This window comes from Sapajus apella, unplaced genomic scaffold, assembly GCF_009761245.1.
Source record: "Sapajus apella isolate SASKATOON/1434 unplaced genomic scaffold, GSC_monkey_1.0 scaffold26, whole genome shotgun sequence".
Lineage (NCBI taxonomy): Eukaryota > Metazoa > Chordata > Mammalia > Primates > Cebidae > Sapajus > Sapajus apella.
The window spans coordinates 3265311-3332126 of record NW_022436966.1 but is presented as its reverse complement, the minus strand read 5'-3'; the positions used below and the strand labels follow the sequence as shown (position 1 = coordinate 3332126).

The 66816-nt window shown below is 44.5% G+C and overlaps 2 protein-coding genes across 2 annotated transcripts; both read right to left on the bottom strand.

Moving 5' to 3' along the window:
• Positions 1 to 6213: 6213 nt before the first annotated feature.
• SNRPG (small nuclear ribonucleoprotein polypeptide G) lies at positions 6214 to 12743 on the bottom strand. Its single transcript, XM_032291824.1, has 3 exons — positions 12589 to 12743; positions 7955 to 7977; positions 6214 to 6896 (listed from the first exon to the last, which is right to left on the bottom strand). Exons 1-3 carry the CDS (start codon positions 12618 to 12620, stop codon positions 6712 to 6714), a joined length of 240 nt encoding a protein of 79 aa, XP_032147715.1. The 5' UTR covers positions 12621 to 12743; the 3' UTR covers positions 6214 to 6711.
• A 3085-nt stretch (positions 12744 to 15828) lies between these two features.
• Positions 15829 to 20268, bottom strand: FAM136A (family with sequence similarity 136 member A). Its single transcript, XM_032291823.1, has 3 exons — positions 20105 to 20268; positions 19045 to 19185; positions 15829 to 16186 (listed from the first exon to the last, which is right to left on the bottom strand). The coding sequence occupies exons 1-3, from the start codon at positions 20234 to 20236 to the stop codon at positions 15998 to 16000; spliced, it is 462 nt and encodes a 153-aa protein (XP_032147714.1). The 5' UTR covers positions 20237 to 20268; the 3' UTR covers positions 15829 to 15997.
• Positions 20269 to 66816: the final 46548 nt, after the last annotated feature.

The window sequence follows — 66816 nt, the reverse complement described above, 5'->3', positions numbered from 1 at the left end:
GACTATGCCCAGCTAGTTTTTGTATTTTTAGTAGAGATAGGGTTTCACCATGTAGGCCAGGCTGGTCTCAAACTCCTGACCTCAAGTGATCTGCTTGCCTTGGCCTCCCGATGTGCTGGGATTACAGGCGAAAGGTGCTGTGCCTGGCCCTAATTTCACCTTCTAAAATGCAGGACTCAAATTTAAATGCCCATCCCTGACTCTATGGGATCTAAAAAATGAATGAGAAAAATACGTACAGTAGAGTATGTTAGGTACAGTTTGGAGGTATAAGATCACTTAGGGAACAAACCAGGATGGGAAATCGTGAAAGGCATGCTCTATGAAAATGACATCTTACCTGGGTCATGGAAATTGAGTACAATTTTGAAAAGGAGATAGGAAACTTTAGAACCAAGATAAAGACAAAGTATAAGAGGATAAGGAAGTAATCTAATTTGAATGCACTGAAAAGTTCATGAAGAGAGGCAGGAAACAAAGATAGTTGGCATTCAATCTTGGAAAGCTTCAAATGCCAATCTTAGTGTTTGGAGGACATCAGGAACTAACAATGAGCCAGTGAGTTTCACATTTGGGGGAATGACAATTCTAAGTGTCCTGGCAACAAGATATTACATAAATACACCAAAGTTTGAGTAGGACAGAACCTAGAGGCAGAAAGAAGTTATAAAGAAAGGGCCCAAGAGAATAGTGCTTGACCCAGTAGACAAGCCGTAAATTAAGAATACTTATCTGGGCCTGGTGAGGTGGCTCACACCTGTAATTCCAGCACATTGGGAGACCATGGCGGGTGGATCACCAGAGGTCAGGAGTTGGAGACTAGCCTGATCAACATAGAGAAACCCCATCTCTACTAAAAATACAAAATTAGCCACGTGTAGTGGCATATGTCTGTAATCCCAGCTACTTGGGAGGCTGAGACAGGAGAATCACTTGAACCTGGGTGGCAGAGGCTGCAGTGAGCTGAGATCGTGCCATTGCATTCCGGCCTGGGCGATAAGAGTGAAACTCCGTCTCAAAACGAAAACAAAAAAACAAAAAACTTATCAGAGTATAGCTGAATCAGCTGGTAAATGCATTCAAGAAGGCTAGGGGACTGAAAACAAGAAGTCCCTAATAGACAGTAGATCACAATAATTGACAGATCACCCGTAAGTCAAGTAGAATTGGATAGATGAATGGAGGGGTAGGGGAGGTAGAGGATAGGTAATAATTTGAGGTGTTTATTAGAAATGGAGGCATTCTAAAAAGATTCAAAGTGGAGCTATGCTTATAGGCAGCTAGAGTAAAAGTAGTTGTAACTTGTTCTTTTCTCCCTGTATCATGCTTGTTTTATTTACAAATACACTATGATTTATCGTGTTCTCCATGCAAATGTAAACGTTATGAGGCAAGGACTTTGGCACAAAATCCCAGTGCCCAAAACAGTAGCAGGCACACAAAGGGTTCAAGTACCTGCTAAATATTAATAAAAGAACTCACATGTGATTACTGCAGCTGAGACAGAATAGAAGGGAACATTATTGGTAGGAAAAGTGTCTTGGAATCTGGCAGCCAATTATCAGCAACCAGTATGATAAGGTAGCAAGGAACAGATTTAAAAGAGAATGGCTGGGCATGGTGGCTCCCACCTGTAATCTTAGGCCCAGGCTCCCTTTGGGAGGCCCAGATGGGTGGAATGCTTGAGCCCAGGAGTTCAAGACCTGCCTGGGCAACATGGCGAAATCCTATCGCTACAAAAACTACAAAAATTAGCCAAGTGTGGTAGTGCACACCTGTGGTTCCAGCTACTTGGGAGGCTGAGGTGGGAGGATAAACTGAGCCTAGGGAGGTTGAGGCCGCAGTAAGCTCTAAGCTACTGCACTCCGGCCTGGGTGACAGAGTGAGACCTGTCTCAAAGCAACAACAAAATCCAATGAGAACAATGCCCTTCATTTTCCCTCCTAAGAAAAAAAAAAAAAAAAAAAAAAAAAAAAAAAAAAAAAGCGCAATGCCCTAAAAATGACAGGGGCAACTGAAGGGGTCTAAAGATTCATACTCTTCTTATAAGTTAAGAATAGAAACTCCTCTCCATTTTTTTGACTGGGACTAGCTATGCTGACCAGGCTGCAGTGCCCCGGCTATTCACAGGCACAATCAGGGCACAATGAAGCCTCAAACTCCTAGGCTCAAATGGTTCTCTTGCCTCAGCCTCTTCAGTAGCTGGGACTACAGGCGCACATCACCATGCCCAGCATAAACCAGGAATGGAAACATGCTTACATAGTTATCAGAATTTTATTTTCATTTTAATGAATTTTTTTTGAGACAGGGTCTTGCTCTATTACCCAGGCTGGAATGCAGCAGCTCAATCACAGCTAAACTACAGCCTTGACCTCCTGGGCTCAAGTGATCCTCCCACTTCAGCCTCTTAAGTAGCTGAGACCAGAAGCATGGGCTACTAAGCCAGGCTAATTATTATTTTTTTTTTTTTGGGACGGAGTTTCGCTCTTGTTACCTAGGCTGGAGTGCAGTGGCGCGATCTCGGCTCACCGCAACCTCCGCCTCCTGGGTTCAGGCAATTCTCCTGCCTCAGCCTCCTGAGTAGTTGGGACTATAGGCACGCGCCACCATGCCCAGCTAATTTTTTGTAGTTTTAGTAGAGACGGGGTTTCACCATGTTGACCAGGATGGTCTTGATCTCTTGACCTCGTGATCCACCCGCCTCGGCCTCCCAAAGTGCTGGGATTATAGGCTTGAGCCACCGCGCCTGGCCTTGCCAGGCTAATTTTTAAATTTTCTGTAGACAGGGTCTCACCATGTTGCCCAGGCTGATCTCAAACTCCTAGTCTCAAGTGATCCTCCTGCCTTGGCCTCTCAAAGTGCTGGGATTACACGTGTGAGCCACTGACCTGGCCAGTTATCAGAATTTTAAATTCCCCATTTTTGGCAATAGATGTTGAACATCACATCTCACTGGCCAAAGCAAGAAAAGCTAGCCTTCCTTCCTAGCTTCCTGCTAAATCTATATACTTCTTTGTCTTGTCACCTAATATTTAGAAAATAAGGCTAGATGGTGAACTTTGTCTCACCTTATCTGTGGTCCAAAAATATGAAATGTATAATTCCAGAAACAGACAATCCCTAAGTTTTACATTGCATGATGTTCTGAGTAGTGCGATAATATCTCATACTGTCCCTGAACATGGATTATCCCTTTGTCTAGAATCTCCATGCTGCCCATTCATCAGTTATCTCAGTTTACCAATTGACTGTTGTGGTATCAAAGGGTTACTTGTGTTCAAGAAAACAGTCAAGGTTTACTTAGTAATAGCCTGAAAGTATAACAGCAGTGATGCTGGCAATATGGATAGGCCAAAGAGAAGCTGAAAAGTGTTTCCTTTAAGTGAAATGGTACAAGTTCTTGATTTAATAAGGAAGGAAAAAAAATAGTATGAGACTGCTAAGATTTACAGTAAGGATGAATCTTCTATCTGTGAGATTGTGAAGAAGTAAAAAGAAATTCGTGCTTACGGTTCAGTACTATCTGTGGTTTCTGGCACCCACTCTGAGGATAAAGGACTACCATAGTGCTCTTCCTCTTTTGCCACTGTGTTTGAGGCTTAATTCTCCAAATCAAACTTGAACTATCAGGTCCAGAATTACGTACTACTCCTTTTGCTGTGCTTCAGTGATGCTACAGAAGCACAGCTCTAGCAAGAGTGCCTGAACTATGTAATATAATAAAATAAAATTCTAGGGATGTCTCAGAAGACAGCTGAGATTTATGATTAGGTAAGTATCCAACGGACAGGTTAAAAACAAACTCCTGAAAACACACATCCTCTTTCTTTTTGAGTGAGGATCTTGCTTTGTCACACAGACTGGAGTGCAGTGGTGTGATCTCAGCTTACTGCAGCTTCGAATTCCTGGGTTCAAGTGATCTGTCTCAGTCTCCTGAGTAGCTGGGACTACAGGTGCACACCGTCATGCCCGGCTAATTTTCTAAATTTTTTTGTAGAGATGAGGTCTCACTATGTTGCCCAGGCTGATCTCGAACTCCTGGGCTCAAGTGATCCTCCTGCTTCAGCCTCTCAAAGCACTGGGATTACAGGTGTGAGCCACTGTGCCCAGTCAACACATACATATCTGCAATAAAACAGTATTCAGTAATTTCAATGGCCTCAATGGATCACTGACTTGGATAAGGTAATAATGAAGCCAATTGTCCTTTGTCAAACAACTTTTAACAAAATGAACAAAATCTTAACCTATTTGTTTCCCTTCTTCCAACTTTAGCAAAAAGTTCGTCTCTGTTCTTGCCTTTTTTTTTTTTTTTCCTTTGAGACAGTGTTGCTCGTGTTGTTCTTGTTGCCCAGGGTGGAGTGCAATGATGCGATCTCCACCTCCCAGGTTCAAGTGATTCTCCTGCCTCAGTCTCCTGAGTAGCTGGGATTACAGGCATTCGCCACCATGCCCAGCCAATTTTTTTATTTTTAGTAGAGACGGGGTTTCTCCATGTTGGTCAGGTTGGTCTCGAACTCTCAACCTCAGGTGATCCACCTGCCTTGGCCTCCCAGAGTACCGGGATTACAGGCGTGAGCCACCACGCCAGGCCGTGTTCTTGCCTTTTAGGTGCCAAATGCTTCCTGAATTCTTTTCAGCAAATTTCTTGGGATGACTAAAAACCTAATCTACCTTCTATCAGAACGAAGATTTATTTGTAAAAATAAAGGTTTAGAGGAAAATCTTGGGGTACCTAGAAAGTGTTTTTATAAGGACTTGGCTACTAATGATGCTGGCAGCCTATTCAACAGAAGCTCACAAGGGAATATACCTGAAAGACAATTAAGCTTACATGAAACTTGGGAGTACAGTGTGGTATCTGGAGACTCTAAATTGTTTTTTCAGTCATGACTATCGATTTGCTTTTCAAAATACAGTAATGAAAAAGTATCTGAATTAAGTAATAACGCAAACCTTGGGAAGAATGGTTGTAAAAAATTAAACAGGCGGCCGGGCGCGGTGGCTCAAGCCTGTAATCCCAGTACTTAGGGAGGCCGAGGCGGGTGGATCACGAGGTCAAGAGATCGAAACCATCCTGGTGAACATGGTGAAACCCCGTCTCTACTAAAAATACAAAAAATTAGCTGGGCATGGTGGCGCGCGCCTGTAATCCCAGCTACTCAGGAGGCTGAGGCAGGAGAATTGCCTGAACCCAGGAGGCGGAGGTTGCGGTGAGCCGAGATCGCGCCATTGCACTCCAGCCTGGGTAACAAGAGTGAAACTCTGTCTCAAAAAAAAAATCAGACTGTAAAACAATTAAACAGGCAGATATGTCAAAATAGGTCTATCTTCAACTCTACTGCTCAAACTTAAAAAATCAAGGTTAAGAATGGGCGTGGTGGCTCACGAGGTCAGGAGTTTGAGACCAGCCTGGCCAAGATGGTAAAACCCTGTCTCTACTAAAAATTAGCCAGTGCAGTGGCGGGCACCTGTAATCCCAGCTACTTGGGAGGCTGAGGCAGGAGAATCACTTGAACCCAGGAGGCGGAGGTTGCAGTGAGCTGAGATCACGCCACTGCACTTCAGCCTGGGCGACAAGAGCGAGGCTGTCACAGAAAAAAAAAAAAAAAAATCAAGGCTAATAATTAGCAGCTCTTACCACCCCTTGGACCTCTTTATGCTCAATAATTTGCTAAAAGTAAGTTGTCCTTTTTGGTTCACCTTTTTCAAGAACTTTGGGCTTACCACTTTATTAGGTATGTTGTCCTGTGTTAGACAAAGAAGGACTCAAAGTCTGGGTCTTGCTGACAAGTATCAAAACTCTTCTTCAGCTGGGCAAGGTGGCTAACACGTGTAATCCTAGCACTTTGGGAGGCCAAGGCAGACAGACTGCCTGAGCTTAGGAGTTCAAGACCAGCCTGGGCAAAATGGGGAAACCCCGTCTCTACTAAAAATACAAAAAAATTAGCCAGGCATGGTGGCACGTTCCTGTAGTCCCAGCTACTCAGGAGGCTGAGACAGGAGAATCGCTTGAACCTGGGAGGCAGAGGTTGCAGTGAGCCAAGATTGTACCACTGCACTCTAGCCTGGGCAACAGAGCGAGACTCTGTCAAAAAAAAAAAAAAAAAAAACCCTTTTTCAGCAATCACTAAAACTACGGCCCAATGACTGTTGAATGTTTAATCCTATGAGAGCTCAGTATTTGCCTTTTTTCTGTTTTGTTTTTTCCTTTCTCATGTGAATGTCATTGTGATTATCCCTTATAACTTACCTTGGCTACTTTAAAATTTTGGGTGTGGTAAACCAGAAAATCCAGGTTAACTGTGTATACAAATAAAATCAGAAAGTGTGATCTGTGGACTGGCAGATCTGCATTAGGCATCAGTAGAAATGCAAAACCTTAATTAAGTTCCGACCCATACCTACTGAAGTAGAATGTGCATTTTAACAAGATTCCCTGGGGATTCATATACATGTTAAGGTTTCAGAACTATTGGTCTAATGAAGGACCAACTATGAGGCTCTATTGTAGAATAAAGCTCAAGAAGGATTTTCAACAGCTATTTCAAGCCCTAGGACCTTAGGTTCTGTATAGTTGAGATCTTACCTATAGGTAACCAGGATATTACCACAGCTGAATAACTGCCACATGTTCAACTAAAATGGAGATGGAAAATCTAATCTTGCCTGTTATTCGTCATTTCTGGGGGTTACTAACTAGGAAAGTTAATACATATTCCAAAAGGAAAATGAAGTCTCCAAGAGAAATCTTGTATCTTTACTTACCACCATTCCAATATTGTTCTGTTGTCCGCTAGTCGCCATCTCCACACATTCATCTATCACAAGATTCATAAAGGGATCAAATCCCCGCAATATTCCTTGGACATGTCTGCCACCATTTAATTTCACTATTAAAAAGGGAAAAAGATGTTTTAGCAAAATACAAGTATTTGAGATGTTTGACCCACTATCCTTACTGTATGCCAAGCACTGGATTAAACATTTTTGTATTTACTTCCACATTTTAATTTATAAGAATCCTAAAAAGTAGTATTATCCTTACTTTATAGGATAGAATCAAACTTTAGAGCTTTTATTTATTTATTTATTGAGATGGAGGGTCACTCTGTTGCCAGGCTGCAGTGGTGCAATCTAGGCCCACTGTGACCTCCGCCGCCTGGGTTCAAGCAATTCCTGTCTCAGCCTCCCAAGTAGCTGGGACTAAAGGTACATTCCACCATGACCGGCTAATTTTTGTATTTTTTAGTAGAGGCAGGGCTTGGTCAGGTTGGCCTCAAATTCCTGACCTCGGGTGATCCACCCGCCTTGGCCTCCTAAAACGCCGGGATTACAGGCATGAGCCTAGCAGCTTTTATTTTTTTATTTTTTCAGAGATAGCCGTAGAGGGTGGGGGAGTGGCAGGCTCTCTATGTTGCCCTGGCTGGTCTCGAACTCTTCGAGCTCAAGGGATCCTACCACTCTGGCCTCCCAAAGTGCTGCAATTACAGAGGTAAGGCACAGTGCCCAAGTTTTTAAGTAACTGCATTCACGGTTATACAGCTACGGTATGGTAGAAGTGAGATTCAAGCTAAAGCCTGCTTACCTCTAATGCTCATGGTTTTGTCCCCTACATATACTCCAAGCACTGTGTGGGTCAGATTTTTAGTTAAACTGAACAAATTCCTACATATTCCCAAGAAACAAAATAATTTTTCCTTATCTAAGTCTTTTGTAGCTTATTTAAAGGAAAAAAGGTTGATAAATCCTGTTAATTTTGTCAAAGTGAGGAAGGGCTTATGTAATATAAAGTCTGAAGTGCTATTAAATTCATTAAACATCAGAAATTAGGTAAATAAAATTGTTTAGTTAGGATTAAGTAATCTGCTTAATTAATCGATATGAATTAGAGGTCCTGTGTGCTTTAAATTTTTATAAAGTTGCAAAAAACCCAAAACAACAAACTTACATGATAACTTCTTGTCCATAAATCTGAAAAAGCAAAAGGGTAAAGATTATATAACCAATTAAAAAATTTTAAGCATAAACAAGTTCATAAATAGGTATAGTTAAAATAAAAAATTTATACAACAGGAATAATGACATCTAAAATAGTAAAAATACTGTACTACTGTGAAAAGTGAGGGAATAGGGCAAGGTAGCTCATGCCTGTAATCCCAGCACTTTAGGGGGCTGAGGTGGGTGAACTGCTTGAGCTCAGGAGTTGAGACCAGCCTGAGCAACATGGTGAAACCCCACCTCTATCAAAAATACAAAAATTAACTGGGAGTGGTGGCATGTGCCTATGGTTCCAGCTATGTGGGAGGCTGAGGTCGGAGGATCACTGGAACCTGTGACGTTGAGGCTGCAGTGAGCCACTGAATTCCAGCTGGGCAATAGAGCAAAACCCCGTTTCAGGGTAAAAAAAAAAAAAAAGTTACCTAAATTAGACATTCTACAAAGCAAAGTAATTTGGGAAGGGGAAAGACAATAAAGATGAAACATATTTAGACTGTGTTAATCTACATTAAGTGGAGTCTTTATACTAATGTGAATTACAAAAACATTCTTATTGTTCAATACTATGTTGTTTCATTGACCTAAGTTTTTTTACTTCTTTCTTTCTTTTCTTTTTTTAAAAGAGATAGTGTCTCATTATGTTGATCAGGCTGGTCTTGAATTCCTGGCCTCAAAAAATATGCTTCCCCTCAGTCTCCCAAAGTGCTGCTGAGATTACACAGGCATAAGCTACCTCATCTGGTCTCATTAACCTAATTTTCAATAATTGGGTTTTACAGTCATAACAGAAAAACAAAGACTTGTTTACATTTGGTTATTTCCAAAACTAAGTTGTAAAGACAGCAAACAGTAAACAAACCATAGCCAATTCAATAGGTATTTTATATTCGAGATAAAAAGGAGTGTTCTTTTATTTAACATGAAAGCATCAAGCATAAATGTTCAGGGCAGTCCTCAACATTTAAGTATATTTTAGTACAACAAATGCATATTTTGAAACTTCAAACAATATGAATTAAGGAAAATTCAATTTTAGTGGAATATGAGACTACTAAGCCATGCAGTCAAATCAGTTTTTAACCTCTTCCATTTATAGGCCAGAAAACATGAAATTTCATTCGGTTTTAAAAATTTCATTCAAACTTTAAAATATAAAAAAATGGGAAAAATTTTAGCATATGGGCTGTGAAGTGGGCACTTACTCAATTTTAATTTACAGAATAATCATGGAAGAATTCAAATATAAAACAGGGAGCATGGCTGAAGGAGGGAGTAGACATTTACAAGTAAAAATGTATTTATGAAGTATGATGAACAAGACTATATTTCAATAAGATATATAAAAGCATAGCAAATATAACACCCAAGATCTTATTCAATCTTTACAAGGACTTTGCAATTATGGTCTAGTATTACCACCATTTTACAGATGGAGAACTAGGTATGGAAAGGTTAAGTAAATTGTTCAAAGTCACACAGGAAGTGTGAGCAAATACAAATTGTTGAGATTGACTGGAGAACAGAACACTTATTTGTGGCTGTAAGGTTTGGCGTTTGAATGTTGGGTGGGTTAAATATAGACTTGATTTTGCATATTGTGATAAATTATTATTATTATTTTTTATTTATTTATTTTTTTTTTTTGAGACGGAGTCTCGCTCTTGTTACCCAGGCTGGAGTGCAATGGCGCGATCTCGGCTCACCACAACCTCCGCCTCCTGGGTTCAGGCAATTCTCCTGCCTCAGCCTCCTGAGTAGCTGAGATTACAGGCACGCGCCACCATGCCCAGCTAATTTTTTGTATTTTTAGTAGAGATGGGGTTTCACCATGTTGACCAGGATGGTCTCGATCTCTTGACCTCGTGATCCACCCGCCTCGGCCTCCCAAAGTGCTGGGATTACAGGCTTGAGCCACCGCGCCCGGCCTTTGTGATAAATTATTAAAGCAGTTACTGGGAAGACTACTGTGGCAGCAAATTTCAAAAAGTGGCAGGGAAGAATTCAGTTAAGCCAGGGTATCTCAACTTCTGCACTACTGACTTTTGGGACTAGATAATTTTGAATTGTTGGGGGCAGTCCAATAAGTGGTGGGAAGTTTAGCAGCATCCCTGTGTCTACTCACTAGAAGTCAGTAGCACCAGATTCCCTACTCCCTCATTTAAGAACCAGAGTGGCCAGGAGCAATGGCTCACGCCTGTAACCCCAGCACTTTGGAAGGCCGAGGTGGGGGTATCACAAGGTCAGGAGTTCAAGACCAGCCTGACCAACATGGTGAAATCCCATCTCTACTACAAATACAAAAATTAGCCGGGTGTGGTGGCAGGCGCCTGTAATCCCAGCTATTCCGGAGGCTGAGGCAGGAGAATCGATTGATCCTAGGAGGCGGAGACTGCAGTGAACTGAGATCATGCCACTGTACTCCAGCCTGGGTGACACAGCAAGACTCCATCCCCCCACCTAAAAAACAAAAAAAAAAAACACCAAACACCAAAACCAAACCAACCAACCAAACAAAAAAAGAACCACTGAGCCGGGCGCGGTGGCTCACTCCTGTAATCCCAGCACTTTGGGAGGCCGAGGCGGGTGGATCACGAGGTCAAGAGATCGAGACCATCCTGGTCAACATGGTGAAACCCCGTCTCTACTAAAACTACAAAAAATTAGCTGGGCATGGTGGCGCGTGCCTGTAATCCCAGCTACTCAGGAGGCTGAGGCAGGAGAATTGCCTGAACCCAGCGGAGGTTGCGGTGAGCCGAGATTGCGCCATTGCACTCCAGCCTGGGCAACAAGAGCGAAACTCCGACTCAAAACAAAACAAAACAAAACAAACAAACAAAAAAAAAAGAACCACTAAGCCAGGAGGATGGCATAAAGGTGTAAAAGATGCTGCTGCTGTCTTTGAGAAAGTAGAGGAAGAAAAGTCATTTTGGCAGCAGATTTGACGGGACTGCACAATTCATGAAACCTATGGATGAGAAGAGAAAGGTATTAACACTAGCTTCCTTCTCTGAAATTTTCAAAAACTATGTTATCAATCAGAAAGAAAATCTTAGATTACAAGTAGAGAATGGTACTTTTGTTTAAAAAAAAAAATTTTCAGCACTCTGATGAATCCAGAGGATACTACGTTACCACCTCACCAAAATAGAATTAATTTTCAGATAAACATTTTCACAACAATAATTTCTAAGTAAGTTCGATTTTTCTTATGTTGGGCTTATGCTTTAATAATTAATTCCTTAACAGACCTAACTAAAATTTAAACGCAAGGAGTTTTCACACAAAGATGGCTTTGATACAAATGCACCTTTAAAAGCAAAAATATTATTATTATTTTTTGAAAAAGAGTTGCTCTTGTTGTCCAGGCTGGTGTGCAATGGCACAATCTCGGCTCACTGCAACTGCAACCTCCGCCTCTCGGATTCTAGCAATTCTCCTGCCTCAGCTTCCTAAGTAGTTGGGATTACAGGCCCCATCCGTCACACCTGGCTAATTTTTTGTATTTTTAGTAGAGACGGGGTTTCACGACGTTGGCCAGGCTGGTCTCAAACTCCTGACCTCAGGTGATCCACCCCCCTCGGTCTCTCAAAGTGCTGGGATTACAGGCGTGAACCACTGCGCCCGGCCGCAAAATTATCAAATAGGAATTTTTCCTTATGTCTAACTTCTGTGGGCCTGGTAATAAAGGAACTATACACAAAGCCAGCCGCACGCTATGCCAGAGAAAACTGATCCCTGTAACAATTCTGCACCCTTGGCGCAATTCAGCTACATGTGGAATTCCAGCATCAAGGAGTATAAACAAAACAGAAACGTACTCAGGAAACGCAGAACATGTTAAGTCCAGTCAAGAAGTATTTGAAGAGTTTAAAGCTTTACATTGAGTCCTACCTGAAGTAAGGCTCTCCTACCTAAAGTTGTTTGATTTTACTGGGTGTGTAGAAAAAAACTTCAAAACACTAGCCTTCTCTGATTAGAAAAAAGTTAATGTTATAAAAAAAAATGAATATTCTTACATAGTTTTAACATCACAGCAAGATAACACACGACATTCAAACTTAACGTAAAAGGCAAGAAAAAGGAATGAGGTTTCTAAGTAAAAGCTCAAAGAAATAGCTACAAACACATTCTCTAAAGTTAAAGTGGCTTTTGGAGTCTGATGCCTCACGGAGTCTTTAAAAACACTTCCATTCCAGTCCCTCTTAGGTTCCTCTACAGAATTACCCCCTCTAGCCATCTATCTAGAACATGATGCTATTCGAGATGTTCAACAAAAGGTGGCATTCAAGATCTTCAAGGAACGAGGGACGGAGAGCGCGGGGTGACCAGGGACCCGACCACAGCACCGGGAGGCGGGTCGGCCGGAAGGAGGTGCAGTGGCTGCCGGCGGTAACCACGCCGACGCGCTAGCTCTGCGCGGGCTTCACGTCCCAAGCGCGGGAGCCTGGCCGAGATCCCGGCGACCTCGGACCCGAAGAAGAAATGAGGTGGTGGCTCAAGCCATTCGGCGAATGGGGAGGGAACAAAGGGACTCGGGGGACTCACAGAAGCGACCGTTTCGGTTTGGTTCTCATACATACTTACTTTTTCAACTCGGGAGGGTGAGCTTTGCTCATGATGGCTACTCCGCAGGCACACAGAGGCCTTGGAACGGAATGCACGGCCTACTCTACGCTCCCGCAGTAGGCCCGGCGTCTTGCGTCGAGCGTCACCGACCTCGTTAGCCAATCGATTGTCGGCAGTTTTTACACTTCACCTCGCGATACCCGAGAGTCTCGGACACCGTTGAGCTTCCGATTGCGCTGTCAGCGATTGGCCCGGACGGAGGGGTGCGTTCTCTAGGCATCTTGCTAAATTCCGTTTTCTTTGTGCAAAATTCAGAAAACGAGTACTCTGCCTATGGAAACCACTCCCCCCGCAAAAAAAACCAAACCAAACCAAAACAAACAACAACAAAAAAAAACCCTCCGGGTGCCGTAAATTCCAGAACTTTGGGAGGCTCGCTTGAGCCCAGGAGTTCGAGACCAGCCTGAGCAACATAGTGAGACACGCCCCCAACCTTCTCTATTTAAAAAATAAAATTGGGATAAAGGTCCCGTCTCTAGCTTCGGGGCAAACCCGGCCAATCCCGCATGTCTGTGGATCGTATCGCTTATTTTCTTCATATATACCGAATGATAACGAGCCGTAGAGGAATGGACCCCTGTATTTCTTTGGCAGGTATCCTTATAGCATACTGTCAGATCAAGCCTAGGGTTCCGGTAAAATGTAAATTAGTGGCCTCTGCACCACTGGATGGTAAGGTGATTAGGCCTGTCTCTAAGAATTTCAACCTGTTTCCGACTGGCGATCTTGCAAATAATTTTTTTTTTTTTTCGAGGTGAGGTCACCCAGGCTGGAATGGATGGTGTGATCATGGCTTACTGTAACCTCGAACTCCTGGCCTCAAGTGATCCTCCCACCTCAGCCTCCTGAGCTGTTGAGACTACAGGCACATGCCACTGTGCCCAGCTAATATATACATACATACATATATAAATATATATTTGTGTGTGTGTATGGGTGTAGAAACGAGGTCTTGCTTTGTTGCCCAGGCTGTCCTCCAATTCCTGGCCTTAAGTGATCCTCCTGACCCTGGCTCCCAAAGTGTTGGTATTACAGGCGTGAGCCAGCATGCCTGGCAGTCCTGCAATTTTTCAAACACTGCCTCCAAACTCGCTGATGTGCTGTTGCTTCTGTATATAAAATTGTGAAGTGCAGCATACAAACATTCTCTAATATAAGGTATTTCTTTTTCATGTCAAGATGTGTAAAAAGTGGTCTCTGACTTGTTCCCAGTTGATACATTATCCTAAAGTAGGAGAATCCACATATCATAAAAGACTAAACCAAAATAGAATGCCTTGTTGATTTTAAATAGGGGATGGTTCTCAAAAATTCAGTTCATTCCTGATATTCTGGAATGGCTCTATTTAAATACCAATGATAGTAAAGACTTAAACTCATCATATATTTTGCACTCTCTTAGTACTCAAAATCCTAGACACTTGATTGTTTCTAGCAGGGTCATAGCTTTGTACCTTTCCTACCACTTGCTATTAGTGTTTAGTTGAAGCGAGAGACCTGACATAATGAATTTCTCTTTTTAGCCTCATAGTTTCTTTTCTACATTAATGAACTTCAAGTCACAATAACCTAGCCTGCTCTCAAAGTTTTTCACATTTACAATGAACAAGTTCTGCATCTGAACCATAACAAATAACTGATTTCCACTCTTTTGAACATGCTAAACTCATTTAACCGGTTAAAAGAAGCATACTGAGAAAGTTAACATATTCACTACCCAGATATAAGGAAATAAAACACAATAGTGGGGAGAAAATTAAACCTTATTTATTTTAAAAATCAAACCACTAGGAAAATATATCACAGCCTGGAAACAGCAAGTGGACAGGCTACATTATCATTTCAAGTAATAAGTTGGTGAAAATACAGTGAGGTTGCTACCAAAACAATAAGGTGTCATGCTGGGGCAGGAACGCTGCAAGTTGCAAAAGCCCGAGGCAAAAGTGGTATTTGGTAATGGGGGCTGCCTCTCTTTTGCTCTAAGGGAGTCAGCTCATCCTAGCCCAAGCTGGTTACTTTTTCTCCCTCGATTTCCTGTTGCCAGGGGTTTGTCTCAATTGGGCTCTGTTAATTCAGGGGGCTAAGTAGGCAATGCCAGGTTTAGGTTTTCGTTCCATCTGTTCTGTAAAAACCAGGCTTTTCCAAATCCAGTACTTTATAACTCTGTTATAATCAAGTAGCCAACTGGTCCTCTTTCATTCCTGTAGTATTCCTAGATACTAGTATAGATCACAATCAAAATCCCTTTCTCTTCAAGGGGAAAGTGTTCCTGCAAGATTGTCCTGTCATGCTGGGGGCAGTGGCTCACGCCTATAATCCCAGCACTTTGGGAGGCCAAGGCGGGTGGATCACCTGAGGTTGGGAGTTCGAGACCAGCGTGACCAACATGGAGAAACCCTGTCTCTACTAGAAATACAAAATTAGCCAGGCGTGGTGGCGCACGCCTGTAATCCCAGCTACTCGGGAGGCTGAGGCAGGAGATTCGCTTGAATCCGAGAGGCAGACTTTGCGGTGAGCCGAGATCGTGCCATTGCACTCCAGCCTGGGTAACAAGAGTGAAACTCCGTCTCAAAAAAAAAAAAAAAAAAATTTTCCTGTCATTGTCATTTTGCTACAGTCTCAGGGCCCATCAGCGAGTAATTATGCTTCTCATAATTAGTGTGTCATCACCTCTCATGTTTTTGCATGGTCCCCAGGCTGAAAGATGCAGCATGTAATAATTTTAAGAAATGTACATCCACATCTTGATGACCAGAAATGGGGATCCACAAGGAACCTTTCAAAATTCTTATCCAAACTAGTCTCCCTCCTAATTCCACATCTTAAAATCAACTTGAATGCCCTTGTATAAATAACACAAAACCAAGAACACAAAGACTCAGAAAACTTTTTCCCTTCTAAGTTAGTGACCTCATGGATTTTGTTTCACAGTTTATGGAAAATGGCGTGGTGACACTTCTGGTAAACAGGATGTTGGCAACAAAGAGAAAATATCTCTCCTCAAACTGCAACTCTAACCTGCCAGGCTGTTGGTACCTGTGTAGTAAGAAGAGTCTGGTACCTTGGAGGGCTCTGGCTTGTTACAGGGAAGATCCTTCCTGCCAGGACAGGCACTGGCCACAGGAAATACAAGCTCCAAAATTCTCCTGTAATGTCTTTGACCCAATTTAGCACCACTTTTTTCCATTTCATTTTTTAGGACTGAAACATAAAAGAAGCAGTGTCCAGAGGCAACTGACATATGCCTTACACTTGCAGCCATCCTTAATTTCTTCATTCATAAACTTTGCTTAAAAGACTAAAATTCCCAATTCCTTATAAAAAATATATTCTTGCCCTCAGCCCCGATGGGCATTGGCAAAGACTTTTATTTCCCCATGGATAAGAGAGCCTCCTTCATCTTCTTGGTCATAGTTGGGATAAGGTGCATGTGGTCATCCACACACTTGGTCACACAACCGTCCAGCTGCTGCTTCACCTGAAGCTCCTTACTCCCAGCATCTATTGAATCTTTGGCTTTGTCATTGCAATGCATGGTGCACCGAGCCAGGCGGTCCTGCGGCAAGAAGGAAGAAGGTAGAGAAAGCTGAGAATAAGGCCTCCATTTACTGTGTGCTCATTACGTGCTCATTACAGGCTTGATATATATTATCTTGATCAATTAAAGGCACACTGTAGTGTGATTGGCCAAGATTTTTTTTTTTTTTTGAGACAGCATCTCACTCTGTTGCCCAGGCTGCAGTGCTGTGCTACAGTGGCACAATTATGGTTTACTGCAGACTCAACGTCCCAGGCTCAAGCTATCTTCCCACCTCAGCTCTCAAGTAGCTAGGACCACAGGCACATGCCACCACTCCTGGCTAATATTTTCTTAAAAAGATCTCCCTATGTGGCCCAGGTTGGTCCCAAACTCCTAGGCTCAAGTGATCCTCCCTCCTCAGCCTCCCAAAGTGTTGGGATTATAGGCGTGAGCCACTGTGTTTGGCCTGCCAAGACTGTCTTGACTCAAACGAAAAGTGGCACCAGGAGGGCCCAAACTGTTACTAGAAAGCAGGTGAATGACAGAATAAATTATACAGAAAGTTCTTCCAGGAAGTGGGAGGTCCCTAGAGGTTACTGTAAGACTTACAAACATCTTGATTCTTTAAAGTCTGTTCTTTCTACGGGAAAACGTTCAATTCAACAAATATTATTGAGCGTATACTATGTGCCAGGCACTTTTTAAAAAATGTTAGGGAATATAGCAATGGGTAAAACAAAGTTCTTACCCTTACAGAACTTACATTCCAGTGAGAGGAAAGAGACAAAGTAAATGGAGATGTTGAGGAATTAGTTGGGTATATGAATCTGGAGTTTATGAGTAAGGTCTGCTATACAGATACAAATGCAGGAGCTGGCTAGGCACAGTGGCTCACGCCTGTGATCCCAGCACTTTAGGAGGCCGAGGTGGGTGGATCACGAGGTCAGGAGTTCAAGATCAGCCTGGCCAACATGGTGAAACCCCGTCTCTACTAAAAATACAAAAATTAACTGTGCGTGGAGGTGGGCGCCTGTAATCCCAGCTACTTAGGAGGCTGAGGCAGGAGAATTGCATGAACTGGGACCTGGGAGGCAGAGGTTGCAGTGAGCTGAGATTGTGCCACTACACTCCAGCCTGGGCTACAAAGCGAGACTCCTTCTCATTCATAAATAAAGGCAGGAGCTGTCAGCATACAGATTATATTTATAGCTATGAGGCTAGAGACTAGAGAAGTAGTCAGAAAGGAGAAAAGAACCAGACAGCTCTGGGCAATCTGATGCTTAGAGGCTGGAGAGGGGAAGAGACAGCAAAGGAGGCCAAGAAAGGGTGGCCAACAGGATGCCAGGAGGGTGACATGTCTTGGTGACCAACTGAATAAAGTGCTTTAAGGCGAGGGATCCACTGTGTCAATGATGTAGACAGAGTAAGATGAAGACTCAGAAATGACCCCCGGATTCGGCCCCATGGAGATGAGTGGCAGGAGCAGTTCTGGCCAGTGAAGAAAGTCCACTAAAAAGATCATGGAGAGGGTTATAGAGCAGTCCAAGAATCAAATTATCAAAGACTCTATCTATAAAATTAGCTGTCAAAAAGAACACAAAGAAACCCTTTGCGGTTCCATGATCTTGGAGAAGTTATTTCTCCATAATGGCAGAACTTTGAAGAGTTTTGAATGGAAGAAAGTAAAGATGTATCACATTAGGTATAATTTTTCCATGTGGATGGAACCTCAGGCTATGAAAGGCTGGTTTGGAAGTGGGCTTGAGGCTGGGCGTGGTGGCTCAAGCCAGCAATCCAAGCACTTTGGAGGCCAAGATGGGCGGATCACCTGAGGTCGGGAGTTCAAGACCAGCCTGACCAACATGGTGAAACCCCATCTTAAAAAAAAAAAAAAAAAAAAGGGAAGTGGGCTTGCTTGCCCCAGGTTCCAGAAACATATACTTAGAAGATGGGAGTAAAATGAAGTTGTAGATACTCTTTGCTCCAGAGAAGGAAAGAGGGAGCTCTTTTATTAACCTCAGAGGGGCTTGTGAGCCAGGAATCTGTGAGTCAACAGTGATAATGATTCACATAAATGGCTGCTCCTTACTGACAGAGAAGCTGCCAACTGGGTATAGCAAGTAGGGGCAGTCCTGGGTGAGTTTATAAGGCCACAAAATGGTGGAAGGGTGTTTCTCTAATCTGTACCTTTTCAAGGATATCCTACTTTCCTAGAGATTCTGCTGTTGTAAAAATAAAATAATATATGTTTTAGGAAACTTTATACTTCACAGTATACATACTGTATTTGGTAGTTATGGGAAAAGAAACAAACTCCCTGTCTCCAACAAACTGCCTTTGGGCTGTTGGTCATGAACTCCCCTGGTAACTCCTTTTGATATCATTTCTTTTTTTTTCTTCAGACAGAGTCTCATTCTGTTGCCCAGGCTGGAGTGCAGTGGCATGATCTCAGCTCACTGCAACCTCTGCCTCCTGGGTTGAAGGGATTCTCCTGCCTCAGCCTCCTGAGTAGCTGGGACTACAAGTGCATGCCACCATGTCCGGCTAATGCTTTGTGTTTTTAGTGGAGACAGGGTTTCACAGTGTTAACCAGGATGGTCTCGATCTCCTGACCTCGTTATCCACCTGTGTCGGCCTCCCAAAGTGCTGGGATACAGGCGTGAGCCACTGTGCCTGACCACATCATTTCTATAGGAAAACATAGTTCATCTTAAGGCACTTGACTGCCAAGACTTTTCCCAAAATTTCAAACCCTGTGAAAACTGATTGGCCATCACCATCACCACTGTTAACAGAACCAAGACACTAAAGCCAAGAGTTTTGAACAAATGCTTGTCATCACCTGCAAAAGTCTAGATCAAGGACTAGAGTGCTCTGTCTAGGATATTTCTCACCTGGAACTTCTCCAACTCACTGGTGATTAAAGCCTGGGCTTGAGCCAGAGGCGCATGACAGCGCTCGATGCACTGGTGCACCTGCTGCATGGAGGCCTGGCTGTCCTCACAACAGCTGGCGCTGCACCGGAACATGAGACCCTGGGGAGAAAGGGCAGGGTGAGGTGAGACAGGAGAGCCTCTTGGGGACAGAAATGACTATGGAGCACTACAGAAGTTAGAAGGCCATGTGTATATTTGCACCTCCCTCTCCATCTTCTGCTTTTACCTTCCCTGAGAATAGACTGCAGGACCTTAAAACCACCACTGGGGAAAATTATCCTCAATGTCTAGTGTAGTGTTTCATGGTCTCCTTGCTGCTAGCTCATTGGCACCTGTTGCACCGATGGTCAGGCGAACAGGGGTTCGTCAGGATGGGTGAGGGTGGGGTGGATGAAGCCAAGTTCTGAAAACCAGGTGCCTCTTGCACAGGGTTCAGAGGTCAGCAACCTAGTAATCCACATTCCACCAGAGGACAGCCGATCCACTAATCAATGACCCAAGGGGCACTACACTCTGTGAGGGAAGCGGGACCCACACGCACAGAGGCACTGCGGGGCTCAGAGCACAACAGTGTGGAAACCTGTGCTGTTTCTACACTGTGAAGCGGACATGATCTGGCCATTGGGGAGGCCGGGAGCCCTCGCCTTTCTGGTCTTTCACCTTGGCCGCGCCGCTGCTGGGCCTCGGGCGGCTCACCTGCGGAAGGGGCGGCGCAAGAGGGGAAGGTGGCGGGGCGAGCGCCTGCCACTAGGGGCTTCCCACCTGCCGCCGGGGACGCGCCTGCCTGGGGCCGGAAGGGGCGGAAAACCGCCTCGCGCATGGCGAGGGCGCACAGATTTCATCCGATCCGCCAAAGCTTCCGTAGTCCTGTCAGAGGCCGCCGCGGCGAGCCCAGGACCGCGCACGCCCTGTGTGCAGGGACGCGGGTTGCGGCGCCAGGCGTCGCGTGGTGGCTGAGGGAGGGGCACGGAACCCACCCGCTGAGAAGGGGGTCCCGGCTCGGCCCCTGCTCAGCTACCTGCATCTTCCGGATGTTCTCTTTCTCCAGACTCTTCACCATGGAGTCCACCGCCTCCTGCACCCGCAGCTGCTGCAGCTCCGCCATGGCGACCCCGCGCTGCCCCGCGCCGCGCCGCGCCGGCGCCCACATGGAATCGGCTCACGGGCCCGCCTCCTCACCCCCCTTCGCCGCCCGCCCTTCCCGGGCCCACACCGCCCCCTGGCGGCCGAGCGGAGCCACTGTACGCCGGCGTCCTCGAGCCCACCGCCCTCCTCCCCCCCTGGGAAGCGATCGCGGGAACACCTCTTGCGGCTGCAGCCTGTCTTTCCTCCTCGCCTCCCTTGATCCCTCCCCTTTCATTCCTTAAAAATATTTAATGTAATTTACAGGCCGGGGGCAGCGGCTCACGCCTGTAATCCCAGCACTTTGGGAGGCCGAGGTGGGCGGATCACTAGGTCAGGAGTTCGACACCAGCCTGACTAACATGGTGAAACCCCGTCTCTACTAAAAATACAAAAATTAGCCGGGCGGCGTGCCGGCGCGCGCCTGTAATCACAGCTACAGGAGGCTGCGGCAGGACAATCGCTTGAACCCGGGAGGGAGGCAGAGGTTGCAATGAGCCGAGATTGTGCCACTTTACTCCAGCCTGGGCAACAGAATGACACTCTGTCAAAAAAAAAAAAAAACAAAAAAAAAACAAAAAAAAACCATACAGATAAATGCCCAGATTTTAGGCGTGCAGCTTGATGAGTTTTAACAAACCCTGTCGGCCAGCATGGCGGCTCACGCCTGTAATCCCAGAATTTTGGGAGGCGAAGGCAGGTGGATCACCTGGGCTCAGGAGTTCGAGACCAGCCTGGCCAACATGACGAAACCCTGGCTCTACTAAAAATACAAAAATTAACCGGGCATCGTGGCACATGCCTGCAGTCCCAGCTACTTAGGAGGCAGGGGCAGGAGAATTGCTTGAACGGTACAGGTAGATGTTGCAAGCTTTCCTCCTACCTCTGCCTATCAAAGGGATTACAGGTATGTACCACCCCCCGAGTACAGATTTTATTTTCTTTTGGGTAAATATCTAGAAATGAAATTGTTGGATCACAGTGTAGATGTTTGTTTATGCATTTCTTTTTTTTTTTTTTTGAGACAGAGTTTCGCTCTTGTTGCCTAGGCTGGAGTGCAATGGCCTGATCTTGGCTCACCGCAACCTGTGGCTCCCGGGTTCAAGTGATTCTCCTGCCTCAACCTCTCAAGTAGCTGGGATTACAGGCATGCGCCACCACGACCGGCTAATTTTGTATTTTCAGTTTCTCCATGTTGGTCAGGCTGTTCTCAAACTCCCGACCTCAGGTGATCCACCAGCCTCAGCCTCCCAGAGCGCTGGGATCACAGGCATGAGCCACCCCACCCTGCCTATGCATTTATTTCTAATAAAAAATAAACCTCAGAGACAAAGTGGAGGCTACAGATATTCAGTTATCAATGAAGCACTTATATGCCAGCAACGTGAAACTGTTTCTGAATTCATGGAGCAGTTTTATTTGGAATGTCCCACCCATAACTGTACTGTCCTGTGCATTCATTTATCGAATACAGAAGCTAGGAGTGCGGGTCCAGAGGGGAGCGTCAGTGGAGAAGGGAAACACACACTCGGTGGAGAAGGATAAGGGTACAGATACATGGCAGTGTTGAAAGAGGTGTGCTGGAGGAGATGGTCCTGGCTGACAAGAAGCGGGTGAGCCATCCGGGTTCCTCAGGAAAGCTTTCTTAGAGGAGTTAAGGCTTGAATTGAGGCTTTGAATTGAATTGAGATGAGTGGGTGCTTGGCATATGGGGCTGTAGAGAAAGCCATGTCTGGGACCCGAGCGCAAGGTGGGGGTGGGGTTGGAACAAAGGAATGGGGCCCCGTGGTTGGAATTTAGGCATTTTCTGCCATTGGGCACTAGATGGCAGGAGAACTCTAGTTTGAGGGCAGCAGGGAGTTTGATTCAACCCAAGGTTCTTTGAAGAAAGTGGTGTTCTGACCGGGCGCGGTGGCTCACACCTGTAATCCTAGCACTTTGTAAGGCTCAGGCAGGAGGATCACCTGAGGACAGGAGTTTAAGAAGAGCCTGGCCAACATGGAGAAATCCCATGTTAACTTAAAATACAAAAATTTGCTGGGCATGGTGGCAGGTGCTTGTAATTCCAGCTACTCAGGAGGCTGAGATAGAAGAATTGCTCGAACCTGGGAGGCAGAGGTTGCCGTGAGCTGAGATTGCGCCACTGCACTCCAGCCTGGGCAACAGAGCAAGACTCCATCTCAAAAAAAGAAAGAAAGGAAGGAAGGAAGGAAGAAGGAAGGAAGGAAGGAAGCAGGAAGTCAGGCAAGCAAGCAAGCTGTGTTCTTCCAGCGCCAGGCCCTCTCTAGTGCAAGTGTGAGTATCTCCCCCTAAATCACAGTTCAGAGTCTTGAGACAGCCTCCACTTCAAGCTCGACTACAAGTGGCTTCTGGCAGCAGCTGGAATCAGGGTGGTGCCATCTTTTTTTTTTTTTTTTTTTTGAGATGGAGTTTTGCTCTCGTTACCCAGGCTGGAGTGCAGTGACATGATCTCGGCTCACCGCAACCTCCGCCTCCTGGGTTCAAGCAATTCTCCTGCCTCAGCCTCCCGAGTAGCTGGGACTACAGGCATGCGCCACCATGCCCAGCTAATTTTTGTATTTTTAGTAGAGACGGGGTTTCACTATGTTAACCAAGATAATCTCGATTTCTTGACCTCGTGATCCACCTGCCTCGGCCTCCCAAAGTGCTGGGATTATAGGCATGAGCCACCACACCCGGCCGGCACCAACCATTAAATAATGTGCCAGATGGTGTTTTAAGTGCCTTCCACAGGATCATCTCATTTACTTTCCGTAACAAGGCATCCTATGAGGTGGGCACTTTGCTATCCTCTTTTCTTTCACTCAGGGCAGAAAACTGAGGCCTAGGGAGGTGAAACCACTTGGCAGAGATCGCACATTTATAAACTGGTGGAGCTAGAATTACAATCCTGATAGGCTGACTCCAGACTAGAAAAAGTAGGAAATCTCTATTGTGACTGACTTAATGTTTATACTTATGTCCCATATGCCACAGAGAGTTCATTCTTTCTTTCCTCTTTATAGCACAACCTGAAACTACTCACTTTCCCCTTTTATTCTTAAAAGGCCAGGCAGAACCTCTCCAACAGCTCCTACTTATAGGAGCCAAGTTAATCAGGCTAAAATGAGTTTAAAAATCCTTGAGTAATGCAGCCTTGTTAGTTGGTATACACAAATTGAATGGTACTTTTAGTATTTATGAAAAATGATTCTTGGCTGGGGCGATGGCTCACATCTATAATCCCAGCACATCGGGAGGCCAGGTAAGTGGATCACTTGAGGCCAGGAGTTTGAGAGCAGCCTGGCCACCACGGTGAAACCCCCATCTCTACTAAAAATATAAAGACGTTAGCTGGGCATGGTGACAAAACACCTGCAATCCCAGCTACTCAGGAGCTGAGGTGGGAGAATCACTTGAACTCAGGAGGTGGAGGTTTTAGTGAGTTAAGATGGTGCCACTGTACTCCAGCCTGGGTGAAAGAGTGAGACTCTGCCTCAAAAAAAAAAGAAAAACAAAAATGATTCCTGACTTCCAGTTAGTTGGATGTGGAAACCAGATGGGAGTTATGGTGGAAGCAGAGTGACTCTCATGTTAGGTACCCTGGTGCTTTGTGGGTGGGAAATGAGGTTTCAGCGCTATCTGGCTCAAGCCTGGGATGACTCACTGGAAACAAGTCACAGCTCTTTCAGGATCCTGGGTAGTCAGTTCTGTCATCTTGATTCCTTTCCCACCTCTCCTGCATGCCATCCAGTGAACTCAGACCCAGCAGTGGCAGAAGCACTCCCAGCCTCTCTACCAGAGACAAACAGTGGCACAAGATGGACCAGGGCTCTTTCCTATTTGCTCCTGTTCAGGATGTGGGTGAGATAAATGCGGGCCAGGAGGTCCGGGATGAGGGGAGGAAGTGAATGCTGCTAATTGCTGCTACCTTTTCTAACACTCATGTTAGCTGTGGGTGATAGCCAGAAACCCAGCTATGGCCAATCTTGGTTGAAGACTTTCAGATAAACTTTTCTTTTCTTTCTTTCTCTCTCTCTTTTTTTTTTTTTTTGAGACGGAGTCTTGCTCTGTCGCCCAGATGGCTGGGAGTGCAATGGTGTAATCTCAGCTCACTGCAGCCTCCACCTCCTGGGTTCAAGCAATTCTCTGCCTCAGCCTCCTGAGTAGCTGGGATAACAGGTGCCCACCACGATGCCTGGCTAATTTTTGTACTTTTAGTAGAGACGGGGTTTCACCATGTTGGCCAGGCTGGCCTTGAACTCCTGACCTCGTGATCCACCTGCTTCAGCCTCCCAAAGTGCTGGGATTACAGGCCTGAGCCACCACACCCAGCCTCCAGATAAACTTTTATAAATTAAACTGATAATTTAGAAAGCAATTCTCATGCTATCACTTTTTGTTTTTTTAAATTAATGCCAACAAGAATGAGCTCAAAGTGTTATCACTCTCTAGTCATGATACTCCTTGGCCAATGATGATGACTTGCTGGGAAAAAGAAAACTCACAAGCAAAGAACACTGTCTTCTGCAGAATGAAGAATCAGTCGATCTTTTGGAAGTCACAGGGACTTTTAAAAAATATATTCAATTGCTGGCCAGGCATGATGGCTCATGCCTGTAATTCCAGCACTTTGGGAGGCTGAGGCAGGTGGATCATTTGAAGCCAGGAGTTCAAGACCAGCCTGGCCAACACGGTGAAACCCTGTCTCTACTAAAAATACAACAATTAGCTGGGGATGGTGGCAATTGCCTGTATTACCAGCTACGCAGGAGGTCGAGACATGAGAATCACTTGAACCCAGGAAGCTGCAGTGAGCTGAGATGATGCCACTGCACTCCAGCCCGTGTGACAGAGACCCTATCTCAGGTTAAAAATATATATACATATATATACACACACACACACATATACACACACACATACACAATTGCTTCAGAGCTCTCTGCCAAAAAAACACATATATATTCAAAATTTTGGTTGAATGATGACTTTCTATATGTATATTATTAACTATAAAATAAATGTTTTATGATTATAAATATTCAATTATGTAAATATCTCTTGAATCTATTCACATCTCTCTAGTTTACTGTTATCACCCTAAAACCACTATCATTATTATCATTGCTTGGCCTACTACAGTTGATCCTGTTTAAACCTTCCTATTGTGGCTGGGTGGTGGCTCATGTCTGTAATTCCAGAACTTCGGGAGGCCGAGGTAGATGGATCACTTGAAGCCAGGAGTTTGAGACTGGCCTGGTTAACATGGTATAACCCTGTCTCTACTAAAAATACAAAAATTAGCAGGGTGCAGTGGGGTGGGCCTGTAATCTCAGCTACTCAGGAGGCTGAGGCAGGAGAATTGCTTAAACCTGGGAAGCGAAGGTTGCAGTGAACCAGGATCTCACCACTGCACTCCAGCCTGGGAGACAGAGCAAGATTCTGAAGATTCTGTCTCAAAAAAAAAAAGAATCTATTACATGATCTTCTACTTAGTGGTTTGTTAAATATATTTATATAGTCTCATAATGGGCTCTTTGTCAGTTATATGTGCTACAACATTTTCTCCTACTTCATGGACTTTTCACTTTTTAAACACTATCTATTAATGAAAAAAGTCCTTAATTTAAATGTAGTCCTATTTATATTTTTTCCCTTTATGGTTAATTCTTTTTGTGTTTTGTTTTTAAAAAATCCTTCTGGCTGGGCAAGATGGCTCATGCCTGCAATCCTAGCACTTTGGAAGGCTGAGGAGGGAGGATCCCTTGAGGTTAGAAGTTTGAGACCAACCTGGGCAATATAGGGAGATCTGGCCTCAACCAAAAATAAAAAATTAGCCAGGCAAGGTGGTGCATACCTGTAGTCTCAGCTACTCAGGAGGCTGAGGTGGGAGGATTGCTTGAGCCTGGGAGATGGAGGCTCAGTGAGTTATGATTGTACACCAGCACTCCAGCCTGGGTGACAAAGTGAGACCCTGTCTCAAAAAAAAAATTATTAACTCCAGGATTTGAAAGTATTCTTGGGATGTTAAAAAATTATCTTTTTTTGTTTTGATTCAGCCTTTCTTCTAACATTTCTGTTTTATAAGTGTTACTTTTAGTACTGCTTTAGCTATTATACTTCCACAAGTTTTGATATGTAGTTTTTTGTTCAAAAAACAAACACCACACACACACGCACGCACGCACGCACACACACACACACACATTGTTTTGGGGGAGATAGAGTCTGGCTTTGTCTCCCAGGCTGGGGTGTATTGGCACTATCTCAGCTCACTGCAGCCTCTGCCTCCCAGGATCAAGCAATCCTCCCACCTCAGCCTCCCAAGTAGCTGGGACCACAGGCACATGCCACCACTGTTGGCTAATTTTTGTATTTCTTTTGGTAGGGACGGGGTCTCGCCATGTTGTCTTGGCTGGCTTCTCTCTGGGCTCAAGTGTTCTTCTCACCTTGGCCTCCCAAAGTGCTGGGAATACAGGTGTGAGCTATTTTGCCACGCCAAAATATATTTCTTAATTTTTTTTTTTTGAAATGGAATCTTGCTCTGTTGCCCAGGCTGGAGTTCAGTGGTGCGATCTTGGCTCACTGCAACCTCCACCTCCTGGTTTCAAGCAATTCTCCTGCCTCAGCCTCCCGAGAGGCTGGGATTACAGGCATGTGCCACCATACCTGGGTAATTTTGTATTTTTAGTAGAGATAGAGTTTCTCCATGTTGGTCAGGCTGGTCTTGAACTCTCGACCTCAGGTGATCTGCCTGCCTTGACCTCCCAATGTGCTGAGATTACAGGCATGAGCCACCATGCCCAGCCATTTTTGTACCCTTAGTAGAGATGGAGTTTCACCATGTTGGCCAGGTTGGTCGTGAGCTCTTGACCTCGTGATCTGCCTGCCTCGGCCTCCCAAAGTGCTGAGATTACAGGCGTGAGCCACTGTGCCCGGCCTATATTTCTTAATTTTTAAACATATGGTTATTGGAAAAATGCAGGGAATCTGCATTTTACATAAGATAACATAGACAAAATTGGGCAGCGGAACAATCAGATATGCATTTGTGTCTGGGGTGACTGCCTCTATAAAGATAAGCTATCAATTTACATTGCCATGGTGAAATTTTAACAGAAACACCTTAGGAGATCTTGCAGCTCACTAGGAAATTTGTTGTGGGCAAAATCTGGGGGAGATGTGTAGCTTTTCTTGTAGTCATCTTATTTAGGAACCCAAAGGGGAGGCAGGTCTGCATGACCCAGTTCCCCGCTTGACTTTTCCCTTTGGCTTAATGAGTTTGGGGTCCCAGGATTTAATTTCCTTTCACAGGGACCAGGCTGGATGGTGTTCTCAACCCTGCTGCTCTCTGGCTACATGCTTCTGGCTGGGACCTTTCCTCTCTCTGAGCCTCTGTTTTCTTTTTATCTTATTATTTATTTTGGCAGTCATCTTTGGCTATGGGCCTCTGTTTTCTAATCTGAAAATAGAAAAAGCCAGATGCGGTCGCTCATGCCTGTAAACCCAGCACTTTGGGAAGCCGAGGCAGGCAGATCACCTGAGGTCGGGAGTTCGAGACCAGCCTGACCAACATGGAGAAGCCCCGGCTCTACTAAAATACAAAAATTAACCAGGCGTGGTGGTGTGCCTATAGTCCCACCTACTCGGGAGGCTGAGGCAGGAGAATCGCTTGAACCTGGGAGGTGGAGTTTGCAGTGAGCTGAGATCCTGCCATTGCATTCCGGCCTGGGCAACAATAGTGAAACTCCATCTCCAAAAAAAAAAAAAAAGAAAAGGAAGGAAAGAAAAAAGAGATATGTAGTTTCAGGGAAGTAAGAACAGAGTATTTTCATGTTCTTGGAAGAAAATACCTTTTTAATTCCAAGGATTACTGTTATGAATCAAATCGTTGAGCATATGAGCCATTGCTCATCACAGAACAAGGTGAAATGTGGGGAATTTTATGATTCACTTTTGACAAGCCCCAAAAGACTGAAGGGATTTTCCCCCCAAGCAGCTTCTTGTCTAATTCACACCTCCTAACAACCCCTGTGGGATGGAGAGCAAGTCTTCCTGGAGAGACTTGGAGGCCAGTTGCAAGGGGATAATGCAGAGTGGCTTGCATGTGGCTTCTGAAATGTCCCCTATGAAAGGTTTTCTCTATTACATTTGGAATTACGAGTACTGAAGTCAATAGAGATTCAGTGTAATGGTCAAGAACTTGAGGCTGACCTAGATTTGAGTTCTGCTTTGCCAGTTTACCAGTGATGTAAACTTAGACCAATTATTTAGTTAGTTATATCTGTAAAATTTGGTAATTAAATTGCCTACCTTGCAGTGTGGTCTGTGATTTTTACTACTGGGCGATGGCTGTATCCATTCAGGACATGAAGAATGAGTCCAGTTCTTTCTTTAAATAAGAGACTTTTTGATATTTTAAAGAGTGAGGTTTCCAGGGAAGATTTTTCTTCTTCAGATTAATTATCATGTGTGTCTTAGGACAAGAATCATAGAATTTAAAAGGCTCCTACAGATCATTTTGCTTATAACACTTTTAAAAGAAGAATTCTCATGGGACGTGGTGGCTTACATCTGTAATTCTAGCACTTTAGGAGGCTGAGATGGGTGGATCATTTGAGGTCAGGAGTTCAAGACCAGCCTGGCCAACATGGTGAAACCCTGTCTCTACTAAAAATACAGAAAAATTAGGCGAGGTGGCACACACCTGTAATTCCAGCTAGTCAAGAGGCTGAGGCACAGGAATTGCTTGAAACTGGGAGGCAGAAGTTGCAGTGAGCCAAGATCGTGCCACTGTACTCTAGCCTGGGTGACAGAGTGAGAATCTGCCTCAAAAAAAAAAAAAAAAAAAAAAAAAAAGATTTCTCTTTTTAGTTAGTTTTCAAATTTAACTAGGTGTGCGGGGGTATTGGGGGGCAACTCCAGTATAAAGAACAGATGATGTTGTTGTAACAATCTTGATAAATTTTGTAAGTTTAAATTTCAAAGATTTGTTTATTGTAAATAGACTATCTACCGTGCCATCCAACATGACAGCCACTTAGCCACATGTTGTTACTTAAATTTAAATGAAAAGTAAATAAAGCCAGACTCGGTGGCTCATGCCTGTAATCGTAGCACTTTGGGAGGCTGAAGCGGGAGTATCCCTTGAGCTCAGGAGTTCAAGACCAGCCTGGGCAATATAGTGAGACCCCATCTGTATTTTAAATATAAAATTTTTTTGTCCAAGCTTGATGGCTCATGCCTGTAATCCCAGCACTTTGGGAGGCTGAGGTGGGTAGATCACCTGAGGTCAGGAGTTTGAGACCTGCCTGACCAACATGGTGAAACCCTGTCTCTACTAAAAATACAAAAATTAATGAGGCATGGTGGTGCTTGCCTGTAACCCCAGCTATTCAGGAGGTTGAGGCAGGAGAATCACTGGAACCCAGGAGGTGGAGGTTGCAGTGAGCTGAAATTGTGCCACTGCATTCCAGCCTGGGTGACAGAGCAAGATGCCATTTCAAAATAAAAATAAGGTAACTTTTTCATATAAAAAATTAAAATAAAGAATTCTGCTTGTCACAGTAGCCACATTTTAAATGCTCACTATGATATGTGGCATGTATCTACTGTATGTAGATACACAGCATGCCCATCATTGCAGAAGTTCTATTGGCCAGCATAGCTCCAGAACAATGAGGTGGTTTCAACCAACACAAAAAAATTGAAATTGGGTTCTGAATGACATGCCAGTCCTACAGCAGTCTCAGCTTCCATTGTATATCTCAGTTTTGCTTTATTTACAAAAAACCAAGACAACCTTGATTCTCCCAGGTAGGTAGTTACACATGGTGGCCTCTTCCCACCACTTCCTCTTTCTCTCTTGGGATATTCTTTCACGAAGCAGAGGAGACAGGAGAAGCTTCAGTTTGAGCCTGGACTAAAGCAAGTTAACCTGATAGCACAAGAAAATTGCCCAATGATGTCTTCTAGTCTAAAACATGGCATATCATATACTTGAGCAGGTGTTTTTTGAAGCTCAGATAAAAAAGAATTTTAAAACATTTTAAAAATTAAAATTCTCAGATATCTTGTAGAACCCTGAATGCATCTCTGTGAGCCCCAGAGTGATGTGGGGCACAGCTTGAAAACTCTTTACAAAAATACTTTAGCCAGGCATGGTGGCTAACACCTGTAATCCCAGCACTTTGGGAAGCTGAGACAGTTGGGTCACTTGAGGTCAGGAGTTTGAGACCAGCCTGGCCAACATGGTGAACCCCCATCTCTACTAAAAGTACAAAAATTAGCTGGGCGTGGTGGCACAAGCTGTTAGTCCCAGCTACTCAGGAGGCTGAGGCAGGAGAATTACTTAAAAAACCCCGGAGGTGGAGGTTACAATGAGCCGAGATCGTGCAACTGCACTCCAGCCTGGTGACAGAGCGAGACTCAGTCTTGGAAAAAAAAGAAAAATTAATCAACATGGTGGCAGATGCCTGTAATCCTAGCTACTTGAGAGACTGAGGCAGGTGACTCTCTTGAACCTGGGAGGTGGAGTTTGCAGTGAACTGTGATGGTGCCTGGGCTGAAAGAGTGAGACTCTGTCTCTAAATAAATAAGTAAATAATCATTAACAAATAAAAAATGAATAAATACATAAGATCGGGTACAGTGGCTTATGCCTGTAATCCCAGCACTTTGGGAGGCCAAGACAGGCAGATCATCTGAGGTTGGGAGTTCGAGACCAGCCTGACCAACATGGAGAAACCCTGTCTCTACTAAAAATACCAAATTAGCTGGGCATGGTGGCACATGCCTGTAATCCCAGCTACTTGGGTGGCTGAGGCAGGAGAATTGCTTGAACCTGGGAGGTGGAGGTTGCAGTAAGCCGAGATCGCGCCATTGTACTCCAGCCTGGGCAACAAGAGTGAAACTTCATCTCAAAAATAGTTAAGTAAATAAATAGAAAATATTTATTTTAAGGCTGGGCATGGTGGCTCACACCTGTGATCCCAGCACTTTGGGATGCTGAGGCAGGCAGATTACCTGAGATCAGGAATTCAAGACCAGCCTAGCCAACACGGTGAAACCCTGCCTCTACTAAATATATAAAAATGAGCTGGGAATGGTAGTGCATGCTTGTAATCCCAGCTTCTTGGGAGGCTGAGACAGAAGAATTGCCTGAACCCAGGCAGTGGAGTTTGCAGTGACCCAAGATTGCATCACTGCTCTCCAGTGATGCAACAGGGCAAGATTGCCTCAAAAAAAAATAAAAAAATAAATAAAAGAAAATATTTATTTTTAGTAGAGACAAGGTCTTGCCATGCTGTGCATGTTGGCCTTGGGCTCGTGGCCTCAAAGGATCCTCTTGCCTTGACCTCCTAAAGTGCTGAGATTGAGGCAGGAAAATAGGGTCTGGAGTCTGGGAACATAAGGCTGCTTCAGACTTCAGCTATAAGAGGAAATATTCTCTCCGTAGGGCATACACTGAGTAAATGACTTTGTAACTTTACTTCATTCTCTTCATTTACATGGGATGTACCCCAAGTAGAGGGTATTTAAACTTACAAAAACTCTGTAGCATGATCCTTGAGCCCTGTACGCAGCCCACTCCCACATTGTGGAGCGTACTTTCATTTTCAATAAATCCCTTCCTTCCTTGCTTTATTTGCCTGTTTTGTCCAATTCTTTGTTCAAGACGCCAAGAACCTGGACACCCTCCACCGTTAACAAGATTATAGCCATGAGCCACCATGCCAGGCCTGAGTTTGAAAATTCTTGATCCAAACCAACCTTCTCAGGAAACTGAGCCCTAGAGTGACATAGGTTTCATGTGATCACACAGTAAGTGAGGGTCAGAAATGAGAATAGACATGGATATCTCTGTCATCCCAGTGTGTTTCCATACACCTCTGAAGTGACATGGCCTGAATATCCCAGCCTCTGTCCTCCCCATCCTCTGAGTCATACTCTCCTGAAGCTACTTCATGATAACACTCCTTGTTGCAAGGTTGGGCATGGGGGCTGAGTGGGGCCTCACTTTTCTCATTTGGGATATGACCTTCAATGATAAAACAGTAGCTTCTGTTTATTGAGCACCTACTGTGCACCAGATATACCAGGCACTTAAAGGTAGGACTTCTAACTCTCTCCACAGCTTTGCAGATGTTACTGTTATCCTTATGGGACAGACAAGTGTCAAATAAAAGCCACATTCAGACTTAGTAAGGAGACACTTTAATTCAAAAAGATTGTTAGAGGCGGACATGGTGGTGCACAGCTGTAGTGACAGCTACTCTGGAGGGGTATGTGGGAAGCTGAGGCAGGCAGATCACTTGAGCCCAGAAATTCCAGTTCAGCTGGGACAACACAGCCAGACCCCATCTTTAAAAAAAGAAGATTGTTGCACTAGGGGAGGGGACTATTGCATTAGGGGGAGGGTACGATTGAGTAGGGGAGGGGAGCATTGCACTAGTAGAGGGGACTGTTGCAATGGGGAGGGAGACTATTGTAATAGCGGAGGGGACTACTGCAGCGGAGGAAGGGAGCATGATGGTAGGGACCATCTTGTGACCATAGATCTGCAAAGACCTTGAGAGTTAGACAGAAGAGAAGAGACTTTTTTGTTTTCTTTTTCTATTTTTTTTTTTTTTTTGAGACAGTTTTACTCCGTCACCCAGGCTGGAGTGCAGCTGTGCAATCTCTGCTCACTGCAACTTCTGCCTCCTGGGTTCAAGTGATTCTCATATCTCAGCCTCCCGAGTAGCTGCGATTACAGTTATGTGCCACCATGCCCAGCTAAGTTTTTAATTTTTAGTAGAGATGGGTTGCCATGTTGGCCAGGCTGGTCAAGACCTCCGGTAACCTCCTGACCTCAGTTATCTGTCTGCCTCAGCCTCCCAAAGTGCTGGGATGTCAAGTGTGAGCCACTGCACCCAGCCAAGAGTTTTTTTTAGAGGAGTAAAAAAAGCTAGAAAAGAACTAGGTGTTGGGAAGCAGGAGAAGAGGACGATGTGACCAACAAGAGAGTAGATTAGAGAATGTTTTACCGTGAGGTCCATGGGAGGAACCTCTCGGGAGTGTTGTGTCCTGGCTCAGGCTGAGGGTAGCCAAAGCTCAGGGGTCTGCAGAGAGGAGGAAAGCTCAGCTTAAAGTTTTCTTAACCGACATCTTGTTCTAATTGACCAATGGGAGCAAGCAATTCAGGCAGTTGTTTATAAGGCAAAGAATGGGAATTTGGAGGGGAGGTGTGTGTCTGGCCTGGTCATAAGTAAACAAGGGTTAGGCATCTGTGAGTTTTCTCTAAGTCATATGGGGAGGTGTGGGTTCTTGTAGTAAGCCATTTTCCAGAACGTGAAGAGTTGGGGATTTCTTAACCTTCACTGTTTTTCAGAATTATTGGGCTCAGGTAAAACTCAACATTGTTAAGAGGAAGTGCTTTTAGAGGTCAAGGACATTGTTTAAGGTCACATTAATCTAAAATTATATACAATTGTCAACCTGAGCATTTCTCACAGCATCTGGTGGAGTGCTGGTCAGGTGTACCTGGTAAGTACTTATTGAGTTGAACTGTCCCATTTTTCCAGGGTGGTGAGGGTAGGGTGAGAGTGTGGGAATGTGTGGGTTGGTTCATAGCTATTATATGTGTGTGTTTTTTTTGTTTTTTTTTTTTAAGGCAGGGTCTTGCTCTGTTGCCCAGGCTGGAGTGCAGTGACACAATCATGGCTCACTGCAACCTCCCACCTCAGCCTCCCAAGTAACTGAAACCACAGGCCTGCACTAGCAGGCCCAGCTAAGTTTCATATTTTTTATAGAGAAAAGGTCTTACTATGTTGCCCAGGTTGGTCGTGAACTCCTGGGCTCAAGCAATTTGCCTGCCTTTCCCTCAGAAAGTGCTATAGGCATGGGTATAAATGTGAAATTATATTTCCTACTGTGAATAATGATCAAAAGAGTTTGGAAAGTCCTGAGCTAAAGCACTATGTAGGTTGCAGATCTAGTTTCTGTTGAGAACATTGGTTTACAGATTCAATCTTGGGCTAAGCATCAAACTCTCCTGTGTTCTTAGCCTACTTTCGCCAGTCTGTCCTTCAGCTAACTCAGTGACAGAGCCACTCCCTTTCTCTTCCTTCCTTCTCCCTTGTGTAAATTGTGGACAATACTATTAACTTTCAGGGGTGTGGTGGCAGGCCACGCGTTAGTGTCTCTGAGGTATGAGGTAAATAATTATTATTGTTCCTGGGAATCCTATATTTCCCTCTCTCCCCCTCTTATTACTGTGGTTATAGCAAAAATAACAATGACGATAATAACAATAATTTGTGGAACCTGTTGTGGGCCAGGCCTTGGGAGCAGTAGTGCCGAGGAGCCCCTTCAGGAAAGTCTTGTGGGGTTGGGCTCCATTCCGCCAGAGGAGGTGACCTCAGGCCTGTCACACACATACAACCCGAAGGGCCCTGCTTCTCCTTACAGTAAAGGTCCATTCTGGGAACTTTGATTGAAATCTTTGGATCTGGGTTGGTCTTAGGCATTCCTTTTCCTGGGATTCAGTTTCTTTATCTGTAAAATGAGCATGATTGGGTGAAACCATCTCTCTGGTTCCTTACCAAAGAGACCAAGAGTCCCTTTCTAATCAGGCAACATCTCCGGCTCCAAATTGTGAAGAGTAAGAAGAGAGGAGAGATCCACCATGAGGTGGTGTTGAGCCTGGGTGGTGCGGTGGGATTCGAGGAGATATGGCCGAAGTTGTGGACAGTTAGAGCGCTGAGGAGGACACTGGGCTCCTGAGAGGACCAGGGATTAGGAGAGAAGTATTAAGGGGGAATCTAGTGTTGGCAAAGACTTATTTCATCTACTGTAAATACCGAGTACTTTACCCACGTAAACACCACACCACACAGATATTAAAAATGTATCTAAACTCAACAAGAAGAGTGATGCTGATGGCTGGACAAAGCTTCTTTTGGTGATATTAGAATGTCATTGGCACTTTACATAAAGTTAGACATTTCAGTTCTGAACAAGATAAGCATCTGGCCCAGGACCACTGTGGGTCATTTAATCCTGGAGAAATAAAAAGTTAGCTGTCAACTTTTGTTCTTCTTCTTTTTTATTTTGAGATGGAGTTTCACTGTTGTTGCCCAGGCTGGAGTGCAATGGCATAATCTTGGCTCACCACAACCTCCGCCTCCTGGGTTCAAGCAATTCTCCTGCCTCAGCCTCCTGAGTAGCTGGGATTATAGGTATGTGCCACCATACTGGCTAATTTTGTATTTTTAGTAGAGATGGGGTTTCTCCATGTTGGTCAGGCTGGTCTCAAACTCCCGACCTCAGGTGATCTACCTGCCTCGGTCCCCCAAAGTGCCGGATTACAGGCATGAGCCACTATGCCCAGCCTTCTTCTTCTTTTTTTTGGCAGGGTCTTGCTCAGGCTGAAGTGCAGTGGCATGATCACAGCTCAAGTGATCCTTTCACCTAGCTGGGACTACGGGTGTGCACCACTATGCCTGGCTAATATTTAATTTTCTGTAGAGATGGGGTCTTACTGTGGGCTGGAACCCTAAGCTCAAGCAATCCTCCTGCTCTGGCTCCACCAAAGTGCTGGGATTACAGGCATGAGCACCACTCCTAGCTTGCCTTCAACTTTTAAAGACAAGATCTGTACACTTACTTGTGTCATTAAGTCAACATAACTTAGTAGGGCGTGGGGAGGGTGAAGGTGGGCTGGAAAGGGATAGTTGCCATTTAGGTGGTCTGTGCTGAGGAGGGGGTGAGAGATGCTGCAGGGAATGAGGGAGGGGGTGTCATAGTACCAGCAGCACCACTGGGCTTGGGACCTCTAGACATGGCTTGTGGCTCCTGGTCAGGAACCCAAGAGAGGCAGGACCATCAGGTTCCAGGTGAACTTTTTTTTTTTTTTTTTTTTTTTTTTTGAGACAGAGTTTCACTCATATTACCCAGGCTGGAGTGCAATGGCGCGATCTCAGCTCACCGCAACCTCCGCCTCCTGGGTTCAGGCAATTCTCCTGCCTCAGCCTCCTGAGTAGCTGGGATTACAGGCACGCACCACCATGCCCAGCTAATTTTTTGTAGTTTTAGTAGAGACGGGGTTTCACTATGTTGACTAGGATGGTCTCGATCTCTTGACCTCATGATCCACCCGCCTCGGCTTCCCAAAGTGCTGGGATTACAGGCTTGAGCCACCGCGCCAGGCCCCAGGTGAACTTTTAGCAGAGATGCAGGGTGGCTCAACTGAACACCAAAGGAGGTGGGACACATTTCTTCTCCATACTTGAGGTAATGCTGCCCATGACCAGAAAGAACATTAGCAGGATTTTCTCTCTTCCCTATTAGAAGCATGGAGAGTAGCTTAGCAGAGGGCCAGCTGGGCACATCGTTAATGGAACGGCAGAAGAGGAAGAGTAAATGCCCACGGTCCACCTGTGCCAGTGGAACCCCTACATGGGAAGACCTTAAACTAACCATGGCAGAACTGTGTGTTCTTCAGTGGAGCAAGGCACAGGGCATGGCCAAGGTTGGGTTTCTGCATCATTTGTGCACAGGAATAATAATGCTTAAATGTATTCAACAGGCAGATATGAAGGAAACAAGATATTGTATCTGGACAACTGCAAAGGGGTGAGCTGTGGGTGGAAGGTGTGGGAAAAGGAAGGAACCAGCCAGTTGGTATCCAGTGAGTTGCCTGGAGTGCAGGCAGTTTGTATGTACATGAACCTCAAGTATGTTTTAGCACCAGATTCTTCATACCTGGTTGTCCCCATCACTACCCCACTGGAGCTGCCATCTCCTGAGAGCATCCTGGGACCCTGCAACCTGGAGAGATGAACGTCACGTGGAGTGGTCATCCCTTGGGACAGTGATAATAAACAAAGACCAACTGAATGAGAAAAGCAAAGGCTATTTATTGTGAACTTGCTATAGCAAGGGAGTCAGCCACCATCACTTGTGTTTAGCAAAGACTCAAAGGCAAGCAGAGTGGGAAAGCTTCACGGTGGCAGAGAGTGAAGGTGTCAGGTATGCCCTGATGCCAGGCAGTTGGCATGGGGAAGCCACAGTGGCCATTAAGGAGAAGTGAATGTGATTAATCCTCTGTGATTCATTAGAGGGGCCTATTTGGCTTTCTCTGGTTTGTTTTAAATTGGATGTGGGGGCTGGGCGTGATGGCTCTTGCCTGTAATCCCAGCACTTTGGGAGGCTGATGCGGGTGGATCGCTTGAGTCCAGCAGTTTGAGAGCAGCCTGGCCAACATGGTAAAACTTCGTCTCTACTAAAAATACAAAAATTAGCTGGGTGTGGTAGCAAGTGTCTGTAATCCCAGATGCTAGGAAAGCTAAGGCCGGAGAATCACTTGAACCTGGGAGGCAGAGGTTGCAGTGTGCCAAAATTGTACCACTGCATTCCAGCCTGGGTGACAGAGTGAGACTCCATCTAAAAAAAATAACAATTAAAAAAAAATAAATTGGATGTGGGGACAATAATTTGGGAAGCTGCCTCCTGGATTGTCCCTAAGGACAGCAGTCTGGCTTGCTGCACGTCTGATTTATAGCAGTGTGGCCTCCTAGGTTGTTTATTGTGGATGAAGGGGTTGTTTCCTGTGCAGGCTGCTGCGGTTGCAGGGCGGCATCTTGGCTCCCATGTGTGCTATTCCGTTTTTGGACCTTGTAATCCCACACTAGGTACTTCCCTGATTGCTACACGCCCTCTCAGTACCGCACACACAATGGAGTGAGTGTGAGGTATGGTTGTTGACTGAAAGTTTTGAGGCAACAAGAGATGTCATACAGCATACAGCATCACAGTATAGCAAACAGCTTTAACCTGAACATAGGATCGTGTGGTTTAGAATGGTATTCAGTGAGACTCCTCCAGAGTCCCACTATGAGGTTTGGCCTTTCTTTCCTCCCTCCTTATTATGTCCTCCTTTCTGGATCCAGTCTCCCAGGTTTCTTTGTGTGTTTTTCTCTCACCCATCCAGCCCAAGTCCTGGAAGGTTCACACTTTTTTTTTTTTTTGAGACGAAGTCTCGCTCTGTTGTGCCCAGGCTGGAGTATAGTGGTGTGATCTTGGCTTGCTGCAACCTCCACCTCCTGGATTCAAGTGATTCTCCTGCCTCAGCCTTGCGAGTAGCTGGGATTATAGGCGCCCACCACCATGCCCACCATTTTTTTGTATTTTTAGTAGAGACGGGGCTTCATCATGTTGACCAGGCTAGTGTCAAACTCCTGTCCTTAAGTAATCTGACTGCCTCAGCCTCCCAAAGTGCTGGGATTACAAGCATGAGCCATCTTGTTCCGCCTCTTAGTAGTTTTTAAGGAGCAGTTTAGAGTCTCAGCAAAGTTATTTACAGATCCAAGGGGTGTTGGCTGATGTAATCAGGCTGGATGGTAGACGTAGGGAGGAAGGGAAGAGCTGGTGGATGGCCGGGGGCTGCTTGCCTAAGATCTTGACTGTGGCAGTAGACACAGTAGAGGTTACAAGATTTGTTATGGATGTTAAGAAGGGCTGAAGAGCCACCAGGTGCCACACAGTGCAGCAACTTCACTAAAAATGTAGAAGCCTCTTGCAAAGAAAGAGTTCCTCACTCAGGATTGTCCATGGTCCTTGTTTTCCCTGGATGCTTGGATCACTGAACAGGCGCTGCATCCTTTACCTGAGGTGCAAGAGATCTTGCCTACAAATACGGGGTGAAGGGAGCTAGTAAGAATCCACCCACCCAGTTCTTAGGATAAACACCAGACTTAGATAAAACTCTTACGTTTCAGGAATTAGTAAACTAAGAGAAACAGAAAAAATATGAGCCTATTAAAAATTCTGTGGCCTGCAGGAAGATTATAACGCAGAATAGATGGAGAAAAAAGTCTTCGAGAAACAATGTTGGGGGGAAAAAAGAAGATTTCAGGCAATTTCTGCATTGTTTATCTTATTTATTTATTTATTTAGAGACAGGCTCTCACTTTGTTGTCCAGGTTGGAGTGCAGTGGAGCGATCATAGTTCACTGTAGGCCAGATACAGTGGCTCATCCCTGTAATCCCCATAACTTTGGGAGATTGAGGAAGGAGGATCACTTGAGCCCAGGAGCTTGAGGCTGCAGTGAGCTATGATTGTGCCACTGCACTGAAGTCTGGGCAACAGAGTGAGACCCTGTCTCTTAAAAAAAAAAAAAAGCCCATGATAACCTTGAACTCCCAGACTCAAGTGATCCTCTAGGCAGAGCCTTCCTAGTAGCTAGGACTACAGGCACATGCCATTATGCTCAGCTCATTTTTAATTTTTTTTGTAGAGATGGGGTCTCACCATGTTGTCCAGGCTTGCATTGCATTTTTTTTTTTTTTTTTTGAGACAGAGTCTTGTATTGTCACCCAGGCTGGAGTGCAGTGGCATGATTTCTGCTCACTGCAACATCCACCTCCCAGGTTCAAGCGATTCTCTGGCCTCAACTTCCCAAGTAGCTGGGTTTAGAGGTGTGTGCCACCATGCTCAGCTAATTTTTGCTATTTTCAGGAGAGATGTGGTTTGACCATGTTGGCCAGGCTGGTTTTGAACTCCTGACTTTGGGTGATCCATCTGCCTTGGTCTCCCAAAGTGCTGAGATTACAAGTGTGAGGAGGCTTGCATTGTTCTTTAGATAAAAGTCAAGGAAACCTAGTTTCTAGGAAATGGAAAAGAGATAAGATAAGGAGATAATAGAAATGAAGACAGATCTGCCTAATGGAGTACATAAAAAGGAAGGAAGATGAAATAAAAAGGAAAGAATACTTTGAAATGAAATGATGGTAGTGGTGTTTCCATAGAATTTAAACATGTTTTAGAAGTGAGGGTCCCATGAGAAAATCTAGGTTTCAGTTAAGGCAAGGAGGTAAAGGAAACCTTAGTAGAAATGTTGGAAGTATGGGGGCATTCATTACACACAAAACTAATTTTGGCCAGGTGCAGTGGCTGACACCTGTAATCCCAGCACTTTGGGAGGCTGAGGCGGGAGGATCACCTGAGGTCAGGAGTTTGAGACCAGCCTGGCCAACATGGTGAAACCCCATCTCTACTAAAAACACAAAGATTAACTGGGTGTGGTGGCACACCTGTAATCCCAGCTAGTCAGGAGGCTGAGGCAGGAGAATCACTTGAACCCAGGAGGCAGAGGTTGCAGTGAGTCAAAATTGCACCACTGCACTCCAGCCTTGGCAACAGAGCGAGACTTTATCAAAAAACAAAGCAAAACAAATTCTGGTGGGCACAGGAGAAAAGCTTGAGAAGAAACAGGGGGAAGTTGAGTCAGAGCATGGAAACCCGGAGTGCTGTGGTGATGAAAATACCAGAGGTAGTAGATGGCTAGAGCGCCTTGTGTTATGGAGTCATGGGTGTGGGGCAGGCTGAGTTTAATTGGCCACTCAGGGCAGGACACAAACCAGCTAAGGCTCTGGAAGTCCATACACACCTTTCACCAGGAGCGTGTCCTGCTGGTGTGTGTGTAGCGAAGTGCAGCCATTATTGAAACTCTCAAAACAAAGCAACGCAGAAAGGCTTCAAATAAGAGGGCAGCCTTGCAAAGGCAGACCCAGACAAATCAGGGATTGCAGCATCAGTACCAGGGAAAATGAATCCAAGATAAAAACGTGCTGAAGTTCTTTTAGACCTTCAAGGAAAAAGATGAGCCCCATGTTTAATAAATCCAACACTGACTAACTGAAATTAACAAAGAAATTTATTGGTTTAAGTCATCAAATCAAAGAAAGAGCAGAGACAGAGCTGGCCTTGCCCAAACCAAAGGACCCCAGGGCAGTCTGAGTGGTTTTTGGTTTTCGTTTTTTGCATTTCTCTGTGTGTTGGCTCTGTTTTATTCTTCACATGGAGAAGAATGCGAATCTTGGCAGCGTGAAGGTCACATCCTTTCAGCTTGTGCCCAGAGAGGAAAAGAAAGTGGCTCTTACTGCTAGCTTTCACAAGAAAAAACCTGGGAAAGAGGTCTGATTGGCCTGGCTTGGGACCCATGTATGCCCTGGAAACAGCAATTATGAGGTACCTGAATGGTACCTGATTGGCTCAACCTGATGTGTGTGTACTCCTGAGGTCAAGGCTGCAGGTTCTCTTAATGGAGAAGAGGTGGGGGAGAGGATTAACAGATAGCTTTGCAAAATATAGCCACTACCATAAGTAGATAGGCAGATTTAACATATTGTTATTAAAAACAAAGCAACTATAAAATGGAAACCACACCTAATCTAATAATAACAAAATGAGTAATCAGAAAAGGAACACAAACACCATGATGAACAAAAATTATTAGGAGAATATAATGCAGAATGCTATGTTAATATGTTTTTAAACCTGATGGAATTCTTTTTTTCTTTTTTTTTACTTGTTTCATATTCATTTTTGCTTCTTTTTTTACTTGGAATTCTTTTTAAAGATAATATAAATTATCAATATATGTTCCAGAAGCTTCTTGCATACTGAGTTTTTTCAAGTCTTCAAAGGAAAGAATTCCTGGCTGGGAGTGGTGGCTCATGCCTGTAACCCAGTGCTTTGGAAGGCCAAGGCAGGAGAATCACCTGAGATCAGGAGTTCAAGACTATGCTGGCCAACATGGTAAAACCTTGTCTCTACTAAAAGTACAAAAATTAGCCTGGTGTGGTGATGGGCACCTGTAATTTCAGCTACTTGGGGGGCCTAAGGCAGGAGAATCACTTGAACCTGGGAGGTGGAGGTTGCAGTGAGCCAAGATCATGCCATTGCACTCCAGCCTGGGTGACAAGAATGAGACTATGTCTCAAAAAAAAAAAAAAAAAGAAAAAAAGAAAAGAATTACTATGATACATAAATTACTGGATAGTAGAGCATTTTATTTTACAAAGCTAGCATGAAACAAAAAGAGAACAAAACATCCCCTCAACAGGCTGGGCATGGTGGCTCAGGCCTCTCATCCCAGCACTTTGGGAGGCTGAGGCAGGAGAATTGCTTGAGCTCAGGAGTTCAAGACCTGTCTGGGCAATGTGACGAAACCCTACCTCTACAAAATATGCAAAAATTAGCTGGTGTGGTGGTGCAAACCTGTAATCCCAGCTACTCAGGAGGCTAAGGCAGGAGATCACTTGAACCTGGGAGGTGGAGGTTGCAGTAAGCCAAGATCACACCACAGTACTTCAGCCTGGGTGACAGAAACAGAAAAAAACTCAAAAGACCCAGAAACATCCACCAACAAACATACAAAACATGTAGACCAATTTAACGAATGAATGTGGATACAAAATGCTAATGTACTTCCAAATAAAATCCAGGGGCATATTTAAAGAATAAACATCATGCTCAGGTAGGGTTTATTCCAGGAATGTTGATACAGTTCAATATGAAGTGCTGGATCAGTATAAACTATTCATTTCATCACATCAACAGGTCAAGGGCAGCAAAAGTGATCACTTCATTGTTCAAATATAATTCAATGATGCCTATGTTGAAAACACAACATGGTTTTCTATACAAAGGTAAAATGCCTTAATATACAAGGCCCTGTATGTTGAGCCCTCCTCTCTCTCTGGGCTTACCTCCCCCATGCTCTGCCTGGCGCTCTGTGTTAAAAACATGCACTGGCCTTTTTGGTTCTTCATGTGCACCAGGCTTCCACCACCACAGGGGATTTGCACATGCTCTTCCCTCCATCTGCAACTCTTCCCTCCCTTTTTGACTTAGTGCTTTCTCTCCTTTCAGATCTGAGTTTACTCATTGCTTCCTTCAGGAACCTTTCCTTACCTCTGTAGTCAGTCAAATTGTCCCTACTCCTGGGTTTCTCAAACTATAAAGCATCCTGGTAAGATGCAGATTCTGGTTCAGGCCTGGAGATGCTGTGCTTCCAGCAGGCTCCCAGGTGGAGTGCAGGCTGCTGGTGCATAGACCACATGTTAACCCTTTTCTTTCCAGCACTAGTTGTAGTTGTACTTTTACCTTTTTTTTTGAGACATAGTTTCCCTCTTGTTGCCCAGGCTGGAGTGCAATGGTGCGATCTCTGCTCACTGCAACCTCCACCTCCTGGGTTCAAGCGATTCTCCTGCCTCGGCTTCCCGAGTATCTGGGATTACAGGCATGTGCCACCACGCCCGGCTAATTTTGTATTTTTAGTAGAGACGAGGTTTCTCCATGTTGGTCAGGCTGGTCTTGAACTCCTGACCTCAGGTGATCCGCCTGCCTCGGCATCTAAAGTGCTGGGATTACAGGTGTGAGCCACCTCGCCTGGCTGCACTTTTACCTTTTTTTTCCTGTAACAAGAACCTAGTTTTAGCTGACACTTTTACCTTTTTAATGGGATTATTTGACTAACATCTGTGTCCTCTACTAGATTGTAATAAGCTTCATGGCGGCAGGGACCATGTCTATTTTGTTCACTGTCGTATTCAGTACTCAGCGTAGGGCACATAGTGGGTGTTTAAGACATATTTGTTGAATAAATAAATGAGAAAAATGCTGTCATTATCTAGAGATATAGTAAGAAGGCACATTTGATCCAAATATGTTTTGGTGAAATTACCTAATAAATTAAGGATGGAAAGTCTTCCTTGAATATGACAAAGAATAACTACCTCAAATGTTAAAATGTATTATAAAGTACAGCATGGCAATAGACATAATATTTAAAAATGAATAAAGAGCCCAGAATAGATTCAAATATATATAGGGATTTAAACAAGATAAAGATGGCCTCAAATCACCAAGGAAAAAGAGGAGTCACTCAATAAACATACTAGAACAACTGGTTGGCCATTTGGGAAAAAAGTGATCCAAGTCTCATGTCAAAATAAACTACGGATTTGAAATTTAAAAACAGAACAAAAAGGTGCTAGGGGAAACACAGGCAAAACTGTTTTTATAATCTTGAGGTAGAATGATTCTAAGTAGGACATAAAAGAGAGAAATAAAACAGAAAAATATGGCTATGCAAAAATTAAAAAAAAACACCTTGTTTCTCACAAACTGGGACAACATTAATAACATATGTGTCCGACAAAGGATTGATAACAAAGTGTTTCTACCAAATAAAGAAAAAGGCAAAAAACTCAATAGAAAAGTGGGCAATTCACCAAAGGAAAAAGAAATAGGAATGGCTAATAAGCATATTGTTGAAGGCTTTGTCCTCCTAACAAGATATGTTGAAGTCCCAACCCCCAGCACTTCAGACTGTGACCTTATTTGGAAATAGGACCTGTACGCTTGGATTAATTTATAATCTAGTTAAACTGAGGTCACAGAGTGGTCTCTAATCCATTGTGACTGGGTGTCCTTACAGAGTGGGGACATCTGGACAGTGGCAGACATGCACAGAGGGAGGACACGTGAAGAGGCGCAGAGAGAAGACAGCCATCTGCAAGCCAAGGGACAACTGAGGCTACCTGCAGCTAGGAGAGAGGCCAGAACAGATCCTTCCCTACCGTCTTCAGAGGTGAGACAATCAATGTCTGTTGTTTTAGGCCACCCAGCTTGTCATACTTTATTAGAGCAGCCTGAGGACACTAATGCATGTGTGAAATCACATTCAGTTTCACTAAACATTTAAGAAATCAAAAGGAAAACAAATCACTGTTCTTCATATCACACACTTCAACTCTGTGTGATTGGCTAGCAGGGCAAAACTGTTTGCAGGCGAGGAGGCGAGGAAAAAGGGCCATTTACACAGTGGTGACATAAATGGTACGACTAGCCAGTAAAGCAAGGTTATTTAGCAGTGAATATCACAAGCCACAAATACATGAAAACCCCTTGGCCCAACAATTCCTCTTGAAGGAGGGACCTAGGGAGATAAGCAGACGTGTTTGGAAAGATATGTGAACTAGGATGGCAAGTACAGCATTTATTATATTCCACATTTGGAAGCAACTAAATGTGTAAGAACAGGAAACAGATTAAATAACTAATGGGAGGACCATGCAATGAAGTACCCACAGACATAAAGAATCACACTCTAGGAGTATTTTTTTCATATGAAAAAAGTATGTTACATTTGATTGAGTGAAAAAACCCAAGTAACAAAATAGTTTATGCATCATGATTCTATTTTTTTTAATAAGAAACCAATGTGTGTATATCCATGCGAAGAAAATCTGAAGAATCACAGCACAAACTGTTAAAGGTCATTACATATGAGTGATTGGATTAGAAATGACTCTAATTTTCTTCTGAGTGTCTGCATGGGGTTTCTAAATTTCTTTTAATAAATGTGTCTTCTGGCTCACAGCTGTAATCGCAGAACTTTGGGAGGCCGAGGCTGGCAGATCATTTGAGGTCAGCAGTTTGAGACCAGACTGGCCAACATTTTTAATAGCTATTAAAAATACAAAAATTATGGCCAGGTGCGGTGGCTCACACCTGTAATCCCAGCATTTTTGGAGGCCGAGGCGGGCAGATCAAGAGATCAGGAGTTCGAGACCAGCCTGGTCAACATGGTGAAACCCCATCTCTATTAAAAATACAAAAATTAGCGGGGTGTGGTGGCATGTGCCTATAGTTCCAGCTACTCTGGAGGCTGAGGCAGGATAATCGCTTGAACCTGGGAGGCGGAGGTTGCAGTGAGCCAAGATTATGCCATTGCACTCCAGCCTGGGTGACAGAGCAAGACCCTGTCTCAAACAAATAAACAAACTACAACAACAAAAACCAAACCAAATCAAAACATCCAAAAATTACTGGGCGTGGTGTGTAATTCCAGCTACTTGGGAGGCTGAGGCAGGAGAATCACTTGAGCCTAAGAGGCAGAGGTTGAAGTGAGCTGAGATTGTGCCACTGCACTCAAGCCTGGGTGACAGAGACTCAGTCTCAAAAAAGAAAAAAAAAAAAGGTGTCTTCTTTAGTTATATAAAAATTCTCTCATTAGAACATCCATCCTAATTAATGAGGAAAAGACTGAGGACTGATAGTTCATGTAATACTATAGCTCACTCGACGACACTCTTAAATTATTACTATTTTTATTAACAATCAGGTGCTTTAGCCACAGATACTTAAGGCCTTATCACTGCCCAGAGACATTAGCTAGACAAAAGGGCAGCATGGGCAAGCTTGGCTGCTCAGCAGGGAGCAGGCACTGTGGATTTCTGTTTTCATCAGTTTGCTCCCTCTGTAATCATAGCTCTGGCCAGATTGTCTTAATGACAGCCCTGCCTCACCTGGTTTCTGGAATGGATGCATTCCTTCCCACTTTGATCACAGAATGCTATTCTCATTCTCCAGGGTGTGGGCCCAGCCTGGCTCAGTGCCTGCTTACCAAGGACCTGCCCTGAGTCACTCTATCTTTGGTACCGACAATCTGATTGCTACAGCTGGATATTTTTTCTTTCCTCTCCTTCAACTTGAAGAAAACACCCTCCTACTCACTTCTCCTGCTGCCCTGCCCATGGCAATCACTCTAGAGTTTAACAGCATTGTCTATCCTCTGTCTGTAACTTTGGGAAAACTGGTGAGCTGGAAAGTGGCAGGTGAGCTGGAGTACAGAGTACAGAAGGGCACACTGGGGCTCTGGCTTCTGTTCTGATGGATTGCCAGGGTGTACAAAGCAGTTCTCATGGAAAGGTGTCATGGCAATTTGTTTACAGTAGTTAGTCTTGAGGATCTGCTGTCAATTTAGCTATATATTTGGACACACACACATATATGCACGCAAATGTGTTAAGAACTGTAAAGTGCTCTACAATTGTTATTTAAATATCAGAGATGCTCTTTGTTGAGCTTTTGGTTTTTTTAGAGACAATCTTGTTCTGTTGCCCAGGCTGGAGTGCAGTGGTGTGATCATAGATCACTGTGACCTTGAACTCCTGGGCTCAAGAGATCCTCCTGCTTCAGCTTCCTGAGCAGCTGTGACTACCGGCATGGGCCACTATGCCTGCCCAATTAGAACACATTTTCTTTTGTGCAGATGGGGTCTCAATATGTTGCCCAGGCTGCTTTTGAATTCCTAGCCTCAAGTGATCCTCCCACTTTGACCTCCCAAAGTACTGGGATTATAGGCATGAGCCGCTGCACCTGGCCTCCAGCCAACTTTACAGATCATGACTACTGTGAATAATGAAGGTAAACTGTACTTTGCCTCACCCAAGATGGTGGGACCTGTGCCTGTAAAGATTCATAAGTGCCTAAGAGGCTTTGAGTGGCCATCTAGGCTCCTGGGGAACATCTGTGTTCCAGTGTTCCACAGCCTGGACCTCCAGCACTCTGTGAGCTCAGAGTGGGGACCTTTCTCCTCTGCACCCCAGACACGAGCATGAAGTTACTGCTGCCCCTCCCAGCAACCCAGAGGTGCCTCTGGAACTTTGTGGCACAAGCTTGATGTCACCGGATGTGTTTGATTCTAGGGACAGGGAGAAGTCTGCAGCAACTTCTTTGGCAGCTGTGGAGAGACTGCTGCTTAGGGTCACGCTGGGTGGGAGCAGATAGGGCTGCTCACCTCCCAGCTGAAGCAAAAAAGCAGGGAGGAGGCTGCCTTCTACTAGAGGAGAGAAACAGAGGTCACAGCTGGAGACGCTATTTGAGGGTTGCAAAGAGAGATTATACATTGGATTTGAAGCATGAGGTTGGAAGCTGATGGGACTGGGAGCAAGTTGTGCTGGAGCAGACGAAACAGGGAGATGTGCAACAAAAGAACAGCAAGGAGGGGAGCACCAGAGAGGAGCAAAACACATGTCACCCTGCCCACGTTCCTCCAGCGGGGGACATAGATGCCAAACAGATAAGCAAAGTGTATCCTTAGAAATTGGGGGAGGTATTATTCAGAAAAGGTAGAGGGCTGTGAAAGAGAATGACAGAGGGGCTTTAACTGAGATGGGGATGGGGGAGGCCAGGAGAGTCCCCAGAACCAAGCTTTGAATTTTGAGAGGATGTGACCCAGGCCTCGGGGCGCCCAAAGCACCTTAAGAAAATAATGGCACACCTAGCGTCACCAGGGTGGACAGGGCTGGGTGCCTTCCAGGACTGAAGAAACAGTCTGCCTGAGGGGCAGAGAGGCCAGTGGGGTTGAGAGATGAGACTGGGCAGGGAGGCAGGGCCAGACCGTACCGGCCTGCAGGGTGTGTGAAGGAGCTTGGAGTTTATTCTCAATGCAGCTGTGCTCTGGGTGCCTGTTCTCAGGGTGTGGCTTTTAGGACCACCAAACATATTTAATAGCATTGCTGTATGTTAGAGCAAACCTGCAAATTTTATAAACATTTGAAGGTAGATACACTGCCACGTTTACAAAGTTGTTTTTGAAAGTGGAAGTGGGTGAACAACATCCTTGTGTGGATGACTGATGTCCCTGGGTCCCATGGGGGTAGATTCTGGACTAATGCTTTGTATTCATGAAGTTTTATAAATATTGCAATATTGGTTGGGAATTTATGGATAATATTGAATTTATGGATAATATAATTTAAGAAAAAGTGGCTGAGGGCAGTGGCTCACACCTGTAATCCTAGCACTTTGGGAGGTTGAGGTGGGATCACTTGAGGTCAGGAGTTCAAGACCAGCCTGGCCAACATGAGGATTTGCAGCTGTCATCTGGTCCAGCTGTGGCCTCTGGGGTGTGTGGGCAGGCGCCTGTAGCACTGCCTATGTGAGCACTTCCTTTCTGCTGAAGGATTTCCCATGCAGCCTTGGCTGACAGCCACCAGGATGTGGGGAAATGTCTCAGACAGCCCGACTACGGGATTCCAGAGAGCCTGCTCAGGTTGGGGTGGCCATAATTTGAATTTGTCTTGCAATCTGGCAAAGAGCTCTTTCCCCTGGTGTTTCTCAATCCTGCTGGACTGAGTGTCCCTTCTTTTTTTGTGTGTGATCTTGGCTCGCCATAACCTCTGCCTCCTGGGTTCAAGCAATTCTCCTGCCTCAGCCTCCTGAGTAGCTGGGATTACAGGCATGGGCCACCACACCCAGCTAATTTTTTTGTAGTTTTAGTAGAGATGTGGTACTCTAAGTTGGTCAGGCTGGTCTCAAACTCCCAACCTCAGGTGACCTGCTCGTTTCAGACTCCCAGAGTGCTGGGATTACAGGCATGAGCCACTGTGCCCGGCCCTGGTGCCCCTTTTTCAAACAAATATTTTATAGTTCTCTCTTTATCTTATTGAAATAAAGTCACAAATACTATAACTCATGAAGAAATCAGTAACATGTCTTATCATATTAAATAAAATAAAATACAAAATTAATAATAAAATAGTATTGTGAATATTCACTGACCAAAGACTACCAGGAACAATACCAGCGGTAAAAAAAAAAAGGTAGGTTATTTAGTTTGCAGCAGTGAGGGAGAAAACACCCCAGATGATCCACAATAAGAGTGAGTTGGGAAGGGATGTCTCTCTCTCTCTCTCTCTTTTTTTTTTTTTTCTGAGACAGGGTCTCACTTTTTCAGGCAGGCTGGAGTGCAGTGGTGCAATCTCGGCTCATTGTAGCCTCAGCCTCCTGGGTTCAAGTGATCCTCCTGCTTCAGCCTCCCAAGTAGCTGGGACTAGAGGTGAGCACCAACATGCACAAATAATTTTTGTGTATTTTGTAGAGATGGGTGTCACCATGTTGTTCAGGCTGGTCTTGAACTCCTGAGGTCAAGCAGTCCACCTGCCTCGGCCTCCTGAAGTGCTGGTATTACAGGTGAGCCACTGAACCCAGCCTTATTTTCTTTTTTAAATGGTTACATGTTTTACTTCTTCCCTGCTGTAGACTGAATGTTTGTGTCCCCGGAAATTCATATGTTAAAATGTAATTTACCAATGTGATGTTAGGAGGTGAGACCTTTGGGAGGTAATTAGGTCATGAGGGTAGATCCTTCGTGAATGGGATTAGTGCCCTTGTGAAAGAGACCCTCGTTGTCCCTTCCACCATGTGAGGACACTGGGAGAAGATAGTCATTTATGAAACAGGAAGCAGGCCCTCACCAGACACTGAATCTATTGGCACCTGGATCTTGAACTCTCTTGGAATTCCCAGACTCCAGAACTGTGAGAAACACTGTCCCTAAGTCACCCGGATTATGGTATTTGTTTTAGCAATCAGAACAGAATAAGACACTCCATTTATGACTTGTATATTTTATGTTTTGCTTGAGAAGGTCTTCCGTTTCCTCAGTGGTTTAAACCCATTTTGCATATTTTCTGCTAATACTTTTATAGTTAAACAAATATTTATCTTAGAGGGTATGATGTGAAGTTGAAACATAGCTCTACTCTTTTCCATCTGGATAGACCAATACCATGTATTCAACTAGCCACCCTTTCCCTACCATTTTGTCTTTTTTTGTTTGTTGGTTTTGAGACAGAGTCTCACTCTGTCACCTAGGCGGAGTGCAGTGGTGTGATCTCGGCTCACTGCAACTTCTACCTCCTGGGGTCAAGTGATTCTCCTGCCTCAGTCTCCCAAGTAGCTGGGACTACAGGCATGTGCCACTATACCTGGCTAATTTTTGTATATACTGAATTTCCATGTATACATTAATCGGTTCTATTTGTCTATTTATATACCAATACCACTGTTGCCATAGCTTTATAGGATAATTTGATAACCAAGAGGACAACTCTACCTACATTGTCACCCTATTTAAAAAAGAATCATGGCTATTGTATATATTCTCTTGTGATGGAGATTATTTATTTATTTAAAGACAGAATCTCACTCTGTTGGTCCAGGCTGGAGTGCAGTGGTGTGATCTCAGTTCACTGCAACCTCTGCCTCCCAGGTTCAAGTGATTCTCCTGCCTCAGCCTCCTGAGTAGTTGAGATTACAGGTACCCGCCACCACACCCAGCTAATTTTTATATTTTTAGTAGAGACGGGGTTTTACCATGTTGGCCAGACTAGTATTGAACTCCTGACCTCAAGTTATCCACCTACCTTGGCCTTCCAGAGTGCTGGAATTACAGGTGTGAGCCACTGCGCCTGGTCTAGATGGAGTTTTAAAAATCAGTCATAAAGTTTTATAAAAATTGTGATTTTGATTAGTGTTACACTAAGTTTCTGGGTAACAGTTTAAGAAAAAGCGATGTCTTTATCATATTGAATCATTCATTTTTTTGGAGGCTTTAAGAAGGAAACTGTTATTGGAGTATAGGTAATATATAGATTTGTGAGACTCTGATTCTACAAAAAATTTTTAAAAAATTAATCAGACGTTGTGGCATGCACCCACAGTCCCAGCTACTGAGGGTTGAGGGGGCTGCTGCTGAGTAGGAGGACTGCTTGAGCCTTGGAGCTGGAGGCTGCAGTGAGCCATCATTGTGTCTCTGCACTCCAGTCTAGGCAACAAAGCAAGATCCTGTCTCAAAAAAAAAAGTTCTATACATTCCTCAAGGTTGAATATACCTGCTCTAGGTTGCGCTATCTGAGACTACACCCTCTGCTGGGGTGGGAGGTCCCTTTGAGTTTCTGTGCCCACCACATGCCTTTCCAACCATCCCTTGCTTCCTAGACTTCTCTACTGTGTCACCTCCTAATCCATGATTGGAATCTGACAAACAACCAGTGCCAACCTGTGGGCTTTGCTGGTGGCTAAGTGAGGGCCTTAGGCGAGTCCCTGGGGCACAGGGAGAATGAATGAACCTTGCATGTGTCTCCAGGTCCCAGCAGCAGGGGTTAAGGCGCAGCTTTCCCCAGCTTCCTGGTGTTAGTGCAGGGAAATCAGGGTGGCTTGGCACCCATGAGGGAACAGTGGACTGATGGGAGTCTCAGGTAGAATCAGAAGAACTGAAGCTATTCCTGGAATTTCTTTTTAATAAAAAAATATTTTGGGTCAGGCACAGTGGCTCATGACTATAATCCCTGCACTGTGGGAGACTGAGGCAGGTGGATCACTTGAGCCCAGGAGTTTGAGATCAGCCTGGGCAACATGGCAAAATCCCATCTCTACAAAACAAACAAACAAAAAACCAACCACAGTAACTCCCCGCTCCCACCCAAATTAGCTGGGTGTAGTGGCACATGCCTTTAGTCTCAGCTGCCTGGAAGCCTGAGGTGGGAGGATCACTGGAGCCCAGGGAAGTCAAGTCTGCAGTGAGCTGTGATAGCAGCACCGCACTCCAGCCTGGGTGGCAGAGCAAGACTCTGTCTCAAAATAACAAAACAACCACAACAAAAAAACCCCAAATTAGCCAGGCATAGTGGCACATGCCTGTAGTCTTAGCTACTTGGGAGGCTGAGGCAGGAGGATCACCTGAGCCCAAGGAGGTTGAGGCTGCAGTGAGCTGTGATTGTGCCTCTGCAATCCCGCCTGGGTGACAGAGCAAGACCCTGTCTCAAAACAAAACAACAACAACATTCCCAAAACAAAAAGGAAAATATTAAAAAATTTTTGCTCAGTGGAACCATGCCCAGCAGAGCTGAATGCATCTGACTTTGTTGTGGCTTCTGCCAGCATCGTCACAGCAAGTGGGAGCCCGCCCACACCCCGAGTCTATCGCTTGCTGGGACTAAGGACACGCTGAGGCAATTTAGACCCACCCAGTTAGACTGAAGGTTATTTATAAACTCACTAGATGAGGCCAGGCACGGTGGCTCATGCCTGTAATCCCAGCACTTTGGGAGGCCGGGGAGGGTGGATCACAAGGTCAGAAGATCGAGACCGTCCTGGCGAACATGGTGAAACCCTGTCTCTACTAAAAATACAAAAAATTAGCCGGGTATGGTATCAGGTGCCTGTAGTCCCAGCTACTGGAGAGGCTGAGGCAGGAGAATTGCTTGAACCTGGGAGGCGGAGGTTGTAGTGAACCAAGATCGTGCCACTGCATTCCAGCCTGGGCAACAGAGCAAGACTCCTTCTTTTTTTTTTTTTTTTTTTTTTTTTTTTTTTTTGGGGGACGGAGTTTCACTGTTGTTACCCAGGCTGGAGTGCAATGGCGCGATCTCGGCTCACCGCAACCTCCGCCTCCTGGGTTCAGGCAATTCTCCTGCCTCAGCCTCCTGAGTAGCTGGGATTACAGGCATGCGCCACCATGCCCAGCTAATTTTTTGTAGTTTTAGTAGAGACGGGGTTTCACTGTGCTGACCAGGATGGTCTCGATCTCTTGACCTCGTGATCCACCCGCCTCGGCCTCCCAAAGTGCTGGGATTACAGGCTTGAGCTACCGCGCCCGGCCAAAGACTCCTTCTTAAAAACAAAAGCAAAAACAAAACTCCCTATATGGTTATGCATGTTAAGAAAATAAATCTTTAAATAAGGGCCAAGGACCTACCTGATTTCTGTTTTTTAAAATGTAATTATTATTATTATTTTTGAGACAGAGTCTCGCTCTGTCACCCAGGCTGGAGTGCAGGGGTGTGATCTTGGCTCACTGCAATCTCTGCCTCCTGGGTTCAAGCCATTCTTGTGTCTTGGCCTCCCAAGTAGCTGGATTACAGGTGCCTGCCACCACACCTGGCCAATTTTTGTGTTTTTGTAGAGATGGGGTTTCGCCATGTTGGTCAGGCTGATCTTGAACTCCTGACCTCATTATTAGCTGGCCTCAGCCTCCCAAAGTGTTGAGATTACCAGCGTGAGCCACTGTGCCTAGCTGGGATCTCTGTTTTAAATACTTGACATCTTAAACATTCCAACATGGTGGCTTATGCCTGTAGTTCCAGCACTTTGGGAGGCCAAGACTGAAACATCGCTTGAGGCCAGGAGTTTGAGACCAGCCTGGCCAACACAGTGAGACTCCATCTCAACAAAAAAGGAAAAAAAAATATATGTGTATATATATATATATATATATATATATATATATGTATGTATGTGTGTATATATATATGTGTGTGTGTGTGTGTGTGTGTGTGTGTGTATGTATATATATATATATATATATGTATATATGTTCCAGGAATAGTGAGTCCCATACTCCCCTTGGGATCAGAGACCAGGAGGTACTTAGCATGCCTGTGAATCTTCTCCAAGTCTTTTCTTCCTAAAAGCTTGAAGCCAAGAATGACTTACCATCTTGGGCAGGTTATTTCCCCTCCTTGGCTTCAGTTTTCCCCACTGAAGATGAGGTTAAATCAGTGTTTCTAAATCTCTCTTCCGTGAAGTGATCCTAAACATCCTAAAACCAACCAAAACATTCCAAAACAAAAACCAAACTCTAAAACAACCCAGACGATATTTTTTCCTTAAATGTATTGAAGAACATGTAATAAAATAGAAAGACACATATATAATGTGTGTATATCTTTTTTATTTAATAAACCATCCTTAAGGGACAGTGACCCAAGCCTGGAAACATGAGGTTGAGCTTGCTTGGCAGGGATAGGCAGTGATTGCCAGCTGATGGTGGAGTTGATGGTATTGCTCTATTGTTAGGTCTCTTGTCTTGTAATTATTACACATTTTTTTGGTCATGAATTGTGCTTTTCATTCTTAATGCAATCAATTTAATCTATCTAATATTTTCACTTTATTATGAGACAAAACAACATGTAAATAAACTGCATCTTATTGAGCATTTAACTGTCCTATGAGACCATTTTGGCTGCTTAGTTGAATCCAAGTGACCTACCACCATTCTGTCAAGGCATGATGATTTTAACAAAGTGTTCTTGTCAAATTTCTTAAGAAAGCACTGAATTTTAGGATCTCTGATGTTCTTTTTAGGCCAGTGAATCTATACTAACATGCGTGCAGTTCTGGGAAAGAAAGAAGAAAGAGGCAGAGACTTCATCTAGTAGGAATTTAGCCACCTACCAATCAAAGTAAAGTGTGAGCCTGTATGTGTGTGTACCTGTGTGTGCAGTGAGTGAGTGAGAAAAACATGCAGGTATGACAAGGTGTAAACTAGTCTGAATAGATAGGCCTGTCCTGGCACTTGTCAGGACACACCTTGTCTAACGAGCCTTTTCAGGACTCCTGCCACAGCCACACGCATACCCAGGTACACAAACACATTCAGCCAGACACAGACACATACATGTGCATGTCCATACATACCCCCCCCCACACCCCTTCAGAAATACAACCTCTTTTTAAAGAAATAAAGGCATTTCCAGCCTTGCCTTTTACTTTACAGGAGCCCTGGATGAGCTTTCTTGACAATCAGGGCTGTTTCCAGTTACATCCATAATGCAGTGGAAATGTCCTAGGATTCTGATCAATTAGGCCTTTGCATGAGAGCTAACTTTTTTTTTTTTTTTTTTTTTTTTTTAAAGACAGAGTCTCCTTCTGTCACCCAGGCTGGAGTGCAGCCCTTTGCATGATAGTTAACCTAAAAAAGTTTTTTTAAGAGGTGTTGTCTCACTACGTTGCCCAAGCTGGTCTCAACCTCCCAGCTCAGTGATCCTGCTTGCATGTTTTTTCCCAAAGCACTGGGATTATGGGTGTGAGCCACCATGCCCAGCCCTAAATTTCAATCTTCATGCAGTCTTCCCTGTGACTCAGTAGATCTCAAACTTTAGTGCATTTATAATTCCTCTGGGGGGCAGGGTTAAGATACAGGGGCTTGGCTCCCCTGCCTCGTGTTTGAAACGTGGCCAACGGATCTGCCTTTTTACAAGCCCCCACGTGTTGCTGATGCATCATGAATTTTATGGAGAAACATACCATAAAACTGTCTCAAAAATTCCATTAATTACTGAGAGGATCAAGGCACCAAATATTATAGCCAAAATATCCACAAACCATCTAGAACACCGCTTTCCTAGGAATTGCCTCCTTTCTTGCTCTCAGAGGCAGAAGGCGTTTTGGTTCCTCTGTTTTAGATGACAAAGCTAAATGGGCCCACCTGCAACTTGCTTACAACGTATGAGAATTTCCAGCTTCCTTGATTCACTGAGATGATATTGGCCTTTGTGGAGTTTGGTTTATATAGTTTCTGGAATTGCAACAATAATCTAGGTTCTTAGAACTTAATTTTTTTTTTTTTTTAGACAGAGTTTTGCTCTTGTTGCCCAGGCTGGAGTGCAATAGCATGATCTCGGCTCACTGCAACCTCTGCCTCCTGGGTTCAAGTGATTCTCCTGCCTCAGCCTCCTCAGTAGCTGGGATCATAGGCATGTGCCACCATGCCCGGCTAATTTTGTATTTTTAATAGAGATGGGGTTTCTCCAAGTTGATCAGGCTGGTCTCAAACTCCCAACCTCAGGTGATCCGCCCTCCTCGGCCTCCCAAAGTGCTGGGATTACATGTGCGAGCCACCGCGCCTGGCCAAAACTTTAAAAATTTTACATGATGCACAGAAACAAATACATTTTACTACTTGATCCAGTATACACATATGCAAACACATTTATTGAAAAAAGCTTCTCAACAAAACCTTCGTTATTACATTTTCCATTCTATTCTGTTCTCTACCAGTTAACTCTTAAAAAACAATGCAGGCCATGACACACTCGAATGATTTCATGACCCACTGTTCTAGTTATCTGTTGCTGCATTACAAATCATTTCAACATGATGACCTAAAGCGACAGTAATTATTTCAGTATCTTTCATGGTTTCTTTGGGGCAGGAATTTGGGAAGGGCTCAGTAGGGCTATTCTGATTTAGGTGTCTCATGTGACTGTGGTCAGTAGCTGGGGCTGGAACAGTGATGGGCTGAATTAGCTGTCTCTCTCCAGGTAGTCTCCCCATGTGGTCTCTAGGTCTGGGCTAGTTTGGGCTTTCTTGTGCATGGCAGCCTCAGTGCAGTTGAACTGATTAAGGTGCCTCAGAGCTTCAAGTGGAAGTCATATAGCATCATTTTCTTCAGAATCGCCCAGCAACTCCAGTGCAGTGATGGGAACATAGACTCTACTTCATAATGGGTGGAGTATCAAAGTCCCATTGTAAGAACAGCAGGTGGGATGGGAGATTCCAGTCGTCTTTGGAAAACACAATTAGCCACATCAAGAGGGTGCCATTGCAATTTGAAAAACACTCCTCTAGAGGGCACTGTTGTCATTTGATGCTGAATCCATTTGACTGAGGGATGGGGTGGGGTGATGGGGAGTGTGCTGGGGAGACAGAATAAGGAATTTGGGTGTTGGCAAAGGGGCAGCTTATCCTTTTTGAATTGATCATTCCTTCTGCTGCATAGCACTTATGAAGGTAGTAATGGGGGGTGTGGCCATCTGGATGTCCTAAGGGAGGGGAACCCAGAAAAGGAGATGGCCGGCTAGTGATCAGCCTGCAGGGCTTTCAGCCTCTGTGAATTGCCCCCAGTGCCTAGCAGAAGACCTTGCCCATGGACCAATCTGACAGCTAAGCATAAAGTGTCCATGGGACACCAGGCAGAAGTCTGAGCTGTGGGTAGGATAGCACCAAACCTAGCACCCTCACAGTACCCACAGTTTCCACCAAAGCATGGCTGGTTCCACACTTCTGGTGCTTGGGTGCTGGCAATGATGACTTGGAAGACTGGTGCAAATGTGTGAGTGGATGGGCTTGTCCAGGAAGGTGACAAAGTAAGAAGAGAAAGGGGCCAAGGAAAGAAAACTGGGGCCTTCTACGTTCAAAGAGAAGAAGAGGTGGTAGAGGAGGCTGGGAAGGTGTGGTTGGAGATGCAGGAGCAAACCCAGTGAGAGGATGGCATGGGCTGGGATGGTTTCTAGGAGGGAGTGGTCCTCAGGGTCAAGTGTGGCCGCAAAAGCAAGAAAAAAGGAAACCATCAGATGTGGCAATAAGGAGGTCCCTGGTGACTTTTATGATGCCATTTGCAGGAAACAGGCAGGCAGGGCATTATGGGAGTGCAGTAATGTTGGGAGGGAGTAGTGAAGGGCTGTAACTTGAGAGGAGGACAGGGTCATGAGGTTTTTGTTTTTTAAATCTTGAGGAAGAGACTAAGTTGGCACATAAGCAAGGGAAAGGAGATGGAATGAGAAACCAAAGACTGAAAAGGAGTAACTGGGCTGAGTGCAGTGGCTCACACCTGTAATCCCAGCACTTTGGGAGGCTGAGGCAAGTGAATTACTTGAGGTCAGGAGTTCAAAACCAGCCTGGCCAACATGGTGAAACCCCATCTCTACCAAAAGTATAAAAAATAGATGGGTGAGGTGGTGCACACGTGTAATCCTACCTACTGGGGAGGCTGAGGCAGGAGAATTGCTTGAACCCAGGAGGCAGAGGTTGAAGGCAGAAGCTGAATCCCAAAGTTCTGGGATTACAGGTGTAAGCCTCATTTCATTTCCTATCTCAGAGAAAGTTAGAAACTCCTGATTCAAGATCAGGACCCTAAGAATTTGGTAAGATTTTGGAATCTTTGCAACTAACCTAGACCCATTTTATCATTTTTTCCCTTTTCTTCTTTTTTGAGAGGGAGTTTTGCTCTTGTTGCTCAGGCTGGAGTGCAATGGTGTGATCTCACCTCACTGCAACCTCTGTCTCCCTGGTTCAAGTGATTCTTCTGCCTCAGCCTCCCGAGTAGCTGGGATTATAGGCATGTGCCACCACACCCGGCTAATTTTGTATTTTTAGAAGAGATGGGGTTTCTCCATGTTGGTTAGGGTGGTCTTGAACTCCTGACCTCAGGTGATCCGCCCGCCTCCCAAAGTGCTGGGATTACAGGCATGAGCCACAGCGCTCTGCCCCATTTTATTTTTTAATGTTCCCTATGACCTTACAGTATAATTAGCAGTCAAATACTTAAAATCGAGATTCCTGGGTACTTCATTTTTGGGGAATAACAAAAAAAGGGAGCTGGGAAGACTGTCTTACTTCACTGCTTGAACTGGAGTGAGGAGAGATGGGGAGGAGAATCTAGAAGTCAGAGTGGCTGAGCTGAGATGGAGAAGAGCTTCTGCGTAGAGGAAGGGGACTGTAACTAGCCAAGATGGATCTTAGAGTCCAGCTGAAAGGAAGACATTTGGGGGGACCTTGGTAATGCCAGCCACAGCCAAATTATTTCTAGAGGGAGGGCTTCCTTGCAGCTTCCCTCCAGTGCGGCACTTCTACTGCCTAGAGCCTGGATGACCATGGGGTTTTGTGCCTCCTTGTCTCTCTATGCTTATCTTGCCTGTGTCACTCATCAGTCAGAAGTGCCTTGAGGGTGGGGCCAGGAACTTGTTCACCGTTGAATCTCTAGTGCTTATTGCTCTAGTGCCTTCCCTGTGGCCAATCCTCTGTAAATGTGATTCATTGACTGCCGGCGTGTCTGAATGAGTGAATAAATGAATGAATGACTAATCATTGAATAACAGAATCAAGCAAATGCAAGAACCTTGCCTCAGCCTGTTTTGAGTCTATTGAAGTGTTGCCTAAGTGTCAGTTAGGGTCACTTCATTCCTTAAAAATTAGATAAACTTCCTTTGAGCCATCTATTTCTTTGTTCTTTCTTTTTTTTTTTTTTTCTGAGACAGAGTCTTGCTCTGTCGCCCAGGCTAGAGTGCAGTGGTGCGATAATCTTTGGCTCACTGCAACCTCCGTCTTCCAGGTTCAAGTGATTCTCCTGCCTCAGTCTCCTAGTAGCTGGGACTACAGGCATGTGCCACCATGCCTGGCTAATTTTGTTTTGTATCTTTTAGTAGAGATGGGGTTTCATCATGTTGACCAGGCGGGTCTTGAACTCCTGAACTTGTGATCCGTCTGCCTTGGCCTCCCAAAGTGCTGAGATTATAGGCGTAAGCCACCTTGCCCAGCGAGCCATCTATTTCATAAATGGGAAATCCAGAGGTCTCCCTAACATTTCTGTAGATTCTTGGGGCTGTGGGCCAGGGTGTGGATGGGGAAGTAGTAGGAGAGAGGCTTATGGTTTCCACTGCTTCTAAACTTCTGCATCCCCAGTTTAAGGACTGTCTCCATCCAACTCTGCCTTCTCCGATGTATGCCATCCAATCTCTTCCTTTTTCTACAAGATCCACACTCCCACCAAACAAGGCAAGTTGTGTGTGGAGCAGACTTCACTGTGGTACTAGGGGTGGGGGCAGAGGAGGAGTTTACATCATGACAGCATAGCAATTTCAAGTTAAAAGTATTCTTAGAATCCCTTGACATCCCACCACTAGAGATGTCTTGTTGGTTGCTTTATTAACAGTGGTGTGGCTGGGCACGGCGGCTCACGCCTGTAATCCCAGAACTTTGGGAGGCCAAGGCCAGTGGATCACGAGGTCAGGAGTTCCAGACCAGCTGGGCCAAGATAGTGAAACCCTGTCTTTACTAAAACTACAAAAATTAGCCAGGCGTGGTGGTGGGAGCCTGTAATCCCAGCTACTCAGGAGGCTGAGGAAGAGAATTGCTTGAACCCGGGAAGTGGAGGTTGTAATGAGCTGAGATTACGCCATTGCACTCCAGCCTGGGTGACAGAGCAAGACTTTGTCTCAAAAAACAAAAACAAGCCGGGCGTGGTGACTCATACCTGTAATCTCAGCACTTTGGGAGGCCAAGGCAGGCAGATTGCCTGAGCTCAGGAGTTTGAGACCAGCCTGGGCAACATGATGAACCCCATCTCTAAAAACAAAAACAACAACAACAACAACAACAAAACAGTAGACTCCAGTCTTAAGCCACCTTATAATCTTCTCTGTCCTCGTTTTCCCTACTCTTGTTCTTTTCCTTATCCCTTCCACTCCAGGTGGCTTTCAGGAACTTCAAAATTCTTTGTATTTTTTTTTTTAATTGCATTTTAGGTTTGGGGGTACATGTGAAGAACATGCAAGATTGTTGCATAGGTACACACATGGCAGTATGATTTGCTGCCTTCCTCCCCATCACCTATATCTGGCATTTCTCCCCATGCTATCTCTCCCCAACTCCTCACCCCCCACTGTCCCTCCCCTATTTCCCCCTGACAGACCCCAGTGTGTGATGCTCCCCTCCCTGTGTCCATGTGTTCTCATTGTTCAACACCCACCCATCAGTGAGAACATGCGGTGTTTGATTTTCTGCTCGTGTCAGTTTGCTGAGAATGATGGTTTCCAGGTTCATCCCTGTCCCTAGAAGGGACACGAACTCACCGTTTTTTATGGCTGCATAGTATTCCACGGTGTATATGTGCCACATTTTCCCTGTCCAGTCTTTCATCGATGGGCATTTGGGTTGGTTCCAGGTCTTTGCTATTGTAAACAGTGCTGCAATGAACATTCGTGTGCATGTGTCCTTATAGTAGAATGATATATAATCCTTTGGATATATGCCCAGTAATGGGATTGCTGGGTCAAATGGAATTTCTATTTATAGGTCCCTAAGGAATTGCCACACTGTCTTCCACAATGGTTGAACTAATTTACACTCCCACTAACAGTGTAAAAGTGTTCCTATTTCTCCACATCCTCTCCAGCATCTGTTGTCTCCAGATTTTTTAATGCTCACCATTCTAACTGGCATGAGATGGCATCTCAATGTAGTTTTGATTTGCATTTCTCTAATGACCAGTGGTGATGAGCATTTTTTCGTATGTTTGTTGGCCTCATGTATGTCTTCTTTTGTAAAGTGTCTGTTCATATCCTTTGCCCACTTTTGAATGGGCTTGTTTGTTTTTTTCTTGTAAATCTGTTTTAGTTCTTTGTAGATTCTGGATATTAGCCCTTTGTCAGATGGGGAGATTGCAAAAATTTTTTCCCATTCTCTTGGTTGCTGATTCACTCTAATGACTGTTTCTTTTGCTGTGCAGAAGCTGTGGAATTTGATTAGGTCCCATTTGTTTATTTTGGCTTTTGTTGCCAATGCTTTTGGTGTTTTGGTCATGAAGTCCTTGCCTATGCCTGTGTCCTGAATGGTTTTGCCTAGATTTTCTTCTAGGGTTTTTATGGTATTAGGTCTTAGGTTTAAGTCTTTAATCCATCTGGAGTTAATTTTAGTGTAAGGCGTCAGGAAGGGGTCCAGTTTCTGCTTTCTGCACATGGCTAGCCAGTTTTCCCAGCGCCATTTATTAAACAGGGAATCCTTTCCCCATTGCTTGTTTCTGTGAGGTTTGTCACAGAAAGATCAGATGGTTGTAGATGTGTGGTGTTGCCTCTGAGGCCTCTGTTTTGTTCCATTGGTCTGTGTCTCTGTTTTGGTACCAGTATCATGTTGTTTTGATTACTGTAGCCTTGTAGTATAGTTTGAAGTCAGGTAGTGTGATATCTCCAGCTTTGTTCTTTTTGCTTAGAATTGACTTGACTATACAGGCTCTCTTTTGGTTCCATATGAAGTTGAAGGTGTTTTTTTCCAGTTCTGTGAAGAAGGTCATTGGTAGCTTGATGGGGATAGCGTTGAATCTATAAATTACTCTGGGCAGTGTGGCCATTTTCATGATATTGATTCTTCCTAACCATGAGCATGGAATATTTCTCTATCAGTTTGTGTCCTCTCTTATTTCCTTGAGCAGTGGTTTGTAGTTCTCCTTGAAGAGGTCCTTTACATTCTTTGTTAATTGTATTCCTAGGTATTTTCTTCTCTTTGTAGCAATTGTGAATGGCAGTTTGTTCTTGACTTGGCTCTCTTTAAGTCTGTTATTGGTGTATAGGAATGCTTGTGATTTTTGCACATTGATTTTGTATCCTAAGACTTTGCTGAAATTGCTCACCAGCTTGAGGAGACTTTGCGCTGGGACAATGGGGTCTTCTAAGTACACAATCATGTTGTGCAAATAGAGACAATTTGACTTCCTCTTTTCCTATTTGAATACCCTTTATTTCTGTTTCTTGCCTGATTGCTCTTGCTAGAACTTCCAATACTATATTGAATAGGAGTGGTGAGAGAGGGCATCCTTGTCTAGTGCCAGATTTCAAAGGGAATGCTTCCAGTTTTTGCCCATTCAGTATGATATTGGTTGTTTGTTTGTCATAAATAGCTTTTATTATTTTGAGATACATTCCATCATTACCTAGTTTATTGAGAGTTTTTAGCATAAAGAGCTGTTGAATTTTGTCAAAGGCCTTCTCTGCATCAATTGAGATAATCATGTGGTTTTTGTCTTTGGTTCTGTTTATGTGGTAAATTACGTTTACAGACTTGCGTATGTTGAACCAGACTTGCATCCCCGGGATGAAGCCTACTTGATCTTCATGGATAAGCTTTTTGATGTGCTGTTGCAATTGGTTTGCCAGTATTTTATTGAAGATTTTTACATCTATGTTCATCATGGATATTGGCCTGAAGTTTTATTTTCTTGCTGAGTCTCTGCTGGGTTTTGGTATCAGGATGATGTTGGTCTCATAAAATGATTTGGGAAGAATTCCCTCTTTTTGGATTGTTTGGAATAGTTTCAGAAGGAATGGTATCAGCTCCTCTTTGTATGTCTGCTAGAATTCGGCTGTGAACCCATCTGGACCTGGGCTGTTTTTGGTTGGTAGGCTATTAATTGCTGCCTCAACTTCAGCCCATGTTACTGATCTATTCAGGGATTTGACTTCTTCCTGGTTTAGGCTTGGGAGGAGGCAAGTGGCCAGGAATTTATCCATTTCTTCCAGGTTTACTAGTTTATGTGCATAAAGTTGTTTGTAATAATCTCTGATGATGGTTTGTATTTCTGTGGAATCTGTGGTGATATCCCATTTATAGTTTTATATTGCATCTATTTAATTATTCTCTCTTTTCTTTTTTATGAATCTGGCTAGTGGTCTGTCTATTTTGTTGATCTTTTAAAAAAACCAGCTCCTGGATTTATTGATTTTTTTTTTTTTTTTTTTTGAGACGGAGTCTCGCTCTTGTTACCCAGGCTGGAGTGCAATGGCGCGATCTCGGCTCACCACAAACTCCGTCTCCTGGGTTCAGGCAATTCTCCTGCCTCAGCCTCCTGAGTAGCTGGGATTACAGGCACGCGCCACCATGCCCAGCTAATTTTTTTTTTTTTTGTATTTTTAGTAGAGACGGGGTTTCACCGTGTTGACCAGGATGGTCTCGATCTCTTGACCTCGTGATCCACCTGCCTCGGCCTCCCAAAGTGCTGGGATTACAGGCTTGAGCCACCGCGCCCGGCCTGATTTATTGATTTTTTGAAGGGTTTTTAGTGTCTCTATCTCCTTCAGTTCTGCTCCGATCTTAGTTATTTCTTGCCTTCTGCTAGGTTTTGAGTTTTTTTGATCTTGCTCCTCCAGCTCTTTCAATTTTGACGATAGGGTGTTGATTTTAGAACTTTCCTTGCTTCTCATGTGGGCATTTGCTATATATTTTCCTCTAGACGCTGCTTTAAATGTGTCCCAGAGATTCTGGTATGTTGTGTCTTTGTTCTCGTTGGTTTCGAAGAACATCTTTATTTCTGCCTTCATTTCATTGTTTATCCAGTCAACATTCAAGAGCCAGTTGTTCAGTTTCCATGAAGCTGTGCGGTTCTGAGTTAGTTTCTGAATTCTGAGTTCTAACTTGATTGCACTGTGGTCTGAGAGACTGTTTGTTATGATTTCCATTTTTTTGCATTTGCTGAGGAGTGATTTACTTCCAATTATGTGGTCAATTTTAGAGTAGGTGTGATATGGTGCTGAGAAGAATGTATATTCTGTGGATTTGGGGTGGAGAGTTCTGTAAATGTCTATTAAGTTTGCTTGGTCCAGGTCTGAGATCAAGTCCTGGATATCCTTGTTAATTTTCTGTCTCGTTGATCTGCCTAATATATTGACAATGGGGTGTTAAAGTCTACCACTATTATCGTGTGGGAGTCTAAGTCTCTTTGTAAGTCATTAAGAACTTGCTTTATGTATCTGGGTGCTTCTGTATTGGATATGTATATATTTAGGATCGTTAGCTCTGCTTGTTGCATTGATCCTTTTACCATTGTGTAATGTCCCTCTTTGTCTCTTATGATCTTTGTTGGTTTAAAGTCTATTTTATCAGAGATGAGAATTGCAACTCCTGCTTTTTTTTTTTTTTTTTTTTTTTGCTGTCCAGCTGCTTGGTAAATCTTTCTCCATCCCTTTGTTTTGAGCCTTTGTGTATCCTTCCATGTGAGATGGGTTTCCTGGATACAGCACACCGATGGGTTTTGGCTTTTTATCCAGTTTGCCAGTCTGTGTCTTTTGATTGGGGCGTTTAAGTCCATTTACATTTAGGGTTAATATTGTTATGTGTGAATTTGATCCTTCCATTTTGATGCTAGCTGGCTGTTTTGCGTGTTAGTTGATGCAGTTTCTTCATTGTGTTGATGCTCTTTACCATTTGGTATGTTTTTGGAGTGGCAGGTACTGGTTGCTCCTTTCTATGTTTAGTGCTTCTTTCAGGAGCTCTTGTAAGGCAGGCCTGGTGGTGATGAAATCTCTGAGTAATTGCTTGTTCATAAAGGATTTTATCTCTCCTTCACTTATGAAGCTTAGTTTGGCTGGATATGAAATTCTAGGTTGAAAGTTCTTTTCTTTAAAGATGTTGAATATTGGCCCCCACTCTCTTCTGGCTTGTAGGGTTTCTGCTGAGAGATTTGCTGTGATTCTGATGGGCTTCCCTTTGTGGGTAACCTGACCTTTCTCTCTGGCTGCCCTTAGCATTTTCTCCTTCATTTCAACTCTGGTGAATCTGACAATTATGTGCCTTGGGGTTGCTCTTCTTGAAGAATATCTTTATGGTGTTCTCTGTATTTCCTGGACTTGAATATTGGCCTGCCTTGCTAGGTTGGGGAAGTTTTCCTGGATAATATCCTGAAGAATATTTTCCAGCTTGGATTCATTCTCTCCGTCACATTCAGGTACACCTATCAAATGTAGAATAGGTCTTTTCACATAGTCCCATATTTCTTGGAGGCTTTGTTCATTTCTTTTTACCCTTTTTTCTCTAATCTTGCCTTCTCATTTCATTTCATTGAGTTGATCTTTGATCTCTGATGTCCTTTCTTCTTCTTGGTCTCTTTGTATTTTAAAGACCAATTTACCCCACCAAGAACATCCCTGGTAACAAAATAACTAACAACTGCAGAGTACCTGATAGGTCTTAATACACACGCACAGAGATGTACAAGTGTATGTGTGTGGTGGCTGGTGGTGTCAGAGAGGTTTTGGTGGCATCCTTCATCTGGCCCAGGACTGCCAAGGTCAGACCCAACCCAGTGCGTGTTTGTTTTCCTGTTATGGGGGCAATGAACAGAAGCCTGCAGGTGCCCTGGCTGTAAGAAGTACCCAACTCTAGGGCCAAGGCATGAGAGTAAGAAGCAGAGGGCCACTTGGTGATTTCTTCTTTGCTTCATCAATGGGCTCTGCTTTAAGTGCTAAAGCCATTGAAGGTGTTGAGGCTGCCTGGGTATGGTGGCTCACACTTATAATCCTAGCACTTTGGGAAGCTGAGGCGGGTGGATCACCTGAGGACAGGAATTCGAGGCCAGCCTGGGCAACACGGTGAAACCCCATCTCTTCTAAAAATACAAAAAATTAGCCAGGCATCGTGGTATGCACCTGTAGTCCAGCTACTTGAGAGGTTGAGGCAGGAGAATTGCTCGAACCTGGGCGGTGGAGGTTGCAGTGAGCGGAGATCGCAACGCTGCACTCCAGCCTGGGTGACAGAGCGAGACTCCGTCTCCAAAAAAAAAAAAAAGTGCTTGAGGCTTAACCTGTCTCATTAAGGGCATGGGCTGGCAATGGCTGTCTCTCTCTGCTGAAGGCTGCGGCTTCCTTTAAACAGCTGGCTTCCATGGCTGTGGGTCTCTCTGTGTTGCAGTGTCCACTCTCTCCATTGCCCCTCAGGTCTAGAGATAGCAACAGCTCCCCACTATTGCTAGTTTCAGGGCAAATCACAGGATTGTTGTCTTTAACCTGGTTCCTGCCATGTCACTGATCTCTTTATTAAACTCTCCTCAATCATGCCAAGTGTGTCGCCGTTTCAGTTCAGACTCTTCCTTTGAG

Bases quoted from the DNA above. Each gene is read 5' to 3' on its own strand.
- SNRPG (XM_032291824.1), bottom strand. From the start codon at position 12,620: ATGAGCAAAGCTCACCCTCCCGAGTTGAAAAA. The intron at 7,978-12,588 runs GTAAGTATGTAT...TTGCTTTTTCAG, and splicing joins CACCCTCCCGAGTTGAAAAA to ATTTATGGACAAGAAGTTAT. The intron at 6,897-7,954 runs GTAAGTTTGTTG...CCTTTTTAATAG, and splicing joins TATGGACAAGAAGTTATCAT to TGAAATTAAATGGTGGCAGA.
- FAM136A (XM_032291823.1), bottom strand. From the start codon at position 20,236: ATGTGGGCGCCGGCGCGGCGCGGCGCGGGGCAGCGCGGGGTCGCCATG. The intron at 19,186-20,104 runs GTAGCTGAGCAG...CTTTCTCCCCAG, and splicing joins AGAACATCCGGAAGATGCAG to GGTCTCATGTTCCGGTGCAG. The intron at 16,187-19,044 runs GTGAGAAATATC...TTCTTGCCGCAG, and splicing joins GTGAGTTGGAGAAGTTCCAG to GACCGCCTGGCTCGGTGCAC.